General features: G+C 40.3%; 1 protein-coding gene across 1 annotated transcript; it reads right to left on the minus strand.

The window, feature by feature from the left end:
* Positions 1-24,447: 24,447 nt before the first annotated feature.
* On the minus strand, positions 24,448-55,771 carry LOC110285416 (cytochrome P450 2C18-like). The gene is made up of 9 exons (XM_021151559.3): positions 55,583-55,771; positions 49,301-49,463; positions 48,948-49,097; positions 46,203-46,363; positions 45,207-45,383; positions 36,125-36,266; positions 30,719-30,906; positions 27,709-27,850; positions 24,448-25,181 (listed from the first exon to the last, which is right to left on the minus strand). Exons 1-9 carry the CDS (start codon positions 55,748-55,750, stop codon positions 25,000-25,002), a joined length of 1,473 nt encoding a protein of 490 aa, XP_021007218.1. The 5' UTR covers positions 55,751-55,771; the 3' UTR covers positions 24,448-24,999.
* Between the last annotated feature and the right edge of the window lie 12,110 nt (positions 55,772-67,881).

Below are 67,881 nucleotides of genomic sequence, written 5' to 3' on the forward strand. Positions count from 1 at the left end.
ATTTTGTTGAAGATATTTGCTGGCCCTTTAAGTTGAAAATCTTCATTTCATCTATCCCTATTATCTGTAGGTTTGGTCTTCTCATTGTGTCCGGGATTTCCTGGATGTTTTGAGTTAGGATCTTTTTGCATTTTGCATCTTCTTTGATTGTTGTGCCGATGTTCTCTATGGAATCTTCTGCACCTGAGATTCTCTCTTCCATCTCTTGTATTCTGTTGCTGATGCTGGCATCTATGGTTCCAGATTTCTTTCCTAGGGTTTCTATCTCCAGAGTTGTCTCTCTTTGGGTTTTCTTTATTGTTTCTACTTCCCTTATTAAGTCTTGGATGGTTTTGTTCAATTCTATCACCTGTTTGGTTGTGTTTTCCTGTAATTCTTTAAGGGATTTTCATGTTTCCTCCTTAAGGACTTTTACCTGTTTAGCAGTGTTTTCCTGTGAATCTTTAAGGACTTCTAACTGTTTAGCTGTGTTCTCCTGTATTTCTGTAAGTGAGTTATTAATGCCCTTTTTAAGGTCCTCTACCAGTATCATGAGATATGATTTTTAATCCGAATCTTGCTTTTCAGGTGTGTTGGGATATCCAAGACTGGCTGAGGTGGGAGTGCTGAGTTCTGATGATGGTGAGCAGTCTTGGTTTCTGTTGGTAAGATTCTTATGTTTGCCTTTCGCTATCTGGTAATCTCTGGTCTTAGTTGTTATTGCTTCTGGCTGGAGCCTATTCCTCCTGTGATTCTGTTAGCCTCTGTCAGCTGTCCTGGGAGTCCATCTTTCTTCCGAGTCTCAGTGGTCAGAGTACTCTCTTCAGGTAAGCTCTCCTCTTGCAAGGAAGGTTCACAGAGTTCTGGCGTTCAGACCTGACTCCTGGCTGAAGATGAAGGCCCAAAACAGGGCCTATCCCAGAAGATGGGTTGCCTCTGCAGTGTGTGCACTCACCTGCACAAAGTGGTCTCCAAGGGACACAAGACACAAGATGGTTCCCTCACCTGCTCTGGAGGTCAGAGCCCTCCCAAGTGATCACCTCTCCTCTGGCAAGAAAGGTGCCCGGATGTCTGGGGCCTGAAAAGGGTGTCTGGCCCAGAAGCTGTGTCACTTCTGCAGTCTGCTCACTCACCCTCTGCAGTCAGCGAGCTGATCTGCACAGACTGGTCTCAGAGGGACCCGGGAGACAAGATGGCTCCCTCACCTGTTCTAGGGGTCAGAGCTCTCCTGGGCGGCCACCTCTCCTCTGGCAGGGAAGGTGCCTGGATGTCTGCAGCCCAAAACAGTGCCTGTTCCAGAAGCTGTGCCACTTCTGCAGTCCACACTCTCATCTGTGCACACTGGTCTCAGAGGGACCTGAGAGACAAGATGGCTTCCTCACCTGCTCTGGAGGTCAGAGCCCTCCAGGGCAGCCACCTTTACTCTGGCGGGAAAGGTGCCCGGATGTCTGGAGCCCAAAATGGGGGCCTGTCTCAGAAGCTGTGTTGCTTCTGCAGTCTTATTGCTCACACTCCACAGTCAGTGAGCTGATCTGGGAAGACTGGTCTCAGAGGGACCTGGGAGACAAGATCAACACCTTGTATCTTATCAGAACACCATGGATAAGAACTTCAACAACAAAAGAAACATCAGGAAACATACACACACATGGAAATTAAACAACTCCCAATTCAATGGTCTTTGCTTCAGAGAAGAAAGAGAGAGAGAGAGAGAGAGAGAGAGAGAGAGAGAGAGAGAGAGAGAGAGAGAGAAAGGAAGGAAGAAAGAAAGGATGGAAGGAAAGAAAGAAAGAAAGAAAGAAAGAAAGAAAGAAAGAAAGAAAGAAAGAAAGAAAGAAAGAAAGAGAGGGAGAGAGAGAGAGAAAGAAAGAAAGAAAGAAAGAAAGAAAGAAAGAAAGAAAGAAAGAAAGAAAGAAAGAAAGAAAGAAAGAAAGAAAGAAAGAAGAGAGAGAGAGGGAGGGAGAGAGAAAAAAGTCTTCTTGTTAAAGACTTTTTAAAATTCAATGAAAATGAATACACTGCATACTCAAATTTATGGGACAAAATGAAAGTATTTAGCAATAATTGCCTCCATAAAAAATTTAGAAAGTTCTCATACCAGCAATTTAAAAGTACACATGAAAACTCTAGAAAAAAGAAGCAAGCACATCAAGAAGGAGTAAAAGGCAGGCAATGCTCAAATGAGGGTTGAAATCAATCAGTTAGAAACTAAGAGAAAAATACAAAGAATCAATGAAGCCAAGAGTTGGTTATTTGAGAAAATCAACACGATAGGCAAACATTTAGCCAAACTAGCCAAAAGAACACCACTGGCTCAACTTCTAAGATCAATAATTAATAAATGGTACCTTATGAAACCCCATAGCTTCTGTAGGCAAAAGGACATTGTCAATAAGACAAAATGGAAGCCTACAGATTGGGAAAGGATCGTAACAAACCCTACATCTGACAAAAAATAATATCCAAAATTTACAAAGAACTCAAAAAGTTAACAACCCAAATAACTCAACTTCAAACTGGGAGACAGAACTAAACAGAAATCTTAATTGTCTGAGGAGAACTTAAAGACATGTTCAAAGTTCTTAGTTATCAGGGAAATGCAAATCAAAACAACTCTGAGATTCCATTTCATATAGATCAGAATGACTAAGATCAAAAACACAAGTCCAGCCACATGCTGATAGGATTGTGGAGCACAGGGAACTCTGCTCCATTGCTGGTAGGAGTGCTAACTTGTACAACCACTTTGGAACTCAACTTGATGCATTCTCAAAAAAATTCTAACTCTAGTCCCAGCTCTATTGCCCCTGGACATATATCCAAAAGATGCTCCACCATACCACAAAGACAGTTGTTCAACAATGTAATAGCAGCTTAATTTGTAATAGCAAGAAACTAGAAACAATCTAAATTCCCTCAACTGAAGAGTGGTAAAAGAAAATGTGGTACATCTACACAATGAAATACTTTGATATGAAAAACAAAGATATCATAAATTTTACAGTCATATGGATGTATTTTGAGAATGTCATCCTGAATGAGTTAACCCAGTCCACAAAGGACATTTTTTTGAGTTTTTTTTATTTTTAATATTTTTATTACATATTTTCCTCAATTAAATTTCCAATGCTATCCCAAAAGTCCCCCATAGCGCCCCCCACTTCCCTACCCACCCATTCCCATTCTTTTGGCCCTGGCATTCCCCTATATTGGGGCATATAAAGTTTGCAAGTCCAATGGGCCTCTCTTTCCATTGATGGCCGACTAGGCCATCTTTCGATACATATGCAGCTAGAGACAAGAGCTCCGGGGTTCTGGTTAGTACATCATGTTGTTCCAACAATAGGGTTGCAGATCCCTTTAGCTCCTTGGGTACTTTCTCTAGCTTCTCCATTGGGAGCCCTGTGATACATCCAATAGCTGACTGTGAACATCCACTCCTGTGTTTGCTAGGCCCCGGCATCGTCTCACAAGAGACAGCTATATTTGGGTCCTTTCAGCAAAATCTTGCTAGTGTGTGCAATGGTGTCAGCATTTAGAAGCTGATTATGGGACGGATCCCTGGATACGGCAGTCTCTAAATGGTCCATCCTTTCATCACAGCTACGAACTTTGTCTCTGTAACTCCTTCCCTGGGTGTTTTGTTCCCAATTCTAAGAAGGTGCACAGTGTCCACACTTTGGTCTTCATTCTTCTTGAGTTTCATGCGTTTATCAAATTGTATCTTATATCATGGGTATCCTAAGTTTTGGGCTAATATCCACTTATCAATGAATACATATTGTGTGAGTTCTTTTGTGATTGTGTTACTTCACTCAAGATGATGCCCTCCAGGTCCATCCATTTGGCTAGGAATTTCATAAATTCATTCTTTTTAATAGCTGAGTAGTACTCCATTGTGTAAATGTACCATAATTTCTGTATCCATTCCTCTGTTGAGGGACATCTGGGTTCTTTCCAGCTTCTGGCTATTATAAATAGGACTGCTATGAACATAGTGGAGCATGTGTCCTTTTTACCGGTTGGGACATCTTCTGGATATATGCCCAGGAGAGGTATTGCTGGATCCTCCGGTAGTACTATGTCCAATTTTCTGAGGATCTGCCAGACTGATTTCCAGAGTGGTTGTACAAGCTTGCAATCCCACCAACAATGGAGGAGTGTTCCTCTTTCTCCACATCCTCGCCAGCATCTGCTGTCACCTGAATTCTTGATCTTAGCCATTCTGACTGGTGTGAGGTGGAATCTCAGGGTTGTTTTGATTTGCATTTCCCTGATGATTAAGGATGTTGAACATTTTTTCAGGTGTTTCTCTGCCATTCGGTATTCCTCAGGTGAGAATTCTTTGTTCAGTTCTGAGCCCCATTTTTTAATGGGGTTATTTGACTTTCTGGAGTCCACCTTCTTGAGTTCTTTATATATATTGGATATTAGTCCCTTATCTGATTTAGGATAGGTGAAGATCCTTTCCCAATCTGTTGGTGGTTTTTTTGTCTTATTGATGGTATCTTTAGCCTTGCAGAAGCTTTGTAGTTTCATGAGGTCCCACTTGTCAATTCTCGATCTTACAGCACAAGCCATTACTGTTCTATTCAGGAATTTTTTCCCTGTGCCCATATCTTCAAGGATTTTCCCCACTTTCTCCTCTATAAGTTTCAGTGTCTCTGGTTTTATGTGAAGATCCTTGATCCACTTAGACTTGACCTTAGTACAAGGAGATAGGAATGGATCAATTCGCATTCTTCTACATGTTAACAACCAGTTGTGCCAGCACCATTTGTTGAAAATGCTGTCTTTCTTCCACTGGATGTTTTTAGCTCCCTTGTCGAAGATCAAGTGACCATAGGTGTGTGGGTTCATTTCTGGGTCTTCAATTCTATTCCATTGGTCTATTTGTCTGTCACTATACCAGTACCATGCAGTTTTTATCACAATTGCTCTGTAGTAGAGCTTTAGGTCCGGCATGGTGATTCCACCAGAGGTTCTTTTATCCTTGAGAAGAGTTTTTGCTATCCTAGGTTTTTTGTTATTCCAGATGAATTTGCAGATTGCACTTTCTAATTCGTTGAAGAATTGAGTTGGAATTTTGATGGGGATTGCATTGAATCTGTAGATTGCTTTTGGCAAGATAGCCATTTTTACAATGTTGATCCTGCCAATCCATGAGCATGGGAGATCTTTCCATCTTCTGAGATCTTCTATAATTTCTTTCTTCAGAGACTTGAAGTTTTTATCATACAGATCTTTCACTTCCTTAGTTAGAGTCACGCCAAGATATTTTATATTATTTGTGACTATTGAGAAGGGTGTTGTTTCCCTAATTTCTTTCTCAGCCTGTTTATTCTTTGTGTAGAGAAAGGCCATTGATTTGTTTGAGTTAATTTTATATCCAGCTACTTCACCGAAGCTGTTTATCAGGCTTAGGAGTTCTCTGGTGGAATTTTTAGGGTCACTTATATATACTATCATATCATCTGCAAAAAGTGATATTTTGACTTCATCTTTTCCAATTTGTATCCCTTTGATCTCCTTTTGTTGTCGAATTGCTCTGGCTAGGACTTCAAGTACAATGTTGAATAGGTATGGAGAAAGTGGACAGCCTTGTCTAGTCCCTGATTTTAGAGGGATTGCTTCAAGCTTCTCACCATTTACTTTGATGTTGGCTACTGGTTTGCTGTAGATTGCTTTTATCATGTTTAGGTATGGGCCTTGAATTCCTGATCTTTCCAAGACTTTTATCATGAATGGGTGTTGGATCTTGTCAAATGCTTTTTCCGCATCTAACGAGATGACCATGTGGTTTTTGTCTTTGAGTTTGTTTATATACTGGATTACGTTGATGGATTTCCGTATATTGAACCATCCCTGCATCCCTGGGATGAAACCTACTTGGTCAGGATGGATGATTGTTTTGATGTGTTCTTGGATTCGGTTAGCCAGAACTTTATTGAGGATTTTTGCATCAATATTCATAAGGGATATTGGTCTGAAGTTTTCTATCTTTGTTGGGTCTTTTTGTGGTTTAGGTATCAGAGTAATTGTGGCTTCATAGAATGAGTTGGGTAGAGTACCTTCTGTTTCTATTTTGTGGAATAGTTTGTGAAGAACTGGGATTAGATCTTCTTTGAAGGTCTGATAGAACTCTGCACTAAACCCATCTGGTCCTGGGCTTTTTTTAGTTGGGAGACTATTAATGACTGCTTCTATTTCTTTGGGGGATATAGGGCTGTTTAGATCATTAACCTGATCTTGATTCAACTTTGGTACCTGGTATCTGTCTAGGAACTTCTCCATTTCATCCATGTTCTCCAGTTTTGTTGAGTATAGCCTTTGGTAGAAGGATCTGATGGTGTTTTGGATGTCTTCAGGATCTGTTGTTATGTCTCCTTTTTCATTTCTGATTTTGTTAATTAGGATGCTTTCCCTGTGCCCTCTAGTGAGTCTGGCTAAGGGTTTGTCTATCTTGTTGATTTTCTCAAAGAACCAGCTCCTTGATTGGTTGATTCTTTGAATAGTTTTTCTTGTTTCCACTTGGTTGATTTCACCCCTGAGTTTGATTATTTCCTGCCGTCTACTCCTCTTGGGTGAATTTGCTTCCTTTTGTTCTAGTGCTTTTAGGTGTGTTGTCAAGCTGCTAATGTGTGCTCTCTCTAGTTTCCTTTTGGAGGCACTCAGAGCTATGAGTTTTCCTCTTAGAAATGCTTTCATTGCGTCCCATAAGTTTGGGTATGTTGTGGCTTCATTTTCATTGAACTCTAAAAAGTCCTTAATTTCTTTCTTTATTCCTTCCTTGACCAAGGTATCATTGAGAAGAGTGTTGTTCATTTTCCACGTGAAGGTTGGCTTTCTATTGTTTATTTTGTTATTGAAGATCAGCCTTAGTCCATGGTCATCTGATAGGATGCATGGGACAATTTCAATATTTTTGTATCTGTTGAGGCCTGTTTTGTGACCAATTATGTGGTCAATTTTGGAGAAGGTACCATGAGGTGCTGAGAAGAAGGTATATCCTTTTGTTTTAGGATAGAATGTTCTGTAGATATCTGCCAGATCCATTTGATTCATAATTTCTCTTAGTTTCTCTGTGTCCCTGTTTAGTTTCTGTTTCCATGATCTGTCCATTGGTGAAAGTGGTGTGTTGAAGTCTCCCACTATTATTGTATGATGTGCAATGTGTGCTTTGAGATTTACTAAAGTTTCTTTAATGAATGTGGCTGCCTTTGTATTTGGAGCATAGATATTCAGGATTGATAGTTCCTCTTGGAGGATTTTACCTTTGATGAGTATGAAGTGTCCCTCCCTGTCTTTTTTAATGACTTTGGGTTGGAAGTCAATCTTATCAGATATTAGAATGGCTACTCCAGCTTGTTTCTTCATGCCATTTGCTTGGAAAATTGTTTTCCAGCCTTTCATTCTGAGGTAGTGTCTATCCTTTTCTCTGAGATGAGTTTCCTGTAAGCAGCAAAATGTTGGGTCTTGTTTGTGTAGCCAGTTTGTTAGTCTATGTCTTTTTATCGGGGAGTTGAGTCCATTGATATTAAGAGATATTAAGGAAAAGTAATTGTTGTTTCCTGTTATTTTTGTTGTTAAAGTTGGCATTTTGTTCTTGTGGCTGTCTTCTTTTAGGTTTGTTGAGGGATTACCTTCTTGTTGTTTCTAGGGCTTGGTTCCTGTCCTTGTATTGGTTTTTTTCTGTTATTATCCTTTGAAGGGCTGGATTCGTGGAGAGATAATGTGTGAATTTGGTTTTGTCGTGGAATACTTTGGTTTCTCCATCTATGTTAATTGAGAGTTTGGCTGGGTATAGTAGCCTGGGCTGGAATTTGTGTTCTTTTAGTGTCTGTATAACATCCGTCCAGGATCTTCTGGCTTTCATAGTCTCTGGTGAAAAATCTGTTGTAATTCTGATAGGCTTGCCTTTATATGTTACTTGGCCTTTTTCTCTTACTGCTTTTAGTATTCTATCTTTATTTAGTGCATTTGTTGTTCTGATTATTATGTGTCGGGAGGTGTTTCTTTTCTGGTCCAGTCTATTTGGAGTTCTGTAGGCTTCTTGTATGTTCATGGGCATCTCTTTCTTTAGATTTGGGAAGTTTTCTTCTATAATTTTGTTGAAGATGTTTGCTGGTCCTTTGAGTTGAAAATCTTCATTCTCATCCACTCCTATTATCTGTAGGTTTGGTCTTCTCATTGTGTCCTGTATTTCTTGGATGTTTTGAGTTAGGATCTTTTTGCATTTTACATTTTCCTTGATTGTTGTGCTGATGTTCTCTATGGAATCTTCTGCACCTGAGATTCTCTCTTCCATCTCTTGTATTCTGTTGCTGATGCTCGTATCTATGGTTCCAGATTTCTTTCCTAGGGTTTCTATCTCCAGTGTTGCCTCATTTTGGGTTTTCTTTATTGTGTCTACTTCCCTTTTTAGGTCTAGTATGGTTTTGTTCATTTCCATCATCTCTTTGGATGTGTTTTCCTGTTTTTCATTAAGGACTTCTACCTGTTTGATTATGTTATCCTGTTTTTCTTTAAGGATTTGTAACTCTTTAGCAGTGTTCTCCTGCAATTCTTTAAGGGATTTTTGTGCTTCCTCTTTAGTGTCTTCTGCCTGTTTAGCAGTGTTCTCCTGTATTTCTTTAAGTGTGTTATTAAAGTCCTTCTTGAAGTCCTCTACCATCATCAGGAGATATGCTTTTAGATCCGTGTCTAGCTTTTCCGGTGTGTTGGGGTGCCCTGGACTGGGCGAAGTGGGGGTGCTGGGTTCTGATGATGGTGAGTGGTCTTGGTTTCTGTTAGTAAGATTATTACGTTTACCTTTCGCCATCTGGTAATCTCTGGGGTTAGTTGTTGTCGTTGTCACTGTTTAAAGATTGGAGCAGAAGCTGTGTTCCACTCACCAGCAGTCTCTAAATCCTGAGGTGGGGGTCGTGGGTAGCTAACGGTACCCCGGTGCTGGTCCAGCCGGAAGAGGCCTGTGGTCCTACTCAGGCCGGTTTTCTGCTTCCCTAACTAATGCAGTCTCTGGTCCCACGTGCAATTGGATTGGAGCAGAAGCTGTGTTCCACTCTCCAGAAGTCTTAAGATCCTGTGGCGGGTGTTGTGGGTAGCTGGCGAGTGTCAGCCGACCCTGCGCCCCAGCTGCCCCGGTGCTTTTCTGACCGGAAGAGGGTTGTGGCCCTATGTAGGCCAGATTTCTCTCTCCCCAACCAGAGCAGTCTCAGGTCCCGCGTGATTGGACTGGAGCAGAAGCTGTGTTCCACTCACCAGCAGTCCCAAAATCCTGCGGCGGGGGTCGTGGGTAGCTGGCGGGTGTCAGGCAACCCTGCGCTCCAGCTACCCCGGCGCTGATCCGGCCGGATGAGGCCTGTGGCCCTACTCAGGCCGGTTTCTGCTTCCCTAACTAATGCAGTCTCAGGTCCCATGCGCAATTGGATTGGAGCAGAAGCTGTATTCCACTCTCCAGAAGTCTTAAGATCCTGTGGCGGGTGTTGTGGGTCGCTGGCGAGTGTCAGCCGACCCTGCGCCCCAGCTGCCCCGGTGCTTTTCTGACCGGAAGAGGCTTGTGGCCCTATGTAGGCCGGATTTCCGGACATTTTTTTTCCTTTAGAATTATTTATTAAATCATAAATAGACAAAACCTTCTTAACATGCACTTAAATTTTTAAAGAGAAACGTTATGCCTTATTACACCATAATCTTGGCTAATAGTTTTTTAAATTTTTTGAGAAAAATCTTTTTTAAAAATTCACATGTCATCTGAAACTTACAAATTTAAGATTATCAAAGAAGGAATGCTTCTACACTCTTACAAAGACCAATAGAAAGAAACAACAATTAAAAAGCTAAGAAAGTGTCTCAAAGGCATTTTTTTACAATCCTTCCTCTACAGTAAGGTAACATTATTAAATAATCCAGTCCATTCATAAAATGGCTCTCTGCATCTGTTCTGGTATCTTCTGCCATATCACTGCATATTTATGCATGACTGAGATAAAGAGTTTCCTTAACACTGTTATTTCAATAACCTGAAGCTGTTCTGTTACCTCTGGGCCTCATCTACTCCTAATTATACAGTGAAGCCCATAGTAAGTAGGAAGAAACATAAGTAAGTTGGAAAACTGCAAACTAGGGACACAGGCCACAGGCTCTAGACAGAGACCCCATAGGCCAGTTAACAACAAATATAACCAGACAGCAAGAGACAAGTGCAAGACCATAAGAAAATGAAACCAATATACTTTGGCACCATGAGAACTCAGTTCTCACACCACTGTAGGCCCTGGATACCCCAAAGGACATGAAAACCATGATGCTGACCTAAAATCCTATCTCATGAAGATAATAGAGCCCTTTTAAAAGTGTATAAATAACTCATGAAAAGAAAGATAGGAAAAACCCTTAAAGCCCTAAAAGAGTAAATTAATAAATCCCTTAAAGAAATACAGGAAACAAAAATCAAACAGGTGAAGGAATTGAATAAAGTGTAACAAACTCTAAAATGGAAAGCAGAAACAATAAATAAATCATAAATGGAAAAAAAAACCTAAAAATTGAAAACCTAGGAAAGAGATCCGGAGCTAGAGATGAAAGCATCACCAACAGAATACAAAAGATGAAAGAGAGAATTTCAAGCATGGAACATGCATTAGAAGATATTGACACAATGGTCAAAAAAAATGACAAAACATAAAAACTCCTAATTCAAAATATCCAAGTAATAAAGGACACAATGAGTAGAACAAACCTAAGAATTATAGAAATAGAGGGGGTGAGGATTCACAGCACAAAGGACCAGAAAATGCCTCCCACAAAATCATAGAAGAAACCTTCACCAACCTAAAGAAAGAAATACCAAAAATGTACAAGAGACCTATAGAACATGAAATAGATTGGACCAGAAAGGAAAATCCTCTTATTCCATAATACTCAAAACACTAAATGCACAGAACAAAGAGAGTTTTAAAAGCTATGAGGGAAAAAGGCCAAGTAACATATAAAGGCAGACCTACCAGAATTACACCACACATCTCACCAGACAAGAGCCTAGCATGGCTGTCCTCTGAGAGTCCCAACAAGCAACTGATGGAGACAAATGCAATACTTAAACCCAACCAATGAACTTAAGTCAGGGACCCTTGTGGTTGAATTAGGAAAAGGCTGGAAGAAGCTGAGGGGGTGGGTGACCCCATAGGAAGACCAGTAGTCTCAGCTAACCTGGATCCCTAAGATCTCTCTTTCACTGAGTCAGCATACATGAACTGGTTTAAAACCCACAACATATATACAGCAGAGGACTCCTTGGTCTGGCCTCAGTGGGAGAAGTGCCTAACCCTGGAGAGACCTGAGGCCCCAGGAAGTGTGGAGGCCTGGTGAAGAGAAGGGTGGACAGAACATCCTCTTGGAGACAGGGGGAATGAGTAACTGTGGGAGAGTGAACCAGGAAGAGGACAATGACTGGACTATAAAAAATTAATAATAAAAAACAAATAAGTAAATACATAAAATAAAACATAAAATCCTTTTGTTGAAGCTATAGTCTACCACAATGTGCCCCACTGTACACCCTTTTATTCACAAATCTTTACTTACAAATGTTCATTGCAATGAGTCGTTGGTCTGGTTGAAGGCCTATGTCTTCTGCTACAGCATCAGTAATGGATCCTGACAGGGATTCTTCTCAGACACCCTGTTGTTGCCATGTATCATAGAGATCCTGCAACTTTGGATGAGCAGGACCTGCCCTTTCACATACTCCAGCAGTTCATTGATGAGGTAGATGTTGGGGTGGGCCAATTCAAAGCCCTGTATTTGGGCCTAGATGATAGCTAAATTTCTTCTTTCACCAGCTCTCCTGAGCCCACACCACTGGGCTCCAGCACTGCTCCAGCTAGCTCACCCAATTCTGTAGTCAACAAGGGAGAGGACCAGCTCTCACAGTCTCACACTGTAAAAGCTGGCTCACCCATGCCATCAGAGCCAGCTCTACTGTGTTGCAGCTAGGGTGGGGTGAGCCAGCTCTCCCACCCTCATGACCCTAAAGCCAGCTCTCCCAACTATGGCAGGTGGAGAGAGCATCTCCTCAACCCATCTCATGGTAGGCAAATGGCAGAGCCAGTTTTCACACTCTTACACACTTGATTGCTTGTGAGGCTGATGCACTCACAAGCAATCAAGCCCAGCTCTCCTGTACTTCCTAGATGAGGCACAGAGCCTATTCTCAGAGTGTTACAGCTGGAGAGCACTGGTTCCAGCTCTCCTGCTTGGATACCTTTAAGGCCAGCTCTTCCACAAGGCCCCGCCAAAGAATGAGGCCAGCTCTGCATAACTCTCAGACATCAACATGGCCCCAAATGGCAGCCCAGACTAGGGACATCCTCTTGTCCTTTGGTAATAACAGAGCCTCCCCCCACCCCAACACACACACAAATGCATGCACACACACGCATGCACGCAGGCACGCATACACATGCACACACACCATATCAGGGCCATGAACCCAGTCTTTAGTAGCAGCACAGGAAGTCAGGACCTTACTTTGACATTATGTGGCATCACTGTCTACTCATATCTGGCTGCTCCTCACTACCCTGGAATCTCTAGTTCTGCCTCACTTCATCGTGCTCTTATCCTTCTACTTTTCTTTCTCTTCCATCTCTCCACTACTTAATTACTCATCTTATTGATACTCAGGGCCTCTGGCTGTCTAGGGTTGTCTCAGCAGTTTTTTACACACCCATGCCACAAAGCACCATGCTAGAGGTCCCATAAGGCTTGCTTAGATGGGCATCATGAGACTGGGCAATAGTCATCTTGGGGGTGCTCTGCCTGCCCAGGGCCCATGACACTGGGCATAGAGTTGTAATGTCAGAGATTGGTGCTTGTCCATGTGATGGGTTTCAAGTTGGGCTGGTTGTTGGTTGGCCTTTCCTTCAGTCTCTGATTGATTAATACATTTCTTGTAGTCAGGAAAAAATTGCATTGAAGGTTTTTTGGGCGGGTTCGTGTCCTTATCCCTCTACTGAGGGTCCTGCCTAGCTCCAGGAGGTGGCCTCTTCACTTTACGTTCCATGCCCCACTGTTTGGCATCTCAGCTAATGTCACCCACATTGACTCCTGGGAGCCTCTCCCATCCCAGGTCTCTGGAACTTCCTAGAGATTCTCCTCCCCTCCACACTCCACACTCCAAACTCCAAACCTCATACTCCACACTCCACACCACACTCCACACTCCACACACCACACACCACACTCCACACTCCACAATCCCCAACCCCAGCAGCCGCAGATTTCAATTCATTCTCCTGGCCCTCTGGGCCTCTCTATCTCTCCCCATACCCAATCCTGTCTCCCCATCCCCTTTTCCCTCCCCTCTTACCCAGTTCTCTCCCTCCCTCTGCCTCCTATGACAATTTTGTTTCCCTTCTAAGTGTGATTCAAACATCCTTGCTTGGGCCTTCCCTCTTGTTTAACTTCTTTGGGTGTGTGGGTGTATCAAGGGTATGTCTACTTTATGGCTAATATACACTTATCAGTGAGTACATACTATGCATGTCATTAGACACTGAAAATACCTTTGATATCTCAAGCAAGACATTTTAATAGCACAAAGTAAGTCAAGGATCTTCATTGCCATAACAAGTAAACTGTCAGTTGGGTAGTGGTGGTATGTGCACTCAGGAGGTAGAGGCAGGTAGTGAGTTCCAGACCAGCCTTGTCTACAAAGAGAATTCCAGTACAGCCAGAACTACAAAGAGAAATCCTGTCTCAAAACAATAAAATAAAATAAAATAAAATAAAATAAAAGTGGAGAGGAATTTTCAGATCATCATTCTGTTATCCTGAGGTTGTTCCTAGAATACTGTTTTGTAGAAGTATTAAGGGATTTTAATCTAACAACATGGCTGCTTTGGCAAGGGACCATATCCAAAAACCTAGGACTATGTGATCTGGATGAAATGCAGACACACCACAGATCTTTAATCCCCTTGGTTGGAATACAGACATACCCAGGTTGACCTAATTCTGCTTGTATTCTAATCCTAACACTGGTTCCTCAAGACCTGGTTACCCCAGAGATGAGAAAGTCCATACATAGACACAAATGACACTATATGACCTAACCCCCAAGGTTTTTTCTGGTTAGTAAATACAGATGCTAACAACCAATAGCTAGGCAGAAGAAACATAGGTAGAGGTGAGGTTTCCAGGACTTGGGGTTAGAGGAGAACCATGAGGAAGAAAAGTGAATAGTGGAGAAGCCACCATGAGTTAGATGAGTCATGAAAATATGGCTCTGAAGGTTGGCCAATTGGATTTAAAAGCATCCCAGATGAAATATAGTAAGTAATTACTCAATGTTATCAATGGTAAAGTAAATTCTAATAGCATAGAGGGTAGATATCTGCCAAGATCTTGTGCTGTTTAAGGTTTATAGCAAATAATAAAAATTGAGTATCTTATCCAGGAACTGAATGATCAAGGCTGGATAGAAACTCTGGGTTGGGATTAAAATTTTCTACAACACATGCTTACTATGTACCTTTAAGGTAAAATTAGTTTGTGGAAGGAAACAGCCATGTTTGAAAGTGACATCCAGTTGAGGGGCAGACAAAGTGAAGCATCAGAAAAAGATTTCACAGGAAGAGTCAGAGATAGGATGCACCCAATTCTCACAAGAATGAGACAGGAAAGAGAAGCTATTTTAGATCAGTGCAAGAAGAGAGAGTCAGTCAGTTCTCTGTAGAACAGTTGAGGGAGTTTGGAGGCAGTGCATTGAGTGCAGTGCAGTGGAATTGACTTTGTTCATGCAGTTCAGTGCATGTGGGAACTAAAAGGGGGCCCTTGGGAAAAGGGGGGTGGGAAAAGACCCACACCCCGGCAGAGTTTTCCCTATTCTCTGGTCTGTCAAGCGTGGGAGAGCTCCCATACACTTTCCACTCAGCCCTGGGTGGGCATTCAAGCCTCTGGCCCACTCTTCAGGGAATGGCCAAGGGGCAGCCCAACCTCGAAACCCTGGAGCTACTTTGCTAAAACCACCAGGGTTATAGGAGAGAGGGATGAGGGCAGAGGTTCCCAACACCTGCAAGAGTGTGTGCAACCTTGATGAGCAGAGACTCTCTATGGTTTTAGAGCAGGGGGAAAGAAAGAAGGGGGGGGGAGAGAGAGAGAGAGAGAGAGAGAGAGAGAGAGAGAGAGGAAGAGAGAGAGAAAGGCTAGAGAGAAAGAGAGTAAGAGGGAGAGAGGAGAGGAGAGAGGAGAGAAGAGAGGAGAGGAGAGAGGAGAGGAGAAGACAAAGAGAAAGGAGAGAGGTGAGAAGACAAAGAGAGGGGGAGAGAGGAGGAGAGTGAGGGGTAAGAATTAAGAGTGAGGTGGGGCTGAACAGCCCTTTTATGGTCTTTACTGTTGCTAGGTAACTGGGGAGGAATTTAGCCTGAAGGTCAGAAGCTTGGGTCATTGCCTATGTGACTACTGACCATGCTTCTCTTGTGGGGGCTGGGGGGGGGCAGTAACTTAGGCAGGGGCCAGAGTTCCAGGAGCATGAGGGAATGCCTACCATGTCATGAAGGTGAATTATCACCATTTCCTGGGTTCAGACCTCAGCTCAACTGGAGACCAACCTGCAATTCCCCACAACTCCCCCTCTGTTTTTATTAGAGAGAAAAAAAGGGGCAGTCACTGATGTGACTGTATCATTAGTAATGATAATTTAGAGTGGAGTGGAATTATCAGAAGAAAATACATAACCTAGAGAAGTAGCAGAACAAAGCCAGAGTAGTAAGGAGAATTAAGGGTAAGAGTTGAGAAGGCAAGAGATTGTACAATCAATTAATTGTCCCATGGGTAGTAGAATTTGAGGGTAATAACATCCATTTTGAACAGCAATTAATCAATCTAGATAGACATTATGCTTTCCTCACTATCATATAACTTTCCCCAAAGTTCATCAGCCATTTGGCTTTGGCAAAAGAGTCCATCTGTAGCTGGAAGGTCCCAAGTCTGTCTTCTGTGGTTCAGCACTTGTCTCAGGAGTCCTCAGCCAGATGAGATTTTTTAAGGAAGGCAGCTTTTGTCTATAGGTCCCAGGAGATGGTGCTGTCTCAGATGGATCTGTGGCAGCAGGCCCTGTGTGGAGATAGACCTGTATAGTAATTATAACAAAGGAGCAGAACACCAGCAGAGGATATTTGCATAGGGTAAATACCAAAAGTTATGCCTGCAATGGTTTGCTTAGGAGCAGATTACATTCCGTTGTAGATGGCTAAGGAAGAAAATATCATGTTCACTGTGTGACTGGGGTAGGCAGTTAACAGCTCTTCCTTAAAAGAAAACTGGTTATTAATTAAGGATTGGATGATTTTGAACTTTAAAGGAAATTTTAAACAAGTTGAGAGAATTTTTGGACTTATATTGTGAGACCCCGACTTAGAGTGTTTCTCCCTGGAAGGTAAAGCCCCTGGACATTCCCCAAGCTTGTTTTCCCTGATCTCTAAAAATACAGCCAGAAAGAAGCTCTTTGTTCTCTATAGCCAGCAAAAAGCCTTTTTGTTTCTGAGCCTTACAGCCAGTGATGCAATGATTGTAATTTTACCAAGGACATCCAGCAGATAAGAACTCTCCTCCCAACTCCTCCGAATTCCTCAGTTAGCTGTTGAGAGCCCCCTACTGTTACCACTCAAGGTCGAACTCCCCTGCCCTGAGAGGCATGAGGAGTTTGTTCTCAGCTAGCTGATAATAAAACCTCTTGCAGTAGGCATCAGGTGTGGTTTTCTCTCGAGTCATTGGGGTGCTAGCCAGCTCATCCTGGGACTTGAGCAGAGGCCCAGCTTCGGGGGTCTTACATGTGGGAGCTCATCCTCCAGGACTTGTGGCCTACCCCAATTCTCAGAGATCTTGCTTGGAAGTAGGATTCTGTCTTTGTCTATGTCTTTGTCTACCGGCTGTGTTTGAATTCAGTATTCTTGGTTTGCAGTCGTCCGTGCTCGTGAGAGCAACGAACTCCCTGTCCAGGACGAAGGGGAGGGTTACTGACAGACATGTCAGGATTAACCAGCTGCTACCCTGGGAGATGTTCCAAGAGGTCTGAGGGAGCTCTAGGGATGTCTGGAGATCTCCCATCGGGGTGCCAAGTGAGAGTGTGCTCACTCGGCCATCTGGCTGGGTCCTGGTCTTGGTTATCATAATCTTTTTGTGTGTATATCTTGTTTGTTTCCCTGTATGTGACTCTGATGATGGGACAGACTATTAGACTCCCCTTGGACTGACTCTCGAGCATTGGACTGAAATTCAGACTAGGACTCATAATCTGTCTGTAGATGTCAGAAAGAGATTTTGTAGAGCTTTCTGCTCTATGGAATGGCCAGCTTTTGATGTTAGTTGGCCACCAGAGGGCACTCTTGATCTGATTGTGATTTCTGCCATTAAAGTGTTGTTATGCAGAAGAGACCAGGGTCTCAACCAGATCAAGTACCCTACATTCTCATCTGAGAAAATTTAGCGCAGGAACCCCCATCCTGGTTGAAGCCTTGGGTTCAGAAGAACAAGCTGGGCTCCTGAGTCCTAGCTCTCGGTGACTCAGAGAAAAAAAACTAAGATAAAAACTGCGGGGGCTGAACTGCAACCCTCGGCTCCTCCCAAAATGTATCCAGAGATAGAAGAACCTCCAGAATGACGTAACACCCCACCCCCATATCCCCAACAGGTCCCCTCCCAGACCTCTCAACAGGGTACCTCTAGAGACGCAGCAGAGGGACCAGCTGCTGGAACCCAAAGCCGGCAAGCTCAGAGACCAGAGGGACCAGACCTTTACGTACTTATGGCCCCCCTTCAGTACTGGCCTTTTTCCTCCTCTGATCTTTATAATTAAAAGGCAAATCACACCCCCTTCTCTGAAAACCCCATCTAGCCTTACGAAGCTAATGGAATCTCTTATGCTCTCTCATTAGCCCACTTGGGATGATTGTCAGCAGTGTTTAGAGGTTTTTTTCACCACAGAAGAGAAGGAGAGGATTCTACTGGAGGAAAAAAAGAACGTGCTGGGGGCCAATGGACTACCGACCAAACTTCTGAATGACATAGATGCAGGCTTCCCTCTGACACATCCTGACTAGGACCCTAACAGGCCTGAAGGTAGGGAGCGGATGATAATTTTCCGCCAGGCTCTGGTAATAGGTCTGAGAAGAGCTGACAGGCACCCCACCAATTTGGCCAAGGTAAGAGAGATCCTACAAGAGGAAAAGGAGCCCCCAGCAGTGTTTTTAGAGCACCTCTTAGAAGCATACAGGCGTTACACTCCCTTTGACCCTACGTCAGAGGGCCAGCAAGCAGCGGTTGCCATGGCTTTCATTGGGCAGTCTGCTTCTGACATTAGGAGAAGTTTGCAGCGTCTAGAGGGTCTACAAACATTATCTTTGCAAGATCTGGTTAAGGAGGCAGAGAAAGTGAACCATAAAGAGAGAGACTAAAGAAGAAAAAGGAGAAAGAGAAAAGAGAGAGGCTGAGGCAAGAGAAAATAGATGAGATAGAAGACAGGAAAGAAATTTAACTAGGATTTCAGCTATATTTGCAGGTGATAAGGAAGTTTATAGAAAAGGTAGAGGAAGTAGGCAGACAGGGTACCTGGGCAACACAGGGCCGAGAAGAAAACCTCAGAACTCCAGAGGACCTTCACAACCACCTCTAGATAAGGACCAATGTGCATACTATAAAGAAAAGGGACACTGGGCAAGAGACTGCCCCAAGAAAAAGACAGACATCAGATCGCCCAAGTTCCTTACCATAGAGGATGATGACTAGGGGAGACAGTGCTCGAACCCCCTCCCCGAGTCTAGGGCAACCCTAACTGTGGAGAGTGCCCCCATGGATTTCCTTGTTAATACTGGAGCAGAGTTTTCAGTACTGAAAGAGTCACTGGAGAAATTGAGAAACAAGAAAACTGTAGTAATCGGGGCTACTGGTCAGAAACCATACTCTTGTACCACTGATAGGAAAGTTAATCTAAGAAGAAGCCAAGTAATTCATTCCTTCCTCGTCATTCCTGAATACCCTACCCCATTGTTGGTGAGAGACTTGCTATCAAAATTAAAAGCCCAAATAAGCTTCTCTTCGGAAAGAACTTCAATCTCTTGGCAAGCCTCTATCTCTATAATTTTAGCTTTAAAATGAAAAAGAATATAGATTACATGAGCCTCAAGCCCCATTGAGAAAAGTACTAGAAGGGACCTGGTTAGAGAGATATCCTCAAGCCTGGGCAGAGACTGGGGGGTATGAGAGAGACAAAGAGGGTGCCCCCCATTGTTGTGACACTGAAAACTGGTGCGACTCCTATCGGGGTATGATAATACCCCATGAGCAAAGAGGCCCAAGAGGGCATCAGACCTCACATTCAAAGGCTCTTAGAACTAGGTGTTTTGGTTCCTTGTCAGTCTTCCTGGAATACTTGGTTGCTACCAGTTAAAAAGCCAGGCTTTGTCACTCTCACAGCCCTACTCTACCCCCTTACTAAAGAGACTGAGACTTTCTCATGGACCCCCATACACCAGGAGGCCTTAAAAGAGATTTAAAAGGCCTTGCTTAGTGCACCATCCCTAGTCCTGCTGGACCTGACTAAGCCTTTCATTCTTTATGTAGATGAAAGAGCAGGAATAGCAAGAGGGGCTCTGACCCAAGCTCTGGGGCCATGGAAATGACCTGTGGTCTACTTGTCAAAAAAAAAAAAAAATTAGACCCAGTGGCCAGTAGATGGCCATCTTACTTAAAAGCTATCGCTGCTGTGGCACTAGTTCTCAAAGATGCTGACAAAGTGACTCTAGGTCAACGAACTATAGTAGTAGCCCCCCATGCCTTAGAAAGCATCGTTAGACAACTGCCTGATCACTGGATGACTAATGTTCGCATGACCCATTATCAGAGCCTCTTACTGACTGAGAGAGTGCAGTTTACACCCCCTGCTATCCTGAATCCTGCCACCTTGCTGCCAGAAGCCAACAACTCCCTACCAATGTACAAGTGTATGGACATCCTGGCAGAAGAAACCGGAACTAAGAAAGACCTCACTGAACAGCCATGGCCAGGCTGCCTCAACTGGTACACGGATGGTAGCAGCTTTTTGGTTGAAGGTAAGCGAAAAGCGGTGGCAGCAGTGGTCAATGGAAAACAAACCATCTGGGCCAGCAGCTTGCCTGAAGGGACGACAGCCCAGAGAGCAGAGCTAATCGCACTCACCCAAGCCTTGCGGCTGGCCAAAAAGAAGAACATCAATATCTACAGACAGCTGGTATGCTTTCACCACCGCTCACATACATGGGGCAATCTATAGGCAAAGGGGCTACTCACATCTGCTGGGAAAGATATTAAAAATAAAGAAATCTTGAACCTATTAGAAGCCATACACTTGCCAAAAAATCTGGCCATCATACATTGCCCCAGTCACCAGAAAGGCCTTGATGCCTTAGCAAAGGGAAATCAGATGGCTGACCTGGATGCCAAACAGGCGGCCCAAGGAACTATGATCCTCATAGCTAGAGAGAAAAATAAAGAACTTAAGGACCATTATGAACTCAAAGATGCAGGCTTTAACTACACTCCAGAAGATCAGGAACTAATAGGCAAAATACCTGAGATATGTGGGTATACTCCCCAGGGAGTGACTAAGACCCAAGATGGTCACTCGGTCCTGCCCACCAAAGAAGGACAACAATATGTAGCCAATATACACCTGCTCACGCACTTGAGAACTAAGAAGCTCAAAGAAATTGTTAAGAGCTCAAACTATTATGTTATAAAATCCCCTACGTTGCCCAGGAGATTGTTAATAAATGCTAAGCCTGTGCCCTCACCAATGCAGGGCACCACAAGAATGTCCCCAGAAGGCAACTAAGAAGTGACCGGCCAGGGGCATACTGGGAAGTAGATTTTACTGAAGTTAAACCAAGTACGGTAATAAATATCTATTAGTTTTTATAGACACTTTTTCAGGGTGGGTCTAAGCCTTCCCCACTAAGAAGGAGATCTCCAATGTTGTGGCAAAGAAGATATTAGAGAAAATTTTCCCAAGATTTGGCATCCCTAAGGTAATTTCGTCAGACAACGGCCCCTTCTTCGTTGCCCAGGTAAGCCAAGGGTTAGCCAGACAATTGGGGATCAATTAGAAGTTACATTGTGCTTATAGACTCCAGAGTTCAGAACAAGTAGAGCGGATGAATAAAACATTAAAAGAAACCTTAACTAATTTGGCTTTAGAGGCCAGCGGAAAAGATTGGACAGCTCTCCTTCCCTTTGCCTTGTTCCAAGTATGGAACACCCCAGGGAAATTTAAACTTACACCCTTTGAACTCTTCCATGGGGGACCACCCCCCCCCCTTAACAGAAGCAAGGGAAATGTTTGACCCTGATGTTCCTTTTTCCCAATCCCTGCTAGCTCACTTGAAGGCCCTAGCACTGGTCAGAAAAGATGCCTGGGAATTGCTGAAAAAAACGTACGAACCAGGAACCACCACTGTGCCACATAAATTTCAAGTAGGGGATCCTGTCCTGGTCCAGCGCCACCGTTCCAGCAACCTTGAACCCAGATAGAAAGGACCCTACTTGGTGATTCTGACAAGCCCTGCTGCTCCTCCGGCACATGCCTGGCTCCCCCTCCTGTCCCTGCTGTGGCCCACTGGCCCTGCCCTGCTCACACTCACCGGGTATAGCACAGGAACCTTCTCCCTCCCTCTTACCACTGACGAGAGACACTTTAGTCTCATTGGAGGGGCTTCTGAGGCTCTCAATGTTACAAATCCTAAAGCTGCAACCTCATGTTGGCTTTGTTTGACAGCTGGGCCAGAGGTCTAATTTTCCTAGTTCTAAGATTAGAACTATGTACTAGAAGGAGTGGGGAATGTGAGACACCGACTTAGAGTGTTTCTCCCTGGAAGGTAAAGCCCCTGGATGTTCCCCAAGCTTGTTTTCCCTGATCTCTAAAAATACAGCCAGAAAGAAGCTCTTTGTTCTCTATAGCCAGCAAAAAGCCTTTTTGTTTCTGAGCCTTACAGACAGAGACGCAATAATTGTAATTTTACCAAGGACATCCAGCAGAGAAGAACTCTCCTTTCAACTCCTCCCAACTCCTCCGAATTCATTAGCTAGCTGTTAAGAGCCCCCTACTGTTATCGCTCGAGCTCAAACTCCCCTGCCCTGCGTGCAAGGAGTTCATCCTCAACTAGCTGATAATAAAACCTCTTGCAGTTTGCATCAGGTGTGGTTTTCTCTTGAGTCATTGGGGTGCTGGCCAGCTCATCCTGGGACTTGAGCAGAGGTCCAGCTTCGGGGGTCTTACAATATCATGAATACTAGATAAAAAAAGCACTTAGAAAAAAGAAAATTTTTGGTTAAAAAGCACAATTCAGGTATTCCTGTGGAGGGAGCAGCTTCAATGCAGTTTTCATGGGCTTATCTGGATGGGGGGGAAGGGTACATTGTACCCTGCAACCTTTCTTTTCTTCCCCGTTTTTTTTTTCTAGGAACTGGAGAATAAATGGTTAAGTGAAAGTGCTTTTCGGCTTGCTACAGCAGTGCATCACTTCGCCCCACCCATGCAGGGACTGCCTTGGCTCTTCCCCACACACACACCTGTTGTCCACTTCTGTCTGCCCACCTTGAGTTATTTTGCCCGCCCCTGCCCCGCCTTGTTTGCCAGACCGCAGCCTGCCCTGAGTCACTGCCTAGCTGGGCCATAAACACAGCCCAAAGCCAAGAGCAAAGAGGGGCTACAGAGCTGGGGAGGAAAACCAGTTGCTTGCAGCTAAAACTGAGAGGAGTGGGGAGGAAGCTTGCCAGGAACACTTGGGAAAGAGAGAAAGTAAAAAGCCAAGTTTTTTAACTCGATCATTCATTATCTCTTTTAGAGATCTCCTGTAGGTCTCTGTGTGAAGTGTTCTTCAGCTGATTTTGTCTTGTGTGGATGGAGTAACCATAGTTTGTTCATGAGTTCATGCAGTTCAGTGAAGATCATCAGAAGCAATTGAAGCAGGAGAATAAGAAGAAGCCAGAAAATTAGAACACATTTCCAGAATTAGTTTCAGGCTAAGCAGAGCCATTCAGAAAGAAGCTGAGAGAAGACTGAATGAATCAGCTAGGAGAGAAATTTGGGTCAGAATAGCTGGGTTGAACCAGCCAGCCAGAGTTCAGAAAGAAATAGAAATGGTAAGTTTCTTCAACAGTAAGTCTCCAAGACAACAATTACATCTGATGAATAAACATCACATTTACAGAGAAAACAGCAAAAGGCTAGATACATGCTACATGAGTTTAATTTAACAATGAATCATAGTTAATTCCTTATAAATGCATATGTATATATAGTATGTGTTTAAAATAAATTGCAAATGTGCCCATGAATATGTATAGATATATCTGTTTCTAAGCATTAATATCTTACATTGATGAGTGGTATCAAGTTCTTGTGGGTCAACAGATTTCAGGTTAAAGTTATATAAAATGGTAGTGAGGAATAAAAATAACTTCATTTGAGCTAGGTTAACTCTCACAGAGATACATTTTCCTGGGGGAAAAAAATATATAACTAACTTCTTGTATTGGACTGGAACAGGCACTGTGTTTGCAGCTATAACAAAGAATGTCAAGTAGCTTCCTTTGAGAAATGAACTTTAAAAAGATAATGACTGTGTTGGAATGATGGCTCAGTGCTTAGAGCACTGGCTGTTCTTTCAGAAGATTCTGAGTTCAATCTCCAACATGGCAGCTCACAACTATCTATAATAAGATCTGATACTCTCTTCTGTCATGCAAGCACACATGCTAATAGAACATTTAAATTTTTAATTTCAAAGGACAGTGGCTGATATAGGCTGAAAGAAATAAAAATGTTAACCAGAATTTGATATCTGAACATTGTGTGTGTGTGTGTGTGTGTGTGTGTGTGTGTGGTTTTTTATTGATCCAATGGTGCTAATGACTTCAGAGTCATAAACTCAAGTTACCATAGTTCTTTTAGATGTAACACAATGTGTGGAAATTAGAAAAAGTAACTGACGAGACTGCAAGAACTCTGGTCTTGTTTGGAAGAGAAGGATGATGCACACAGCACATGATTTCCAGTGTGGAAGCATGGATTCATACTTGGTTATAGCTAAGAGTCACAAACTGAAAAAAACATGCAAAGTGTTTATGTTTAGAGTGATGCCATCTCAGGGACAGGAATCATGACAGTTAATGTGCTATCCTCCCTATGTTGGGCCCTTTCTGTATGTTAATTTACAGCATCATTTTTCTCATTCTGATCCAACCCTGCACTTACTATTAGTGAGACTTGGTTAAAAATGCTTCCTACCACTCTTCCTTTCTTTGTATGTATTATGATGAAGAAACAAAACCATTGTAGAATATTATTTCAATTTATTACTTATGAACAAAGAAGAACAATGGATTAGTTTCTGAGATGTGTATATTTTTTCTCAGAACTCAGGTGTTGGAGCAGGTGATTTGAAATTTAAAGTTACCTTCAGCTGCATAGTAAGTTTAGGTCTAGCCTGAACTACATGAGACCATACAAAAAAGAAAAAAAAACTTTGCAAACAGACCAGAATTATAATACTTTTATTTAAAGCACACAGTGCTTTAAAAACTGTCTTATTTCTCAGTTTTAAAATAATGATATGTTAGTAATTCACCATCAGATAAGAACAGGGCTAAAATCAATAAATCATTGCACAGCATAGGGAATTGCAGACTTGCTTTGCAGTAACCCTAAAAATTGCCTTAAATAGAAGCTAGGCATTTCCTGTATCTTTAAGAGATAGATGGCCAGAGATGTCATGCTTTCTTTGTGTGTATTATGTTGAAGAAACATCTTGGGACATTATTTTAGTTTATTACTATTTTGTCTTATGAATAAAGAAGGACATAGATCAGTTTGTGCAGGGATATATATGGAATCCCAGAACTCTGGTGATAGGGTCAGAGAGACATGACTGACAGAAGTAGTAAACTATACCCTCAAGAAAAAGGCTTTAAGGGGAAATCCATTTAGATGGGAATGAAGCATATCTGGAACTTGGGTGGCACAGAAGCAAATCCATTGGCAACTGGAGTAGTATCAAGGTCTTTCAGATCAACTGGAGATTTCAAGTTAAAGTTCTGTAAAATGGTGGTAAGGAATAAAAATAATTCTGCTCGAGCCAGACCCTCTCCCACACAAATCCGTTTTCCTGCAAATAAAAAAAAAACAGAATGTAATTAGCTCATGGTGCTTACTGGGATAAGGACTGTGCTTGCAACTGTAATAAAAGAAAATCTATGTTATTCTTTGATATGGATGGATGGATGGTCATTTGGGTGGATAAATATAAAAATTATTGACATACCTCCTCCACAACTAATACTAGGAAATACAGTATTAAAGTAGGTGTATAAAAAGCTTTAGAAGGTGAAATAGCAGCACTGAACACAGGACTTCAAATTCACCCAATGAAAACAAAGGAACACTTATTTAACTTCTCGTGGAAGTGGGTACCTGTGGTAAACCCTGGTATTTAATGAAGCACAAAAGGAAAGATGGTGTACTCCAGAGAATATGAAGAATACAGCATAAGAGGCAAAATACTACTGCTTTGGAAGAAATATCAGGATAATGTGAAAGACTACCAACAGAGGGGGGAAAGGGAGAAGATAAAGTGGGGCAACATGGACAGAAGTCTCTAACCAAACCAAAAAAAAAAAAAAAAAACCTTTAAAGAAGCAGCCATGACACCTCATAACCATGGAGCTTTAAAGAAAACCTTCATGTATCTCCTAGCAAATACTGAGTACTATAGCCAGAAGCTATATTGAGAATATTCCTCAATTGTAAAAATTAAACTACTCTGGGGACTGGAGAACCTGACATCTTTGCAAACTGAGTCACCATGGATACAAGTCCACAGCTATAAATTGACAGTCAGTAGTCACCAGAAGCAATTGCTTACCAAAGTATCTATGCTGTGTACTGAATACAATATGTCCTCCATTGCCACATATATTTAACTAAATATATATTCCACAATTGGCAATGCTGTTTTATAATGTTGTGGAAACTTTAGTAGGTGGATCTAAAGATAGAAACTCAGTCACTGAAGATGTTTATTGAAGGTTTATAGTCTCTCTATCTTCTGGACTCCAATCTGTTTCATATTCAGCCTAGATGTGAGGTGAATCTTTCCAGACACCCCATAGCTACATATTGCCTGTTCCCCAAGCCTCCCACCAAGTAACATGAGCTGACTTCTTCCCTTCTGTAGTTCCAGCAGCAGGTAGTGTGCTGTTACTAGGGAACTATCATTTCCCTGCCCAAACTGGGGCTTCTGTGTCATGTTTCTTCCTCCATTATGCACTATCTTCCCTCAAACCTTAAGCAGAAATAAACCCTTAAGGTGCTTCTTAACCAGCATTTGTACACAAAAACAAGAAAAGTAACTTGTACAGAAGACTGGTACCAAGGAGGAGTGGGCTATCATGACACTGCCTACCTTCCTTACAGACAGCAACATGTCCTACTATCTAGGAAAACTTCTATAGTAGCTTAATGATATATATAGACACACTCTATGGTTTAGGTTGGTGAGTTTGGAAAGGATAAGTCAACATTCTAAAGTCCCACTAATGTGGATCAGCAGATACGTTTTGTCTCAGACAAAGTGCATGGGCATTGGGAGTGATGATCACATCAAAGCTAATCTACTATCCCAAAGGAAAATACATGTAAGTTGGAAAGTTTCAAAGGATACAAACAAATTACTCTGTTACCTGAAAAAATGTTTTTTGAAATTCAAATATAATTACATAATTTATCCCTTCCCTTTACTTTCTGTAAATTTATACATACACTGCTTGCTCCCTCTCAAATTTGTGATCTCTTACTTTATGTTATTATTGCATACAAATTGTGTGTGTGTGTTGTGTGTGTATATATATATGTATATATACATATAATTAAATGTATATGTAACATGTATATATAGATATAAAAATACATCATGCTGAGTCCACTGATGTTACTTGTATGCATATGATTTAAAAGCTAATCACTTAGTATTGTAAAAACTACAGTGTTCATCAATGGGGAGAAAGTTTTTTTTTCCCACTCTTAGCATTCTTTAGTTGCCTGTAATTCTTTGTTTAGGAATGGAGCCCCATGAGACTTCCCTGTTTCATGTTACCTACTGGTGCTGTACATGCTCAGGTCTTTCTTAGGCAACAGTATATCATGGGTCAAGTTTCCCTGTCACTTCTAGGAGACACAATTTCATAAAGGAAGTTGGCAATCAATATACCTACCTTGCTGTGATATTGATGATCCACAATAATGCAAAGAATGTCAAAATATCCATAAGGGTTCTATAAAGGCACACATGCATCTTGTTGGTAAACAGTGGCTGCCTATCTGGGCTTAAAGTCCCCTCAGCAGGTATTGGAAACCTACTCAACTTCTCTGAGATAGTGAGGTCATGGTTCTATTTATCCATATTTGCAGACAAGTGTCTGCCTAACACTCATCAAAGAAACTTGTCCTTGCAACAAAGAGAAACCCTTATAGAAATCCATAACTGATGAAAACGCAAAGAGCAGTTGAACATTGGGTGCACAGTTCCAGCAGATACATCTCTAACACAACTCCTGAAGCTAAGGCTCAGGAAGCATTGTGGATGAGGGGTTGGAAATATTGTAAGATTCAAAAGACCAGGAAATGATTTTGATTACCTGTTGAGAAAGGAAAAAAGTAGTCACTTTTCTTAAACTTGCCACGCTCATCCAGAAAGTGACTGGGGTCAAACCTCTCTGGGTTGGGGAATTCTTTATCATCATATAGCACAGAAGAAAGTGATGCTATGACAGTGGTACCCTGGAAACAAGAAGTATAAACAAGTCAAGTTATATAAAGGTTTAAAAAGTTAAAGAAACAATGGGTATGGCATAGTCAAAGCTTATAAGGAAATCATGTCCAAACAAGAGCAGAGACATATCTAGACAGACAGATCATGTAACACATGGGGATGAGTGTCATTGGTCCAGTGACAGAAATGTTGATACAGTGTCCTCCAAATAAGTAATTTTATATCCTGTTATCAACAAGCTTAACACTGTTATGCATCACATTATACCCACTTCTCTACTTCATCCCTGTTATTATTGCATCATGCATACTTGAAATGTAGCTTCCAATGTAAGGTTTTATGTGGAAAATCAGAAGTATCTGCTCATACTAATATTGCATGAATAATATCTGACAAAATTAACAATGTCTTGTAGAATAACATGGCCAAAACCAAATTATTGAGACTTTTCCCTGCCATACAGTTTATTTGCCTTAATTTTAAAATATACATAATGCCTTTTCACAGTTAGAACAGTTGGGGGAAAACTAAAGAGATTACAGACTTTGAAATTAATGGATTTTCTAAGAATTTCAGTCAGGGTCATCACTTTTCTTGAGTATAAACCCTGAAACTGAAACTGATCAAATGATTCACAAAAATGAGATATTCATAAGATGTCAATGAGCCATACCATAGATTTTATTAATTAGGAAAAGGACAGAACTTCTATAATGGAGAGATCTGAATTGCACATTAAGACAAGAAGTAGCCATATTCACTAACAGCAGAGTTAACAAACTCCAGCCCACATTACATGTGAGCTCTGTAGGATCTCCTTTGTCAACTTTTATACCACAGTTATAACTGGGAGCAAACTATTAGAGGACAATGACACACAAACCAACCCTGAAACAAAGGACATAATTATATGAACTAGAATATTTAATAGGTCAATTATGAATTCTGATAAATGTACCTATGTACTTCTTAGCATTCTGGTAAAATCCTAAAAGGGTCTTTTCAAAGACTGACAATCTGAAATTTTAATTTTATTTGAAAGTGCAAACAGTCAAGAGAAAATCTGAAAGACCTACAGTGCCACAAACCAAGATGTGATCTAAAAATTTATAAGCTTTCATTGGAAATAGCATAAAGTCTACCTGGGTTCCATATTTAAAGTGTTTATATTTTTCTTATATTTGGGGGCAAAAATTGCTACCAAAGCTTTGGTAAATTGTTAAGAAGGTAAGAAAAAAAATTAAGTAAAAAGAAGGAATATAAAATAGAAGGTAAACAATATACACTGAGTATCTATATGTTATTTGAAATTTTGAAATAAAGGACCAGTAAATTACTCTTATAAAGACATGATTAAGAAGTGGATGCTCTACATTTACACAATGGAGTACTACTCAGCTATTAAAAAGAATGAATTTATGAAGTCCCTAGGCAAATGGATGGACCTGGAGGGCATCATCCTGAGTGAGGAAACCCAATCACAAAAGAACTCAAATGATATATATGTACTCACTGATAAGTGGATATTAGCCCAGAAACTTAGAAAACCCAAGATATAAGATATAATTTGCGAAACACATGAAACTCAAGAAGAACTAAGACCAAACTGTGGACACTTTGCCCCTTCATAAAATTGGGAACAAAACACCCATGGAAGGAGTTACAGAGACAAAGTTTGGAGCCGAGACGAAAGCATGGACCATCTAGAGACTGCCATACCCGGAGATCCATCCTATAATCAGCCTCCAAACGCTGACACCATTGCATACACCAGCAAGATTTTGCTGAAAGGACCCTGATATAGCTGTCTCTTGTGAGACTATGCCGGGGCCTAGCAAACACAGAAGTGGATGCTCACAGTCAGCTATTGGATGGATCACAGGGCCCCCAATGGAGGAGCTAGAGAAAGTACCCAAGGAGCTGGGGGAATCTGCAACCCTATAGGTGGAACAACAATATGAACTAACCAGTACCCCCTGAGCTCGTGTCTCTAGCTGCATATGTAACAGAAGATGACCTAGTCGGTCATCAGTGGAAAGAGAGGCCCATTGGTCGTGCAAACTTTATATGCCTCAGTACAGGGGAATGCCAGGGCCAAGAAGTGGGATTGGGTAGGTGGAGGAGTGGATGTGTGAGGGTGTGGGGGACTTTTGGGATAGCATTGGAAATGTAAATGAAATAAATATCTAATAAAAAATTTTCAAAAAAAAAAGAAGTGGATGCTAACAATCATCTATTGTATGGAATATAGGGCCCCCAATGAAGGAGCTAGAGAAAGTACCCAAGGAGCTAAAGGGATCTGGAACCCTATAGGAGGAACAACAATATGAACTAACCAGTACCCCCCAGAGTTTGTGTCTCTAATTGCATATGTAGCAGAGGAGGGCCTAGTCAGCCATCAATGGGAGGAGAGGCCCTTGGTATTGTGAAGATTATATGTATGCCCCAGTACAGAGAAATGCCATGGCCAGGAAGCAGGAGTGGGTGGTTTGGAGAGCAGGGCAGGGGGGAGGGTATAGGGGACTTTCGGAGAGGAAATTAGGAAAGGGGATAGCATTTGAAATGTAAATGAAGAAAATATCTAATAAAAAAGACATGTTTAGTATTCCCGGGAAATTATGAATAACTTTATATAATTTTCAATAAGACCTCTAGTTCTAAAATAAAATAATTCTAATACAGTCTGATTTTGAATATATTATCTGGAGTTTGGTTAACTTAATCTCCTAATTTCCCTGAAGGTTTTTCATAACTTTCTCTTTAATATTGGTAATCTGGAATTGCAAGACTCAGTATCTTGGGCAAATGATCTAATTTCACTCACTCTGATTTGAGATCAAGAGCATTAAGGCACAATGTAGAAGAAAGAAACTTACCTTGGGAATGAGATACTCTCTGAATTTCACATCACGGGTCACTGCATGGGGAAGGCTGGTGGGAAGGAGGTCAATGTATCTCTGGATCTCATGCAACACAGCATCAGTGTAGGGCATGCTATGCCTGTCCTGCATGCAGGGGCTCCTGTGTCTACCAATCACACAGTCAATCTCTTCCTGGACTTTGGCTGATTTAACACAGTGGAAAATGACAGAAATGGAATGAATTGGCACACTGGCCCCAACTCGTGGTTACTTGTAGCAAGATGAAGATGCCTGGCAGTATTCTGAAATCATCTGATATTAGTATTTATATCTTATATATTAGGTGTCACAATAGAGAGCCCTTATATATAGATTAGCATACTTAAAAATCAATGTGGGTATTGATTTCAAATAATAAACAAAAGAATATTGAGTAAAGGAAAACAGCTCTTACAGAAGAAAACTATTAAACAAATATTATATTTATACCAAAACAATGCAATACACATAAAAATAAGTTTCAGTGGTATTGTGTGAATGTTTGTGTGTAGTTTCCAAAGGTATGTAATACTGTCTAACTTTCCAAATGTTGTCAAATTCTAACAATTTCTCCTGAAATTTATGTTTGCATATAATGACTACTTCATTCTGATCTATCATTGGGGAAATTTAATTCTTCTTCTTGTGGGAATAGGGGTTTCATATTTTGTAGATGTATTAAATATAAGCTAATTTTCCTGAGTCCAATAGGGCAACCTTGTTGTATTTATTGGTTGAATTTTTATTACTACATAAAATATGTGCCCTACTACCAGCCAGAAAGTATGCAGGAGTTGACTTAGGCCCCCTCCCATATATTTGTAGAAATTTACAAGTTAGCCTTCATATGGGGCCCTTAACAAGTGGAGTAGGGGGTGTTTTGGTCTCTGTTTCCTGTCATTAGATTCCCTTCCCCCTACATGGACTTCCTGGTTGGGCCTCAGTGAAAGAGGATGTATCTAGTCTTTCTAGGACTAGATGGACCAGGATTGGGTGGTACCCAAGGGGACTCCTCTTTTCTGAGAAGGGAAGGGGGATGGGGGAGACATCTTCAGAGATGGGACTGGGAAGAGAGGAGGGATGGGAGCACAATCTGTGCCCTGGTAAGAAAACAATAACTATTTTCATTATTGATGATATCTTAGACTTAACTCTATTTCCCTATACAAGTTATTTTTTTCATTTTATTGGAATTATTTTTAAATACTCAGGTAGATGTTTCAAAGTTCTGCTGAAAATGTCCAATTATGGGGAAGTTTCATACTATCAACCATTTATTTCTGTTTACTTCCTCATTCTCATCTCATATTTTTCTTATCCATCAGTCCATTCTGAACTGGAAAGTGAGATTTTAAGTGTGATGCCCAGCAGCCTCCCTTACGGTTCAATCTCCCCCATGAGTACTCTGGATTCCTGTATCCCCTTACTTCTTATGACTTGTTTTCAGATATTTGAATGTAAGATGTTCCAATATTTTTGAAAAGGGGGAAAACATTAAACTCCATAGCAAACATGGAGGGCTGACAACACCTTTCTTTTCTAGGAGTAAATAGAACAAACTTTCAGAATTCTGGTACAATCTGACTGATGATTCACTATTTATGACATGGTTGGCTTATTCCCTAATGGTTTCTCTTCCACACTGGTAATCTGAAACTACAATACCTGACATCTTGGGTCAATTATTTCATTTTATTCATTATGATGGATATTATATGAGCATTATCAAATAAGAAAGTAACACATGGAGATGTGTACATCACAGTTACTCTATGAAAGATATAAATTGAAGAAACTCAAAGAAGAGAGCTAGAAGATTTGAAAGCACAAATTACTCTTCCTCCTTATTGAATCTTCCTCCTGTGTCATCCTCCCTTCTTCATTAATTGTCCATCTTTATTCCCCTTCTAATTGTTTGAGGTCTAGTGAGTACTGCATGTCCACTGGTCAATTTTATTAGGCAATATCAAATCCTCTAAACTTAAAAGGACTAATTGGACTTTGAAATTAGCATCATCAAGAACCTCCCACCCTGCTGGAGAAAAATCTTCATTCAGATATCCAACTGTGCCTGGAAGTAGATCCTGTGCTCCAGCTCCCCACACACAAACATCCAGAAACAGATTGACTCCCAGGAATTCTGACACACCCTGGCTTACAGGTGTGTCCCCTACCCCTGGAACAATACCTAGTCTAACTGGGACCCTTCCTAGGAACCTGCCACCTTGCCAGAGACACAATGTCCTTAATGCTTACATCTGCACCCAGGAGCAGATAATGTGCTCCAACTGCCCTCCACCCCACCCACACCCAGAGAAAGCTTGATGCACAGGAGTTATGATACCCTCAGGCTCACAGGTGATTCCACCACTCCTGACCCAATAGCTGGCATAACTGGGACTCTCCCCCAGGGACCAGAGAATGCAGGACCTCCTGCTCTGCTGGAGACATCTGCTACTAGGAGCAGATCTAGTGCTCTAGCCCCCTACCCTACTCCATCCACATCCACAGACAGCTTGAACCCCAGGAGTCTGACACAGACACACTCACAGATCAGGTTCTCCAGAGCGCCAATCATACCTAAAGAAAGCCTGAGCCAAGGATGCTCAAAATAACCAGGTACCCAGGAAGGATAGGCTCCAGTCAGAGACAGCAAGGCCAGTTAACACCAGAGATAACCAGATGGCAAGAGGCAAGCATAAGAATATAAGCAACAGATTCCAATGCTACTTGGCAATATCAGAACCCAGTTCTCCCACCACAGCAAGCCCTGGATACCCTAATACACCTGAAAAGCAAGATTCTTATCCAAAACCTCATCTCATGAAGATGATAGAGGACTTTAAGGAGAATATAAATAGCTCCCTTAAAGAAATACAGGAAAACACAGGTAAATAGGTAGAAGCCCTTAATGAGGAACACATAAGTCCCTTAAATACATGAAAACACGATCAAAGAGGTGAAGGAATTGAAGAAAACTGTACAGGATCTAAAAATGGAAATAGCAACAATAAACAAATCACAAAGGCAGACAACCCTGGAGACAGAAAACCTAGCAAAGAGGTCAGGAATCACAGATACAAGCATCAATAACAGAATATAAGAGATAGAAGAGGGAATCTCAGGTGTAGAAGATACCACAACAGTCCAAGAAAATGCAAAGTGTATAACGTTCCTAGTCCAAAACATCCAAGAAATTCAGGACATAATGAAAAGATAAAACCAAAGATTAGTAAGTAAAAAAGAGAGCAAAGATTCTCAACTAAAAGATTCCCAACTAAATATCTTCAAGAAAATCATAGAAGAAAACTTCCCTAACCTAAAAAAGGGATACCCATAAGCATACAAGAAGCCTACAGAATACCAAATAGATTGGACCAGTAAAGAAAATTTCCCCTGTCATATAATAATCAAAACACCAAATATACAGGACAGAGAAAGACTATAAAAAGAGGTAAGGGTAAAAAGGGTATAAAGACAGACCTATCAGAATTACACCAGACTTCTTAACAGAGACTGTAAAAGACTCTTGGACAAATATCATATAGACCCTAAGATAACAAAAATGTCAGCCCAGGCTACTATACCCAGCAAAACTCTCATAGATGGAAACCAAGATATTCCATGAGAAAACAAAATTTAAACAGTATCTTTCCACTAAACCAGCCCTACAGAGGATAATATAAAGAAAATCCCAATACAAGAAGGGACACTATACCCAAAAAGAAAAACAAGAAATTAAACTTCTCACAACAAACCCAAGAGAACCAGACAAATGAAATTCCTCCTGTAACAACACAAATAACAAGAAGCAACCATCTCAACATCAATGGACTCAATTCCCCAATAAAAACTCATACACTAACATAATGGATACATAAACAGGACCCAGAATTTTGATGCATACAGGAAAACAAATCTCAGTAACAAAGACACACATTACCTCAGAATAATAGGCTGGAAAAAATTTTCCAACATTTGAAATGTAATGAATAAAATATCAATTAATAAAAACGAAAGGAAAAAGAAATTATGGTCATCACTTGAGTGGATTTCTGGCACAATTACAATGTCCTTTTCACATGTGTGGCATAGCTAAGGGTACTCTCTTACATTTTTTATTCTCTGTGTGTGTGTGTGTGTGTGTGTGTGTGTGTGTGTGTGTGTGTGTCCTTGTGTTCAAGCACATGAGAACATGAATGTGGACGTGTGGTTGTGCAGCTTTGCATGTGCCATAGGGTATATGTGAGGATGATATAGAACATCAAGGATTCTGTTCTCTCCTTCCACCATATACCTGGGACCAAGGAATATTGATTTTCAGCAAGAAAATATAAACCTTTTCTCATTAAGGCATCTGATTGCTCATGTTTGGTTCCCATTAAGAAAAATTATAAAGATGTTATTAAAAGACAAAATTAAAGGACTACCTGAGTGGGAGAATGCATCTAATCTGGAAGAGACTTGATGTGCCAGGGTTGTGGAAAACCCAGGGGGCCCCACCCTCTCAGAGGAGAATGGAAGGTGGGAGGGACTCTGTAAGGGAAGGACTGCGAAGGGGAGCAGTGTTTGGGATGTTAGTTAATTAGTTACTTAATAAAAAAATTTTTTTAAAGTTGGCTTAGAGATTAAGAGCATTTGTTGCTCCTACAGAAGACCTGGATTCAATTCCTATTATTTATACACTTCTCATAACCATGGATCAACTAGAGTTCTAGATATATCATTCTATGTTCTAACCTCTGTGGACACTAGGTTTGCACAAGGGACGTGAAGAAAAATGTAGGCAACACATTCATATACATAGAAAATTTTTAATTTAAAAAATGTATAGTTCCTCAATAATTTGATCTATGTTAAACAGTATTTTAGTGAAGCAGATTTCTAAAATAACAGATGTGGAATGTTTGGTTTTTTTTTTTTTTTTCAGAAATTCTACCTAAATTGAAATGTCTTCTCTTTAAATTCTAAGGTTGATATTTTTTCTGTAAAAAACAAGTTTCTATATCACAAGCAAATTTTAAAAATAAGGAAACGTATCATCAAGAATATATCTGCTATTCAGTATGGCTTTTTCAAATTTAAACTAACTTGTATTTTTAAAACAATTTGTGTTAACAAATCACTTGCTATGAATTTCATGCAATAGAACAGGACTTTATTGGTCTTTTTTACTCCTTCCTTGTTTCTTCACTTCTATGAAGCATCCTCTTCTGAAATGGACCAAGATACCTTACTTGGGTCCTACTGATAAATATAGCAGATAGTAGTGCCACAAAAGGTTAAATTCTGAGGTTTCCCTTAGACAAACAAAATGAAGGACTCTAGGGATGTCTTCTAATTTCTTTCTGAAACTCATTTGTTTCCAAACTGTGTACTTACCTGTGACTTCTGGATACTTGAGCAGGAGCAGTAGAGAGTACCTCAGGGTTGTGCTTGTTGTCTCTGTCCCAGCAGCAAACAGATCAGACGCTGTGAAGACCAAGTTGTCACAAGTAAACTCCGTCTTTGGGTTGTGCTTTTCCTAGGAATGGTTTGACTATGTTATCAAACAACTCATTTGTCAATGTACTTATTAGCATGAATAAAATTATCTACATGTGATAAATTCGACCTGACAAACCTTAGAGAGTATAGCAGGAGAAGAAACTGGCCTGTGTTCAGGAGATATGTAGACTCCCTACCCTATTTTGCAATCTTACACACAGTTTCTTATATGGAAAAGTCTTTCATGAGACTCTTCAGCTAGGTGAGACATGCAGCCTACTATAGTTCCAACATCCCCTCCAAAAAAAAAAGAAAAAAATGGTGCCCCCTGTCCCTTTTGTAAAAAAACATGTTTTACTCAAAACATAAATTAGTGCAGTCACTAATAATCACAAAGGTGAGATCACAACTTTTGCAACAATATCTGACCATAGAGGGACCTGCCAAAAGTGCACAGGGCACAGGAACCATGAAACAGCCAGGGACATAATCCTTACAGTATCCAAAAGCAAACTGGAGCTAACCATGTGACACAGCTATCCATACAAAATCCCACCTAGAGTGAACTGGTCTCCCAAGAGTTTTGACACACCTAAGATCACTGCTCTCTGCACCTCATTACCACCAGAAGAGAGCTGGAATCCCAGGAGTCCTGACATAGGCTCACAGGCCCACAAGAGGAACAAGCTCCAGTCAAAGACAGCAAGACCAACACCAGAAATAACCAGATGGTGAGACGCAAGTGCAAGAACCTAAACAGCAGAAATCAAGGCTACTTGGAATTATCAGAATCCAGTACTCCCACCACAGCAAGTTCTAGATACCCCAACACACCAGAAAACCAATATTTGGATTTAAAATCACATCTCATAATGGTGATGATAGAGGACTTTAAGAAGGACATAAATAACTCCCCTAGACATTAGAGAAAAACACAGGTAAACAGGGAGAAGCCCTTAAAGAGGAAACACAAAAATCCATTAAAGAATTACAGGAAAACATATCCAAACCGGTGAAGGAATTGAACAAAACCATCCAGGATGGAAAATATGGAATTAAAACAATAAAGAAATCACATGGGAGACAATCCTGGAGTTAGAAAACTTAGGAAAGAGAACAGGAGTCATAGATGTAAGCATCACCAACATAATTCAAGAGATGTAAGAGAGAATCTCAGGTGCAGAAGCTACCGTAGAAAACAATGACACAACAATCAAAGAAAATGTAATATGCAAAAAGATCCTAACACAAAATGTCCAGGAAATCCAGGACACAATGAGAAGACCAAACCTAAGAATAATAGGTTGAGAAGAGAGCAAAGATTCCCAGCTTAAAGGGCCAGTAAACATCTTCAACAAAATTATAAAAGAAAACTTCCTTAACCTGAAGAAATAAATGCCCATGAACATACAAAAAGCCTACAAAACTCCAAATAGGAGTTTTTGTAGGCTTTTTTTTCCTCCTATCACATAATAATCAAAATGCCAAATGCACAAAACAAAGAAAGAATGTTAAAAACAGTAAGGGGAAAAGGTCAAGTAACATACAAAGGCAGACCTATCAGAATAACACCATACTTCTCAATAGAGACTATGAATGCCAGAAGATCCTGGGCATACAGACCCTAAGAGAACACAAATGTCAGCCCAAGCTACTATACCCAGCAAAACTCTCAATTAACATTTAAAAAAGAAACAAAGATATTCCATGACAAAACCAAATTTACACAACATCTTTCCACAAATCTAGCCCTAGAAAGGCTAAAAGATGTAAAACTCCAAGATAAGGAGGGAAACTGCACCCAAGAAAAATCAAGAAATTAATCTTACAACAAACCCAAAAGAAGATAGCCACACACAAATAATTCTACCTGTAACAATGAAAATAACAGTTAGGAACAATCCCTTTTCCTTAATATCTCTTACCATCAATGCACTCAATTCCCAAATAAAAAACCATCGACTAACAGACTGGATAAGTAAACAAAACCCAGCATTTTGCTGCATACAGTAAACATACCTCAGTGTCATGTCAAAGACAGATACTACCTGTCTTAGTCAGGGTTTCTATTCCTGCACAAACATCATGACCAAGAAGCAAGTTGGGGAGGAAAGGGTTTATTCGGCTTACACTTCCATGCTGCTGATCATCACCAAAGGAAGTCAGGACTAGAACTCAAACAGGTCAGAAAGCAGGAGCTGATGCAGAAGCCATGGAGAGATGTTCTTTACTGGCTTGCCTCCCCTGGCTTGCTCAGCTTACTCTCTTATAGAACCCAAGACTACCAGCCCAGGGATGGTCCCACCCACAAGGGGCCTTTCCCCCTTGATCACTAATTGAGAAAATGCCTTACAGTTGGATCTCATGGAGGCATTTCCTCAACTGAAGTTCCTTTCTCTGTGATAACTCCAGCTGTGTCAAGTTGACACAAAAATAGCCAGTACAATTGACCCCTTGTCAACTTGACACACAAACACATCACTAGTAAGCCTCAACCCTTACATTCTTATTCATCCCCAAGATCTAAATAACTTTAAAAGTCCCACAGTCTTTACATATTCTTAAAATTTCAATCTCTTTAAAATATCCAACTCTTTCAAACTCCAAAGTCTTTTTACAATTAAAAGTCTCTTAACTGTGGGCTCCACTAAAACAGTTTCTTCCTTCAAGAGGAAAAATATCAGGGCACAGTCACAATCAAAGCAAAAATCAATCTCCAACCATCCAACGTCTGGGATCCAACTCATGATCTTCTGGGTTCCTCCAAGGGCTTGGGTCACTTCTCCAGCCATGCCCTTTGTAGCACACATGTCGTCCTCTGGGCTCCAGATGCCTGTACTCCACTGCTGCTGCTGCTCTTGGTGGTCATCTCATGGTACTGGCATCTCCAAAACACTGCATGACCCCTTCAGTCCTGGGCCTTCAATTACAACTGAGGCTGCACCTTCACCAATGGCCTTCCATGGCCTCTCACAGTGCCGAGCCTCAGCTGCTCTGTGTGACCCCTTCATGCCTTCAAAACCAGTACCACCTGGGTGACCCTTACACATTACCAAGTCCCACTGCAGAAGGAGTACAACCTTGCCTATCTCTGGAACACAGCCTCTTTGTGCTTTTAGAAAACACTTCCCAGAAGATGTCACCTCAACGATGCTGGTCTCTTCTTAATCACCACTAATTTCTTAGCTCCAGCTAACCAGCATCAATAGTCCCAGTAATCCAAAGTTTTTGCTTTAGTAGTTCTGGTATCTTGTTAATCACAGCTGATTCTTCAGGCGCAGCTAACCAGAACTACAAAATCTTCACAATCAAAACAGAAATGGCCCTGAAAAGAGTCTTTAATTTCCCCTCTGAAATTTCACAAACCAGACCTCCATCTTCTGCACTGTTCTCAGCATTATCTTCCAAGCTCCTACACAACATCTGACAGAGCTCTTAACAACGAATGGATCTTCAAGCCCAAAGTTCCAAAGTCCTTCCACAGTCCTCCCCAAAACATGGTCAGGTTGTCACAGGAATACCCCACTCTGCTGGTACCAATTTGTCTTAGTCAGGGTTTCTATTCCTGCACAAACATCATGACCAAGAAGCAAGTTGGGGAGGAAAGGGTTTATTCGGCTTACACTTCCATGCTGCTGTTCATCACCAAAGGAAGTCAGGACTGGAACTCAAACAGGTCAGAAAGCAGGAGCTGATGCAGAAGCCATGGAGGGATGTTCTTTACTGGCTTGCCTCCCCTGGCTTGCTCAGCTTACTCTCTTATAGAACCCAAGACTACCAGCCCAGGGATGGTCCCACCCACAAGGGGCCTTTCCCCCTTGATCACTAATTGAGAAAATGCCTTACAGTTGGATCTCATGGAGGCATTTCCTCAACTGAAGTTCCTTTCTCTGTGATAACTCCAGCTGTGTCAAGTTGACACAAATATAGCCAGTACACTACCTCAGAATAAAAGGCTACAAAAAAATTCAATGCTAATTGCCCCAAGAAACAAGCTGGAGTAGCCATTCTAATATTGAATAAAATTTGACTTTAAACCAAAAATTATCAAAAAAGATAAGGAATGACACTTCATACTCATCAAAGAAAAAAATCTACCAAGAGGAATTCTCAATTCTGAACATATATGCTCCAAAGGCAAGGACACTCGCATTCATAAAAGAAACTTTACTAAAGCTCAAAACACACATTGCACCTCACACAATAATAGTGGGAGAATCCAACACCCATCTCTCATCAATGGACAGATCATGGAAACAGAAACTAAACAAGGACAGGGTGAAACTAACTAAAGTTATGAACCAAATGGATTTAACAGATATCTATAGAACATTTCATCCTAAAACACAAGAATATACCTTCTTCTCAGCACCTCATAATACCTTCTCCAAAACTGACCATATAATTAGTCACAAAACAGGCCTCAACAGATCCAAGAAGACTGAAATAATCCCATGTATCCTATCAGATCACCACGGTCTTCAATAACAACATAAACAATAGAAAGCCCACATACACTCGGAAGCTGAACAACACTCTACTCAATGATAAATTGATCAAGAAGAAATAAAGAAAGAAATTAAAGACTTTTTAGGGCCTAGAGCTGACACTGTGCTCGCCATACCCAAATACTGCTGGGAGAGAGCTGGTCTCCCAGGAGTGCTGAAGCACCTGTGAGCACTGATAAAATCATCACTTCCTCTCCAATGACCTGCCTGGAGGCCAAGAACCCAAGAACCAAGGAACAGTCTCAGACCAGAAACCCTTAGCCAGATTAACAAGAGGGCACAGAGACAGTATATTCATTAACAAAATCATAAATAAAAAGGGAGAGATGACAACAGAAACTTAATAGGTTTAACTAAACTACCTAATTCATTCTATGAAGCCACAGTTACACTGACACCAAAAGAAAGAGAACTTCAGACCAATTTCCCTTATGAATGTCAATGCAGAAGTACTCAATAAAATTATTGCAAATCGAACCCAAGAATACATCAAAGAACTCATTCACCATGATCAAGTAGGCTTCATCCTAGGCATGCAGGGATGGTTCAATATACTGAAATCCACCAACATAATCCACTATATAAACAAACTCAAAGAAAAAAAAACACATGATCATTTCATGAGATTCTGAAAAAGCATTAGACATAATTCAACATCCCTTCATGTTAAAACTCTTGGAAAGACTAGGAATTCAAGGCCCACACCTAAACATAGTTAAAGCAATATATTGCAAACCAGGAGACAACATCAAACTAAATGGAGAGAAACTTGAAGCAACCCCAATAAAAATCAAGAACTGGACAAAGCTGCTCACTCTATTCCTATCTATTCAATATAGTATTTGAAGTTCTAGCTAAATCAACTAGAAAAAAAGGAGGTCAAAGGGATACAAATGATAAAGGAAGAAGTCAAAATATAATTATTTACAGATGATATGATACTATACTTAAGTGACCCCAAAATTCCACCACAAAACTCCTAAACAGCAAAGTGGATGGATATAAAATTAACTAAAACAAATCAGTAGACTTATACTCAAAAAATAAATGGGCTGAGAAAGAAATTAGCGAAACGACACCATTCACAATAGACACAAACAATATAAAATAACTTGGTGTGACTCTAACCAAACAAGTGAAAGATCTATATGACAAGAACTTCAAGTTTCTGAAGAAGAAATTGAAGAATACCACAGAAGGTGGAAAAATCTCCCATGCTCATGGATTCGCAGGATTAGTATAGAAAAATAAATGGCCATCTTGTCAAGCAATCAACAGATTCAATGCAAACCCCATCAAATTTTCAACTAAATTCTTCAAAGAGTTAGAAAGAGCAATTTGAAAATTCACTTGGGATAGCAAGAAATTCAGGATACAGAAAACTATTCTCAATAATAAAGAACTTCTGGGGAAAGCACCATCCCTGACCTCAATCTGTACTATAGAGCAATTGTGATAAAAAGCTACATGGTATTGGTACAGTGACAGGCAGGTAGATCAATGGAATAGAACTGAAGACCCAGAAATGAACCCATATACCTATGGTCACTTATCTTTGGCAAAGGAGCTACAACCATCCAGTGGAAAAAAGACAGCATTTTCAACAAATGGTGCTAGTTCAACTAGTGGTGAACTTGTAGGAGAATGCGAATTGATCCATTCTTCTCTCCTTGTACAAAGATCAAGTCTAAGTGGACAAAGACCTCCACATAAAACCAGATACACTGAAACTAATAGAGAAACTTGGAAAGAAACTTGAACACATTGACACAGGGGAATATTTCCTGAACAGAACACCAATAGTTTATGGTCTAAGATTAAGAATCACCAAATGGGACCTTATAAAATGCAAAGCTTCTGTCAGGCAAAGGACACTGTCACTAGAACAAAACAGCAACCAACAGATTAGGAAATGATCTTTACCAATCCTACATCCAATAGAGGACTAATATCTAATACATACAAAGACCTCAAGAAGTTAGACTCCAGAGAATCAAATAACCCTATTTAGAAAATGAGTACAGAACTCAACAAAGAATTCTCAACTGAGGAATATCACTGAGAAATACTGAATGGCCAAGAAGCAAATAAAGAAATGTTCAATATCCTTAGTCCTCAGGGAAATGCAAATCAAAACAACCCTGAAATTCGACCTCACACCAGTCAGAATGGCTAAGTTCAAAAACTGAGGTGACAGCAGATGCTAGCAAGGATGTGGAGAAAGAGGAACCCTCCTCCATTGCTGGTGCAATTGCAAGCTGATACAACCACTCTGGAAATCAGTTTGGTGGTTCCTCAGAAAATTAGACATAGTACTACCTGAAGATCCAGCAACACCACTCCTGGGCATATACCCAGAAGATTCTCCAACTTGTAATAAGGACACATGTTCCACTATGTCCATAGCAGCCTTATTTATAATTGCCAGAAGCTGGAAAGAACCCCGGTGTCCTTCAACAGAGGAAATGGATACAAAAAATGTGGTTCATTTACATAGTGGTATACTACTCAGCTATTAAAAACAGTGACTTCATGAAATTCGCAGTCAAATGGATGGAACTTGAAAAATATCATCCTGAGTTAGGTAACCCAGCCACAAAAAAAAAACACATGGTATATACACACTGATAAGTGGATACTACCCAAAAGCTCAGAATACCCAAGATACAATTTACAGACCACATGAAGCTCAAGAAGAAGGAAGACCAAAGTGTGAATGCTTCAGTCCTTCTTAGAAGGGAAGCAAAATACTCATAGAATGTAGAAGGTGTGAGGGACATGGGAGGAAGAGAGGAGGGGGAGGGGTAAAAGGGTCTGTATCAGGTATGGGAGGAGAAGGGAATAATATTCAGAGAATCAGGAATTTGAACAGAGGTGTGTAGCAATGGGGGAAGGGGAACTGGTGGTAGAACTGGTGTTCTATGGACAGTGTCCTTTGCCTTACAGAAGCTTTGCAACTTTATGAAGTCCCAATCGGTGATTCTTGATCTTAGACCAAACCCAGATACTGTTATGGATGCCAAGAAGTACTTGCTAAAAGAAGCCTGTTTAAGCTGCCTCCTAAGAGGCTCTGCCAGAGCCTGACAAATACAGAGGCAAATGCACACAGCCAACCATTATAATGAAGACAGGGACACCAATGGAGGAGTTAAAGTCTGAAGAGGCTGTAGGGATTGCAACTCCATAGTAAGAACAACAATATCAACCAACCAGACCACCCAGAGTTCACAGGGACTAAATTACCAACCAAAGAGTACACATGGAGGAACCCATGGCACCAGTTGCATATGTAGCAGAGGATGGCACTATCTGGCATCAATAAAAGGAGAGACCCTTGGTCCTCTGAAGGCTCAATTTCAGTGTAGGGGAATGCCAGGGCAGTGAGGTGGGAGTGTGTGGGTGTATGGGGGAGCACCCTCATAGAAGCATAGGGAGGGGGGATGGGATAGAAGGACTCATAGGGGACACCCAGAAAGAGGATAGCATTCAAAATGTAAATACATAAAATATCCAATAGCTAGATAAATATATAAAAGAATGGTAAATCCATTACACAGCAAGCATAAGGGTAAAAGTTCAGTGGATCAGAACGGAAAGCTAACAACAACAAAAAAGACCTTACATTTATGATAAGTGCCAACAGTGTTCAATAAAAATAAGTGGCTTTTCTACAAAATGGAGCAATGACAGAAGCATTTATTCATATAGGTGCCTGAGAGACATCAATCTATACTTCTACATTCACATCAACTCACTTGAAGTTACACTCGGTTAAGGCGTCATTCATCCTTGGCACTAATCATTCCTTCTCACACTGCAACCTGCACCTTAGAATTCACCTGAAAACTCCTCAGCTGCGCACAGCTAAGATTTTAAGATTTGATTCAATCTGCAGATGTTGTAGGTAGTCTGGCTATCTTGAGCTCTTTTCTAAGTTCCATACATTGTCTACAAAGACAGTATTCATCTGTCTATTATGGCATGACATTTTTTTTTCTGAGAATTTTAGAAATCTTTCCATGTGATGGACCCATTGCATTATATAACTCTTTTTTGTTTTGTTTTGTTGTTGTTGTTTTGGTTTGGTTTTCGAGACAGGGTTTCTCTGTATAGCCTTGGCTGTCCTGGAACTCACTTTGTAGACCAAGCTGGCCTCGAACTCAGAAATCCACCTGCCTCTGCCTCCCAAGTGCTGGGATTAAAGGCGTGCGCCACCACACCCAGCATGACTCATTTTCTAGGTTATTTTGTTTAAAAAAATAGGGTCAATATATTCAAATTACTGAACTGAATATTATATTACTGGAATTCTTATGGCAAATCCATGTACATATTAAGCGCATGAAGTACTTGTCAAACAGTGCTGGCCTGAGCCATTAAAATCTCCCTGTAAACACAGACAATTCATGGGACAAAAAAAAATGCTCAAGCAGTCAAATAACTAAATTGGAGTTTTATTAACATTTTACCTGTTCCATTTTGATCAGGAAACAATCAATAAAGTCCCGAGGACTGTTAATATCCAGTGACTCTTGATGCTGTTTTACCTTTGACAAAAAGTAATGTTCTGCAAAGGCAAAATTTTTATGTAATTTTCTGTGTCTTCCTGGTAGATAATCAATGACAGCAGGAAAATTATTGCAAATCTACAAAAGAAAATGATAGACGCTTAAAACACAGAATGTGTGTGTGTGTACCTTATAGTAAACCTTGGCCAGGAAGAGTAAATACAAATATAAATAATATATGCTATCCATCTTGAGTGAATTTATGTTTTGTATAGACATTCTTTCTGCTTGTAAAAATGCCTATGGGAGAATGAAATAAGAAATTTAACAGATAAAGTCTCAAGGGTTCTTGAATTACAACTGTGAACCTGTGCAGACCAGCTAGATGATTTCTTCAAGATCATACAAGCAGTCTTTAGACAACTGTAAGATATGCCAACTCAGCACAGGAAAATTTTGACATGATACACACACCACTCAAATATCAATGCTGTACTCCAGGGTTCCTAGTAGTTTCGATCCCAAACACTGTCTCTACTTGAAGAAAATATTCTTATTGCATATTATGATGTTTCTGGTAAGTGTTTTGATGACCAGGTCTCTAAAATATTTAATGGAGCATAAGCCTTGTGGCTAACAGCGTTTAACAATGAAATAAATGTCCACTGAGTTATGTAAGCATCTTCTAAGCATTGATCTGAAGATTTATAGAGAAAGTGATTTGAGGATTAATAGAAAACCAGTGAACAGTGTTCTAACAGCACACAGTTAAGCCTTCATTTCTCTTGAGAATTTTTTGAAATTTCATGGAGCCTATATCTCTAAGTGGTTTTTGGGTTTTGTTTTATTTGTTTGGTTTGGTTTTGTTGGTTTGGTTTGGTTTGGTTTGGTTTGGTTTGGTTTGGTTTGGTTTGGTTTGGTTTGGTTTGGTTTTTAAAGAAAGAAACTTGAACTCACCTGAATCCAAGGGGAACTCAGAATCTCCACATTTTCATTTAAGATGTCTAAGAAGGTAAGGAATTCCTGATCTTTATAATCAAAACGATTCTGGAAAACAATGGAGCAGATGACGTTGCAAGGAGCACAGCCAAGGATGAAGGTGGGATCACAGGGTTCACCTAAAGAATTGGAAACAACTTTAAAATGCTGCTGAAATATATGTGTGTATTTAAAAATGATATATCTTAACAGATAAACTGATGACAAGTCTTATACACACACACGGCCTAAGAGACATAACAGTAGTCCACTACACTTGTGCATCATTTTTATATTTAATGTAAGTTCACTGATCTGGCCTTCTATCTAAGTTATGAATTTAAGTGTGCTCAGTTTTCATCTCATACCTCCATTGACTGCTCTTTCACACCAGGTGTCTACTCTTTTGTAAGGGGAAAAAAGTCTTCAGCAATCCAAGGCTAGAAGTTAGTCATGCCTGTTTGTGAAGCCTCTAAACAACACAATACAAGAATGAATGGGGGTGGAAGGAAGTATAGAGCTGGGAATAGTTTAGGGATGAGGATGATCAAAATGCACTGTACAAAATTCTCAAAAAAACTGATAAAAATTAAAGGGAAAAACCACCTCCCTCCCTTTAGGGTGGTTATGGGAACCTAGAAACACTCGTATGTAGCAGTTAAAAGATTCATGTCCCTAGCCAGTAGAATACAATAAATACAGATTGCATCAATTCATGTATTGAGAAAACTAACATAAAAATGAAACATCTATTTTATGTGACATGAAAATGTATAAATAAGCATGAAATATAAAATTGATTTCTTAGAGCAAAGTTAAGATGAGAACTTTTGTTTGAAATATGCCCCCAAAAGAAAGCACACAAAAGTAAGAAATAGGTAGTTTTAATTCTCTCTTCTATGTCTACAAGCCTCCTATTATTTGCCTCCATTTAAAAGGACTAAATGTCTGAGGTGCTTAATATTGATTATCAATGTGGCAGGCTCTCACATCACCAGTAAGAGGAGCTTCTGGACATGTCAGTGGAGTGAGAAGACCCATCGCATTGATTAGCACCACTCCATAGGCTTAGGTGCTGGACTGCATAAACTGAAGGGAGTTGACCAAGCAGGGGCATTTTTTTTTTCATTATTGTACTTCATATTTATTTATTTTTATAAATTATTTTATTTATTTGCATTCCAAATGTTGCACCCCTTTAGTCCCCCCTCCCAAAGTTCTTCACTCTAACAGCCCTCCCCTTTGCCTCTAAGAAGGTTCTCCCCTACCAATCCACCCTCCCCCCTTACATACCCATCCACCCTCACTTCACCCTTCTCAGCATCCCTTTTTCCTGGGGCATCAAATATCTACAGGATTAAGCCCATCCTCTCCCATTGAGTCCAGACAAGTCAGTCCTCTGCTATATATGTGCCATGGACCATGGAGTAACCAGAAAGTGATTCAAGTTCCCCTTCTGTGAAATTCTATCATAATAGATTATAAACAAAAACTATAATCCCAAATTACCCTCCTTCAGGTGCTTTTCTTGGATATTTTATTTAAGTAACAGAAGTAACTAACATGTCCATCATTCCTTAACATTATTACTTTTTAACATTCATGTATTGTTTGAGGAGGACTCTATAATCAAATCACTAAGGCACTTAGAAAACTCAAAACCTAAGATAAAAATAAATTGAATCAAAAGTATTTTGGATAAATACTGGGACATTACATAATAAGAAACTGACTTAGTCATTCAGATTTCATGTGCTTGAAACACTATAGCAATGCCAAAAATGTATCAATAAATATTTTGTTATGTCAAAGGACAAAATAAAATATACTTAAGAAACATGGATGTATGTGTGACTCAGAGAAGAAATCTGAATTTTTTTTCTCATCTGTTACTTAATGTGAAAGACAGCATTTAAAAACAAGGTCATGTTTCATTGTGGCAAGTACTTCAAAATCTTTGTAAACCTGAAAGTGAGAGAAAACAATTATTTCTATAAATTTGTAGCCACTCCTTAATACAGAAAATGAAGGAAAATAAGATAAATGAATGAAGATGGAGCCAATAATGAAGCCTAGTTATATATATCACTGATGATTGAACATTAATTTTTAAAATCATGTAATAACATACATTTATTTTAAAAAGAAAATAGCATAGAAATAAGTAATCTATTCTTTTATAAATTATGGCATACTTTTAAAAGAACATGAACTGATAAATCTTTATTAAGATATATAGCCAAACAAAAAATATGTTACACAGCAACATTCTGTCAGAATTTTATGCAGGAATGTAGCATATGTCAGTTGTACAATATAGTCCAATTAGAGACAATTGTACTTTGTGGCTCCTTTTCCATATAAGTGTGAGGCTGTGATTACATGCAACATGTTTGCTAGTGAAATTAATATTTATACTAATGGAAATTATTGTCCTTACATAGTCAGAAAATAAGTTCACAATATAAATTCACATAATCATTTTCTTACTTAAAACAAAACAGTTAGAAAAGATTGGCATTAAATGATGGCTTAGACCCTCTACAACAGACACAATCCCACCATAAAACAAGCATCACAGATATATAAGCTCTCTTATTTTCTCTACAAACCACACTTTCCATATGAAGACTGAGGTTTAACATGGAATGAAAGCTCTAGACAGCCTTAAAACTTCTGGAGGATCTCATAAAATGACAGAAGTCTAAGATGAGTGACACCCACCATTGGTTTTCCTCAACTCATCCACAAGACAGCGAGCCTCTTCTTGAATTCGGTCCTCAATGCTCCTCCTCCCCATCCCAAAGTTTCGCAGAGTCATGAGTGAGAAGCGTCTCATCTCTTTCCAGGTTCTTCCACTGCTGAAAACAACCCCTAAAGGAAGAGAAGAAGTGAGTAGGGAGTTCCCAGGTAAGTAAAGGTGCTGATGGGTGGCTGCCATCAGCTGGGATTGAACAAGTTTCAAGTCTGCATTCTATCCTCATATTCCCTATGACCACAATCTAACACACACACATGAACACATGGGTACATGAGCACAGTTGGATGCATGGACACTTAGGCATATGGACACTTACCACAGTTTTTCTTAAACTTATCAAACACTGGAAAAACTCCTCTTCCAGCAAACTCCTCCCCATGATCAGTTAAGGCTTCTTTCACAGCTTCATATCCATGTAACACCACAGCAGGATTTCTGCCCAAGTACAGAGTGAACACAGGGCCATAGACTTTTGAAAACTGGAAAACAAAACAGAGATTAAAATATAGTAAAAAGATGTCAGTAACTGACAAGTCATACCTGCCAGAAGATGAGCAGGATGTCCACAGACCTTCCCTACTCTGTCTCTTACCTCAACTGCAATTGTTACAGTAATCCCAAGTACTGCAACAGAATACAAGCTGCAGCTCCCCTTCCCAGTGTTCATGCCTCCTGTGGATTTCACAGACCACCCCACCCTTGGCATCACTTACCACCTCTCTGCTGCATCCCAGCCCCCAACTCAGGGAGATACACCCAACTCGAGCACAGGATTTGTCTACCAGAAGGTCAGGTAGGCTTCTCTACTCTCTGTTATCCAGTCACAATACTCAGGGTCTTGCCTGTCACAGTAACAGACAATCTCCCTCTTACTTCCCTTCCCCTGCCTCCAACACCAGCATTAATTCCCCTTAAATCCAACAGCTTAGCAAGCCAGAAAATCTGACAGCACACAACAACAACAACAACAACAACAACAACAAAACCTCTCCAGTAAAATCCCACAGTGGAAGCAGAAACCAAGGAAAGGAACGCTCACCAGGCAAAACAAACTCAGAAATTAGTACCTAGACCTATATTCACCCCAAATTACAAATTGCTATATGCCCTATAAGAACACAATCTATAACAGCTAAGCCAATATGTCTCCACAGAAGCCCAGTTATCCTACCACAGCAGGACCTCAGTATTCCAGCATAGCTGAAGCACAAGAAAAAAAAAATGTAAAGATAATGGAGATCCTTAGAGAGAAATTAATCGCTTACCAAAATCCAGGGAAACAAAAACAAACAATTGGAGGAAATGAATAAATCCCTCAAAGAAAGACAAGAAACACAAAACATTGGAGAAAATAAATAAACACATTAAAGAAAGCAAAAAAAAAAAAAAAAAAACAGAAACCAAACAGGGTAAGGTTAACAAAACTGTTTGAGAATGAAGAAGATAATTAAGAAGTTCAAGAAGATAAAAGATCTCAACATAAAACCAGATACACTGAACCTGATAGCAGAGGAAATGGGGAACAGCCTCGAACACATTGCCACAGGAAACAAACTGACGAACAGAAGATTGATAGCACAGGCACTAAAATCAAGATTTAATGAATTTAATAACACAAAACTGAAAAACTTCTCTAAGGGAAAGTACACAATCAGTTGGATAAAGAGGCAGCCTGCAGAATAAGAAAAGACAGACATACACCAACTCTACATCTGATAGAGGTCTAATATCCAAAATAGGTAAAGAAATCAAGATATCAAGAAATAACCCAATATAAAAATGGGTGCAGATTTAAACAGGGAACTCTGGTACAGCGACAGACAGGTAGATCAATGAAATAGAATTGAAGACCCAGAAATGAACCCACACACCCATGGTCACTTGATCTTTGACAATCCAGTGGAAAAAAAAGACAGCATTTTCAACAAATGGTGCTGGCTTAACTGGTGGTTATCATGTAGAAGAATGTGAATTGATACTTTCTTATCTCCTTGTACTAAGCTCAAGTCTAAATGGATCTAGGAACTCCATATAAAACCAGAAACACTAAAACTTATAGAGAAGAAAGTGGGGGAAAGCCTCAAAGATATGGGCACAGGGGAAATTTTCCTGAACAGAACACCAATGGCTTGTGCTGTAAGATCAAGAATCAACAAATGGGACCTCATAAAATCGCAAAGATTCTGTAAGGCAAAAGACACTGTCAATAAGACAAAAAGGCCACCAACAGATTTGGAAAGGATTTTTATCAATCCTAAAAACCAATACGGGACGAATTTCCAATATATACAAAGGACACAAGAAGCTGGACTCCAGATAATCAAATAACCCCATTAAAAAATGGGGCTCAGAGCTAAACAAACAATTCTCAACTAAAGAATACTGAATGGCTGAGAAGCACCTGAAACAATGTTCAACATCCTTAATCATCAGAGAAATGCAAATCAAAACAACCTTGAGATTCCACCTCACACCAGTCAGAATGGCTAAGATCAAAAATCCAGATGACAGCAGATGCTGGTGAGTATGTGGAGAAAGAGGAACACTCCTCCATTGCTGGTGGGATTGCAAGCTTGTACAACCACTCTGGAAATCAGTCTGGTGGTTCCTCAGAAAACTGGACATAGTACTACCGGAGAATCCTGCAATACCTCTCCTGGGCATATATCCAGAAGATGTCCCAACCGGTAAGAAGGACACATGCTCCACTATGTTCATAGCAGCCTTATTTATAATAGCCAAAAGATGGAAAGAACCCAAATGTCCATCAACAGAGGATTGGATACAGAAAATGTGGTACATTTACACAATGGAGTACTACTCAGCTATTAAAAACAATGAATTTATAAAATTCTTAGGTAAATGGATGGATCTGGAGGATATCATCCTGTATGAGGTAACCCCAATCCAGCCTCAAAACCCTTGACCTACAATCTGTCCACCCTGCAAGATGTGCTGGGGCAATGGTGGTGCAGAAAGTTTGGGAGTGGTCAACCAATTTGGTTTAACTTACGACCCACACCATAAGATGGACCCCAAGCCCAACACTACCTGGATGGCCAGGAACCAGACACTGAATAACCCAAAATAATCCAACACAACTGGAAAAAAATCAATAAAATAATTCCTTATAGTATTCTGCTCTACTCATAGAACGAACAATGGATTCTCCAGTCATCATCAGAGAGGCTTCCTCTAGCAGCTGATAGGAGTGGGTATAGAGACCCATAGATAGACATTATGCAGAAAGAGAGAATCTAAATCAGAGGTCTCCATCAGGTTTCTGCTATCAAAAATCAGGAAAATATAGAGCCAGTCTTTTGTGTACTGAATAGAAGAATCACCTGTCAATAAAATTCAGATGGCCTGTTAGCTAAGGCAGAAAATAGGAGGTGACAGTTCTGGTAGGGAAAGAGAAACTATAAGATAGAATCAGGCACAGGAACAGATTCACCCTGAAATCTGAGGAGACAAACACATGAAATTTAAGGAGAGGTAACCAATCATGTGACACACATAGAATAGAATAAATGGGTTATATGTTGTGAGATAGATGGGAAATGAACCAAAGCATATGGCCTAAGCATTATTTCATGAATCATTAAGTCTCGGAGTCATTATTTTGGGGAACAAAGGGGCTGGGTGGAAAAGCTCATGGCTACAACTTCATGGAAGGTGGGGAGAAAAGATTGTGAGAGTAAGAGGGGATAGAGGATGCCAGGAGAACATGACCTACAGAATCAGCTAAGCAAGGCTCATCCTGCATGGGTCTGCACCAGAGCCTCTTCATGTATGCTATGGGTTATTAGCTTTATGTTTTCATAGAACTCATAACAGTGGTAGTGGGTGTAGCTCTGGGTCTTTTCCCTGCTCTCAGGAGTCATTTTCTCCTATTAGGTTGCCTTGACAGGCCTTGGTATCAGGGCTTTTCCCTTGCTTTACTGTATGATGTTTTGCCACGCTTGGTTGATGTCTCCTAGAGGCCTTCTGTTACTAAAGAGAAATGAAGGGATAGTGAGCTTGGGAGAAAGAGTTGGAGGGGAGAACCTGGGGGAGTGGAAGGAGGGAAACTGTGGTCAAGATGTATTACATGAGAAAAGAAAAAAAGGAAGGAAGGAAGGAAGGAAGGAAGGAAGGAAGGAAGGAAGGAAGGAAGGAAGGAAGGAAGGAAGGGAGGGAGGGAGGGAGGGAGGGAGGGAGGGAGGGAGGGAGGAGGGAGGGAGGGAGGAAGAAAGGAAGAAAGGAAGACAGGAAGAAAGGAAGAAAGGAAGAAAGGAAGAAAGGAAGAAAGGAAGAAAGGAAGAAAGGAAGAAAGGAAGAAAGGAAGAAAGGAAGAAAGGAAGAAAGGAAAAAACTAGCCCAGAAACTTAGAATACCCAAGATACAATTTGCAAAACACATGAAACTCAAGAAGAAGGAAGACCAAAGTGTGGATACTTCATTCCTTCTTAGAAGGGGGAACAAAATACCCATGGGAGGAGTTACAGAGACAAAGTTTGGAGCTGAGACAGAAGAAAGGACCATCCAGAGACTGCCCCACCCAGGGATCCATCCTATAAACAGCCACTAAATCAAGACACTATTGCATATGCCAGCAAGATTTTGCTGACAGGTCCCTAATATAGCTGTCTCTTGTTAGGCTATGCCAGTGCCTAGCAAATACAGAAGTGGATGGTCACAATCTTCTATTGGATGGAACACAGAGCCTCAAATGGAAGAGCTAAAGAAAGTACCCAAGTTGCTGAAAGGGTCTGCAACCCTATAGGAGGAACAACAATATGAACTAACCAGTACCCCCAGAGCTCCTGTCTCTAGCTGCATATGTAGAAGATCCCTAGTCAGCCATCATTGGGAGGAGAAGCCCTTGATCTTGCAAAAATTATATGCCCCAGTACAGGGGAATGCCAGGGTCAGGAGGCAGGAGTGGGTGGGTTGGGGAGCAGGGCAGGGGGAGTGTATAGGGGACTTTCTGGATAGCATTTGAAATGTAAATGAAGAAAATATCTAATAAAAAATAAAGGAAGGGAGAGAGAGGAGAGAAGAGAAGAGGAGAGAAGAGGAGAGAAGAGAAGAGAGGAGAGGAGAGGAGAGGAGAGGAGAGGAGAGGAGAGGAGAGGAGAGGAGAGGAGAGGAGAGGAGAGGAGAGGAGAGGAGAGGAGAGGAGAGGAGAAGAGAAGAGAAGAGAGGAGAAGAGGGGAGAAGAGAAGAGAAGAGAGGAGAAGAGGGGAGGGGAGGGGAGGGGAGAGGAGGGAAGGGGAGGGGAGGGGAGGGGAGGGGAGGGGAGGGGAGGGGAGGGGAGGGGAGGGGAGGGGAGGGGAGGGGAGGGGAGGGGCTGAGGTAGGTAGGGAGAGAAGAAGGAAGAAACCTATATAATTAGTAATTCTGTTATCTTGGAGAATGTAAGTCCATATTTGCCTTTAATATAAATACAAACATTATTATGTCTTATGTAAATAGGAAGTAATTTAAATCTGAAGGGAAAGTGGAATGCCGCCTCTTCATCACATGAAAAAAAGAACAAGAAAAGATGTCAGTGTTATTTCAATGCAATGTGCTCAGTTACTACAGATGGTATCATTACTATTTCTACATTTTCTATCATGTGATGCATCAATATTTTGCTTTGATACATAAGTAGTAGAGTAATAGTAATAATTTTCACTTATGAATGGCCTACAATTGCCCACCCAGTTGGTAAACATATTGCAGTTAACTACTAAATCTACATATTCAGCATTTACATTTATATCACATTATTAAAAAATAGAGTATAAATATCACAAATTATCTTCCAGTGTCCCAAATTTTAAATGCTGGAAATACCAATATTTTTTGAAATCCCAAATTTTAACACTGTCTATTTTGTTTTTCACCTTGAAATCAATACCCAGGTGACTGTTTCAGCATCATCTCCAAGCTCTGTTCATGAAGTCCTTAATCATTGCCTCTAGCTTTAGTATTCTGTATTTTAAGTGATACCAAGATGTCTTCATCACCCATACTGCTTGCTGACTACAAACATTACGAACAAATAGAAAATCTGTACAAAGTGCAGCATTTTCCAGAAGCAAGTTCTAGCCATGCCACATTCTTGTTCCCAGAAAAAGGTGTGTTCAGACTGAAAAGACTTCTAATAGCAACTACTAAGTCCTGAATGACTACTTGGTCCTATCATTTTTTTTTATATTGTTCAGACACACAGCTACTTTCTGGATATCAGACAGATGTTAATTCTTCACAGAAAATCTATTTGTTTGCTCATTCTACATACCATGCATGGCTAAAATAGGTGAAGGAAATCTCTAACTACTTTGTTTATCCTTCAGCCATTAACTGAAGGTATTAAGAAGGGAAAACTGCAACTTTACCACACCGTGATTGTCAATCTATTAAACAACCTCTAATATTTAACTAGTCAAACCACATTACCTCATATTGTAATTTCTGAAAATGACATGGTAAAAAATACAAGTAGCCCATCAAGCTTAGGTAACAGTTTTCCAATCCTCTATTGTATAGAGCATGCCCAGCCATATTTTTCACTTAAACATTGGCACTTCCCTTTGTGTGCTTCTGGGAAAAACAAATGTATACTTACATTTCTCAGAGATTTGCTGATGTCCTTAAGATCTAGCTGAAGAATATTTCCAATGATGGGGAGTGGTGTGGGGCCAGGAGGAAGGTTTCTTCTCTGAGAATTCTGCTTCCATAGTGAAAGAAGAAGCAGACATGTGAGAAGAAGCCCCAGAAACACACCTAGAACCATTGCTTGCTTCTCTTCTTAAGATCTGACTGTGCACACAACCAAAAGCTTATATAAGGACATCTGCTAGTTCATCCGTGATTCCGTGATACAAAACAGACCAACCAGAAACAACACTTAATCTCTCCTCCCAGTGGACTTTGTTCCAACATCGTGATTAAAGTACTGGCTCCTTTGCTCTCATTTATACAACAGCATATCCTGTAGATTGTGGCTTACTTATAATGGGTTGGGTTTGAAAAATTAAGGTGAAAGGGTTTCCTGCTTTGTAGCCACAACTGAAAAAGAAACAGTAAAGGTACTTCATGTTAGAAAATTGGAAGTTGTAAAAAATTCTGAATTTTCAAGTTATTGAGCACTTGAAAACTTATACTATTAGAAAAGTTTAATATTATATATAACTGGCAAATAAAAAGAAATTTTATACTGTATAAAACATTAACTATTCTTTCACAGTAACACAATAAAATGAGTTTTCAAATAATATAACATTATAAAGACACTAACATAAAATATCAAACAACATATGCTGTGAATAATAATACAGAAAGCTTTTAATTAAACTAATGAGGATAATATATATCATAAGATAAATTTTAAGATAGAAATATAGATGATAACATTTTATATTTCAAATATAGAAGAAAACTTTCTGTCAGGAACCTGTCTTTCCAACACATATTCCTAGATGTCGAGTATATCTGATAACTACTGTTATTCCCTATTACTTGCAGAGCAGAGTAATCCCATAAAATAAAACATATACCACAATAAAAATTGCCTATTATAAATCCTCTGCTCTTCTTATAAAGCCAGAAGAATCACATTAAATGCACACCTTCTATCACTTCGAGATTAATAAGGTAGTATATTCTCACAAACAAATAGAAATCAATTTTGTTCTCCATAATGAAGAAAGACTGAACCTCAGAGAACTTGGTTACAACAACTCAGAAAATTATACATTTCATAATGTTATTAAGGTATTTTAATTTGTCATTTTCACAAATAAAATTAAATAACGCACAATAGAAAGCAAACCCATGAGCAGAAAAACTGTGTGCAACAGAAGATGAGTGTTATACTTCAAAATGAAAGATCCTCATGGACTCAAATATTTGAATATTTGGTTCTCTTGGAAGCATTGTCTTGAAGAACTATGAATTCCTTAGAAAATAGGACAGAACTTTGTCCAAGAAAAAGGTGACTTTTTAAAGGGTACTTGAGCAGAAGGTGAGGTTTTATAGCCTGAATATACTATTGCTGTCTGCTTTCTATTCCAACCAAGTGTGAAAATTGGAGGTCTCCCAGTTTGACACTCTTGCCATAAGGCATCACCTTCCCTATGCCTTTCCCTGCATTGTGAACTGAAACACCTCATTCTATGAAACAAAATAAACACTTCCATCCTCAGATTGTTTCCTGTCAAATATTTAATCACAACAACAAAAAAGTAAGCAATACAGAAAGTACATACACAAAGTGGGGCCATTCTGATATATCTAACTGAAATTCTTAACCTTTGGAATTGATCTGCTAGAAGAATTTAGAGGCGTTAGCTAAGAATATTCAGAGTGCTATAAACAGAGATTAATGGGGCATTCTGGCAAAAGTGTGGAGGGTTGGAATGCTGAGAGAATGACAGCAGTGGAAGTCTATCTCACCAGGTTTATTATAGTAAGAGATAAAGTTATTATGGGAAACAAATACTCCTAGGAACTGGGCTAGAGGCCATTCTTGGTCCATTTGGACAGAGAATATGGCTACATTCTGCCTATTTTATGAAAACTTGAGTAAGGCTGGATTCAAAAGTAGTGAACTAATTTGTTTAGTAAAGGAACTATCAAGACAGGAGAGCATTTTAGTTGTGGCATGCTTGCTGATCACTGCTCTTATCTAGGTCTTCAGTAAAAGAGAACAACACATGGAACAGAACTATATGAAAATATTTTGTTTTGTGGGGAAAAGATGCAAACAAGTTTAATATACCTTGTATTTAATAGGTGAAACTACTAATACGGTGTAATTGGAAAAGATATTGCCACCGCAAATTAGAAACAAAGACCTCTGCACTGAGATAATGAAGAAGATTCCTTGGGAACAAGGCATCATTCATGGCAGGTTGTAACATATAAGAATGCAAATTCACGTGAAATGGGGGGATCTAAACTGAGTTTTCTGCAACAGTGTTCATCTAAAAAAAAAAACAAAAAAAAAACCCTTACCTTTGAAGCATTTCCCCATGGTGAATCTCAAGAGAACAGAGATGCAGTAGCATATGTGACCCAAGGATGCCTGTAGTTCATCTTGATCTGTTAATGAAATGTGGTGGCATTACCTACATGGTACTATGCTTATAGGATAAAATACAGAGTTAGGGAGTCACACAGACTTGCCTCAAGGTATCAAACAACTTCTCACACAAAGTAATGTGTGTCAAGGTAGAATTCCACATACCAAATAATGAAGACATTATATAAAGCCAAGAAAGGATACAGAAAATGTGGTACATTTACACAATGGAGTACTACTCAGCTATTTAAAAGAATGAATTTATGAAATTCCTAGGCAAATGAATGGACCTGGAGGGCATCATCCTGAGTGAGGTAACACAATCACAAAGGAACTCACACAGTATGTACTCACTGATAAGTGGATATTAGCCCAGAAACTTAGGATACCCGAGAGATAAGATACAATTTGCTAAACGCATGAAACTCAAGAAGAACGAAGACCAAAGTGTGGACACTTTGCCCCTTCTTAGAATTGGGAACAAAACACCCATGGAAGGAGTTACAGAGACAAAGTTTGGAGCTGAGACGAAAGGATAGACCATCTAGAGACTGCCATATCCAGGAATCCATCCCATAATCAGCTTCCAAACGCTGATACCATTGCATACACTAGCAAGATTTTGCTGAAAGGACCTAGATATAGCTGTCTCTTGTGAGACTATGCCGGGGCCTAGAAAACACATAAGTGGATGCTCACAGTCAGCTATTGGATGGATCACAGGGCCCCCAATGGAGGAGCTAGAGAAAGTACCCAAGGAGCTAAAGGGATCTGCAACCCTGTAGGTGGAACAACCTTATGAACTAACCAGTACCCCGGAGCTCTTGACTCTAGCTGCATATGTATCAAAAGATGGCCTAGTCAGCCATCACTGGAAAGAGAGGCCCATTGGACCTGCAAACTTTATATGCCCCAGTACAGGGGAACGCCAGGTCCAAAAAGTGGGAGTGGGTGGGTAGGGGAGTGGGTGGGAGGGTATGGGGACTTTTGGGATAGCATTGGAAATGTAAATGAGGAAAATACCTAATAAAAAATATAAAAAATAAAATAAAATAAAGCTAAGAAAGTGAATCATACCTCATAAGGAACATCTCATGCTGTTGGAAATGCCAGTACTTTGGGACATTCACTGAAGAAGGCTCTAAACATAAGTATATAGATGAGTCAGAAGAATGATCACAGACAGTATAGAAGAGAGACATGAACAGTTGTGGCTACCCTAAGCTGTCAAAAACTGATTCCATCCTGAGCCCCAGATGCTGGATATCGAGTTGCAGGAGCTTTTGATACCCTACTGAGTTTCATTCTTGCTTTGCCTTCCCCTTTCCCTTCTATGCTGCCATTCCTCCCCTTTGGAGTGAAAACATTTACTTTTCTTCATGCCATATCAGAATCATGTAACTAGGTCTTTATCTTACAGAGTTTCTGTTAGCAGATTGCCTTCAGTCTCAGAAGAGATTTTAGACTTTGGACTATGGAACAGTGTATGGACTATTGAAATCTACAGGAACTTTGTGAGTTGGAATGAATGCATTTTGAATTATAAGACAGCCCATGTGCATGGGGACCAAGGTAGGAAAGGTGGTTAGAATGGGAAAGAATTCTTCATGTCTGTCTTCTGTACTGTATACTTCATTCACTTATGTGTTTGAACCCTAGTCCATAGACGGTTACAGTGTTTTAGAATTCTGCTGGAAGAATTAAAATTTAGAGCCTTCCAGAAAAAAGTAGAAAACTGTTGCTTGGCCTTTAGGATTTTGTTCCTTGCCCCACTTCCTGTCTGCTCTATATTTCCTGTTCTACCGAGATGCAGGGACCACATTCACTCTTCTCCAAGAAGACTCTTTTCTATTAGACTGTAATTCAAATTAAAGTTCTCATACCTTAAGTTTCTTCTTATCAAATATTTGATCACACACCAAGAAAAGCAGCCAATACAATGGAGAAAGAAGTATATTATTCATTGGACAAAGGCATGCAGCTACCACAGTATTTACCAACACAAACAAGAGAAAATATTTAATAATCATGAGGATCTAAGAATTTCTATGATATATATTTCAATATCACCAGTGACGATGTTTAGCAAAAATAGAATTTTGTAAATAAATTATTAAAAGTGATCAACATGAATCAACTTAGTTAATGTCAAGCCCTAAACTTATACTTTAAAAAAAAGTGAAATGAGGTCCCTCAAGTCTACAACTATACCTACACCCAGGGGCAAATCACCATCACACACACACACACATACAGCCTACCCATCTCCCAGGAACTCTACCTTAACCAGGGACACAAGGGAGAACCCTGCCCCAATACCCCTACCAGCTGGGACCCCATAGATCCCAGCAGACTCTGGATCTATCCTGCTCTGCCTGATCCCCATTGTCCTTCCTGATCCACCTCCATCTCCAGAGCAGATCAGCATACCTCCTCCCAACACATAAATGCGCGCGCGCGCGCACACACACACACACACATACAGCCTTCCTATCTCCCAGGATGACTGCATTAACCAGGGACACAGGATTACTGCCCTATACAGGGACACAGGAGCACCCATTAAACATAATAGCAGTGCCTGTTTCTCAGGAAGCCTGTTCCACTCAAAGATACCCTGGTCAGTTAACACCAAAGATAACCAGCTGGTCAGAGGCAAGCATAAGAACATAAGCAACAGAAGCCAATGTAATTTGGTATCATCAGAGCCCAGTTCTCCCACAGCAAGTCCTGGATACCCTAACACACCCAAGAGCAAAATTCTGACCTAAGATCCTACCTCATGAAGAAGATAGAGGCCTTTAAGAAGGATTTAAATAACTTCCTTAAACAAATACAGAAAAACACATGCAAACAGGTAGAACCCTCTTACCTTAAAGAGGAAACAACTGATCCCTTAAAGAAATACAGGAAAATAAAGCAGGTGAAGCAATTGAAAAAAAATGGTCCAAGACTTTAAAAGGGAAATAGAAACAATAAAGCACAAATGGAGGCAAACCTGGAGATAGAAAATCAAGAAAAGAAATCAGGCACTACAGATACAAGCAACACCAACAGAACACAAAAAAAGAAGAGGGAATCTCAGGCATAGAAGATACCATAGAAGATAGTGACACATTGATCAAAGAAAATACAAAATGTCGAAAGCTTCTAACCCAAAATATCCAGGAAATATGTGACATAATGAAAAGACCAAACCTAAGAATACTAGGAAAAGAAGGTAAAAATACCCAATTGGAAGGGAGAAAACGTCTTCAACAAAATCATAGGAGAAAACTTCCCTAACCTAAAGAAAGAGTTGACCATAAACACACAAGGAGCCCACAGAGAACCAAATAGATTGGACAAGAAAAGAAAATCCTCCTATCACATAATAATCAAAACACTAAATGTACAGAACAAAGAAAGAATATTAAAAGCTATAAGGGGAAAAGGCCAAGTAACATATGAAGGCAGACCTAACATATTTACAGCCAACTTCTCAACAGAGATGCTAAAAGCTGGAAGATCTTAGACAGATGTCAAGCAGACCCTAATAGAACAGATGCCAGCCCAGGCAACTTTATCCAGCAAAACTCTAAATCATTATATATAAAGAAACCAATATATTCTATAACAAAACTAAATTTAAACAATATCTACTAATTCAACCATACAGCAGATACTAGAAGGAAAACCTCAACATAAGTAGGGTAACTATACTCAAGAAAAAACAAAAAATTAACCATCTCACAACAAAATCAAAAGAAGAGAATCACACTCACATACCACCTCCAACAGCAAAAATAACAGGAACTAACAAGCACCTGTCCTTAACCTGACTCATTATTAGTGGAATCAATTCCCCCAATAAAAAGACACAGGCTAAAATACTGGATATATAAACAAAATCCATCATTTGGCTGCATACAAGAAACACATCTAAGTGACAAAGACATTACCTCAAAGTAAAAGACTAGAAAAAAGTTTAACAAGCAAATGGTCCCAAGGAAGAACCAGGAGTAGCCATTCTAATATTCAATAACATAGACTTTCAACCAAAAGTAATCAAAAGACATGGGAAAGGACATTTCATACTCATCAAAGGAAAAATCCACCAAGACAAAGTCCCAATTCTGAAAACCGATGCCCCAAATGTTTACCTTATACCTGAAGTACAAATAGAAATACATTTTATTTACCTGCTGAGAAAGGCATGAAGTAGTCACTCCTCTTAAAGTTCCCAAGCTCATCCAGAAAGTGGCTAAGTTCAAATACTTATGGGTTGGGAAATTCTTTGTCATCATGTAGCACAGAAGTCAATGATGTTATTAAGACTGCGCCCTAGCTGGGCGTGGTGGCACACACCTTTAATCCCAGCACTCGGGAGGCAGAGACAGGGGGATTTCTAGTTCGAGGCCAGCCTGTTCTACAAAGTGAGTTCCAGGACAGCCAGGACTATACAGAGAAACCCTGTCTCAAAAAACAAAAACAAAAACAAAAACTGAGCCCTGAAAATAACAGATAAAAGTATGGTGATTTAAGGAGTGGAGGAGTGGCAAGTTGACTCAGAGGCTAAAGGCACTTGCATGTAAGCCTGACAACCTGAGTCTGATTTCCAGATCTGAGAGGTGGCAAGAGAGAGCTAACTCAAACACGTGGTCCTCTGACCTAAACACAGAGAGAGAGAGAGAGAGAGAGACAGAGACAGAGACAGAGAGACTAAATAAACATAATTGTAAAGCTTAACAATAAAAGAAACATGGAACTGGGTCACCTTGGGCGAGGAGTCGGAGGACACCCCCAAGGTCCCAAGAGGACAGCTCCAAGGACACTCCAAGCAATCTTAGGACCACCTGTGAGTGGAACATATCTTTTGTTCCATTCCAATCACTCAGGACCAGCATTAGAGAAGCAGAAAACCCAGCCTGACCAGAGTCACAAGTCCCTTCCAGTCGGTACCAGCACTGGGACACCTTGGGCACAGAGTCAGCGGACACCACCAAGGTCCCTAGAGGACTCTCCATGCAATCTTAGGACCACTGGTGAGTGGAACACAACTTCTGTTCCATTCTAATCCCGTAGGACCTGAGACAGCATTAGGGGAGCAGTAAACCCAGCCTGATCAGGGTCACAAGTCCCTTCCAGTAGGCGCAAGCACCAATTCACCTGGGCGAAGAGTTGGAGGACACCCCCAAGGTCCCTAGAGGACAGCTTCTGAGGCAGATCCCGTTTCAGGCTCCAGACATCTGGGCACCTTCCCTGCCAGAGGACAGGTGTCCTCCCCACCCAGGAGCACCTGAGGGAGCCATCTTGGTTCCCGGATCCCTTTGAGACTACTATTCTACGCAGGTGAGAGTGTGGACTACAGAAGCTAACAGCTTCTGGGAAAGGCCCTATTACAGGACTTCATCTTCTGCCAGGATGCAGGTCCAAACACCAGATATCTGTGCACCTTCCCTGCAAGAGGAGAGCTTGCCTGCAGAGAGTGCTCAGACCACTGAAACTCAGGAGAGAGCTAGTCTCCCAGGTCTGCTGATAGAGGCTAACATAATCACCCAAGGAACAAGCTCTAACCAGAGACAACTATAACAACTAACTCCGGAGATTACCAGATGGAGAAAGGCAAAAGTAAGAATCTTACTAACAGAAACCAAGACCACTCACCATCATCAGAACACAGCACTCCCACCTCACCCAGTCCTGGGCACCCCAACACACCAGAAAACCTAGACCCAGATTTAAAAGCATATCTCATGATAATGGTAGAGGACATCAAGAAGGACTTTTTTATAACTCACTTAAAGAAATACATGAAAACACTGCTAAAGAGTTACAGATCCTTAAAGAAAAACAAGAAAATACAACCAAACAGGTAGAAGTCCTTAAAGAAAAACAGGAGAGAACATCCAAACAGGTGATGGAAATGAACAAAACCATACTAGACCTAAAAAGGGAAGTAGACACAATAAAGAAAACCCAAAGTAAGGCAATGCTGGAGATAGAAACTCTAGGAAAGAAATCTGGAAACATAGATGCCAGCATCAGTAAAAGAATGCAAGAGATGGAAGAGAGAATCTCAGGTGCAGAAGATTCCATAAAGAACATCAGCACAACAATCAAAGAAAATGCAAAATGCAAAAAGATCCTAACTCAAAACATCCAGGAAATCTAGGACACAATGAGAAGACCAAACCTACAGATAATAGGAGTAGATGAGAATGAAGATTCTCAACTAAAAGGGCCAGCAAGTATCTTCAGCAAAATAATAGAAGAAAACTTCCCAAACATAACAAAGACATGCCCATCAACACACAAGAAGCCTAAAGAACTCCAAATAGACTGCACCAGAGAAGAAATTCCTCCTGACACATAATAATCAGAAAAACACATACATAAAGCTGGAATATTAAAAGCAGTAAGGGAAAAAGGTCAAGTAACATATAAAGGCAGGCCTATCAGAATTACACCAGACTTTTCACGAGAGACTACGAAAGCCAGAAGATCCTGGACAGATGTTCTACTAAGAGAACACAAATGCCAGCCCAGACTACTATACCCAGTCAAACGTTCAATTACCATAGATGGAGAAACAAAGTATTCCATGACAAAACCAAATTCACACATTATCTTTCCACGAATCCAGCCCTTCAAAGGATAATAACAGAAAAAAAAATACAAATACGGAAACCACACCTAGAAAAAGCAAGAAAGTAATCCTTCAACAAACCTAAAACAAGACAGCCACAAGAACAGAATGCGTGCTCTAACAACAAAAATAATAGGAAGCAACAATTACTTCTCCTTAATATCTCTTAATATCAATGGACTAAATTCCCCAATAAAAAGACATAGACTAACAGACTGGCTACACAAACAGAAATCAACACTTTGCTGCTTACAGGAAACCCATCTCAGGGGAAAACACAGACACTACCTCAGAATGAAAGGCTGGAAAACTATTTTCCAAGCAAATGGTCTAAAGAAACAAGCTGGAGTAGCCATTCTAATATCAAATAAAATCGACTTCCAACCCAAACTTATCAAAAAAGACAAGGAGGGACACTTCATACTCATCAAAGGTAAAATCCTCCAAGAGGAACTCTCAATTCTGAATATCTATGCTCCAAATGCAAGGGCAGCCACATTCATTAAAGACACTTTAGTAAAGCTCAAAGCACACATTGCACCTCACACAATAATCGTGGGAGACTTCAACATACCACTTTCATCAATGGAGAGATCATGGAAACAGAAACTAAACAGGGACATAGTGAAACTAACAGAAGTTATGATACAAATGGATTTAACAGGTATCTACAGAACTTTTTATCCTAAAACAAAAGGATATACCTTCTTCTCAGCACCTCATGGTATCTTCTCCAAAATTGACAATAGAATTGGTCACAAAACAGGCCTCAACAGATACAAAAATATTGAAATTGTCCCATGCATCCTATCAGATCACCACGGACTAAGGCTGATCTTCAATAACAACATAAATAATAGAAAGCCAACATTCACGTGGAAAATGAACAACACTCTTCTCAATGATACCTTGGTCAAGGAAGGAATAAAGAAATTAAAGACTTTTTAGAGTTTAATGAAAATGAAGCCACACCATACCCAAAATTATGGGACACAATGAAAGCATTTCTAATAAGGACACTCATGGCTCTGAGTGCTTCCAAAACAAACTAGAGAAAGCACACATTAGCAGCTTGACAACACACCTAAAATCTTAGAACAAAAGGAAGCAAATTCACCCAAGAAGAGTAGATGGCAGGAAATAATCAAATTCAGGGGCGAAATCATCCAAGTGGAAACAAGAAGAACTATTCAAAGAATCAACCAAAGGAGGAGCTGGTTCTTTGAGAAAATCAACACGATAGATAAACCCTTAGCCAGACTCACTAGAGGGCACAGGGAAAGCATCCTAATTAACAAAATCAGAAATGAAAAGGGAGACATACCAAGAGATCCTGAAGAAATCCAAAACACCATCAGATCCTTCTACAAAAGGCTATACTCAACAAAACTGGAAAACATGGATGAAATTGACACATTTCTAGACAGATACCAGGTACCAAAGTTAAATCAGGATCAGGTTAATGATCTAAACAGTCCTATATCCCCTAAAGAAATAGAAGCAGACATTAATAGTCTCCCAACCAAAAAAAAGCCCAGGACCAGATGGGTTTAGTGCAGAGTTCTATCAGACCTTCAAAGAAGATATAATTCCAGTTCTGCACAAACTATTCCACAAAATAGAAGTAGAAGGTACTCTGCCCAACTCATTCTATGAAGCCACAATTGCTCTGATACCTAAACCACAGAAAGACCCAACAAAAATAGAGAACTTCAGACCAATTTCCCTTATGAATATCGATACAAAAATATTCAATAAAATTCTTGCTAACAAATTCAAGAACACATCAAAACAATCATCCTTCCTGACCAAGTAGGTTTCATTCCAGGGATGCAGGGATGGTTTAATATACAGAAATCCATCTATGTAATCCACTATATAAACAAACTCAAAGACAAAAACCACATGATCATCTCATTAGATGCAGAGAAAGCTTTTGACAAAATCCAACACCCATTCATGACAAAAGTCTTGGAAAGATCAGGAATTCAAGGCCCATACCTAACCATGATAAAAGCAATCTGCAGCAAACCAGTAGCCAACATCAAAGTAAATGGTGAGAAACTGGAAGCAATCCCACTAAAATCAGGGACTAGACAAGGCTGTCCACTCTCTCCCTACCTATTCAACGTTGTACTTGAAGTCCTAACCAGAGCAATTCAACAACAAAAGGAGATCAAGGGGATACAAACTAGAAAGGAAGAAGTCAAAATATCACTTTTTGCAGATGATATGATAGTATATATAAGTGACCCTAAAAATTCCACCAGAGAACTCAAACAATTCAAAGGCCTTTCTCTACACAAAGGATAAACAGGCTAAGAAAGAAATTAGTGACACAACACCCTTCTCAATATTCAAAAATAATATAAAATACCTTGGCGTGACTCTAACTAAGGATGTGAAAGATCTGTATGATAAGAACTTCAAGTCTCTGAAAAAAGAAATTAAAGAAGATCTCAGAAGATGGAAAGATCTCCCATGCTCATGGATTGGCAGGATCAATATAGTAAAAATGGCTATCTTGCCAAAAGCAATCTACAGATTCAATGCAATCCCCATCAAAATTCCAACTCAATTCTTCAATGAATTAGAAAGGGCAATCTGCAAATTCATCTGGAATAACAAAAAACCTAGGAGAGCAAAAACTCTTCTGAAGGATAAAAGAACCTCTGGTGGAATTACCATGCCTGACCTAAAGCTGTACTACAGAGCAATTGTGATAAAAAACTGCATGGTACTGGTATAAGGACAGACAAGTATACCAATGGAATAGAATTGAAGACCCAGAAATGAACCCACACACCTATGGTCACTTGATCTTTGACAAGGGAGCTAAAAACATCCAGTGGAAAAAAGAGCATTTTCAACAAATGGTGCTGTCACAACTGGCAGTTAACATGTAGAAGAATGCAAATTGATCCATTCCTATCTCCTTGTATTCAGGTCAAATCTAAGTGGATCAAGGAACTCCACATAAAACCAGAGACAGTGAAACTTATAGAGGAGAAAGTGGGGAAAAGCCTTGAAGATATGGGCACAGGGGGAAAATTCCTGAATAGAACAGCAATGGCTTGTGCTGTAAGATCGAGAATTGACATATGGGACCTCATAAAATTGCAAAGCTTCTGCAAGGCAAAAGACACCGTCAATAAGGCAAAAAGGCCACCAACAGATTGGGAAAGGATCTTTACCTATCATAAATCAGATAGGG

Source organism: Mus caroli, unplaced genomic scaffold (assembly GCF_978045245.1).
Source record: "Mus caroli unplaced genomic scaffold, Mus_caroli_1 scaffold_20, whole genome shotgun sequence".
Taxonomy (NCBI): domain Eukaryota; kingdom Metazoa; phylum Chordata; class Mammalia; order Rodentia; family Muridae; genus Mus; species Mus caroli.

Coding starts and splice junctions, on each gene's coding strand:
- LOC110285416 (XM_021151559.3), bottom strand. CDS start 55,750: ATGGTTCTAGGTGTGTTTCTGGGGCTTCTTCTCACATGTCTGCTTCTT. Junction 46,364..48,947: donor TGAGTTGAGGAAAACCAATG/GTGGGTGTCACT, acceptor CCAATTCTTTAG/GTGAACCCTGTGATCCCACC. Junction 27,851..30,718: donor GAGAGTATCTCATTCCCAAG/GTAAGTTTCTTT, acceptor TCTTGTTTCCAG/GGTACCACTGTCATAGCATC.